The sequence below is a fragment of the Lynx rufus genome, unplaced genomic scaffold, assembly GCF_022079265.1.
Source record: "Lynx rufus isolate CCGP_SWC_20201006 ecotype Redwood Valley unplaced genomic scaffold, mLynRuf1.p SCAF_17, whole genome shotgun sequence".
Classification (NCBI taxonomy): Eukaryota; Metazoa; Chordata; class Mammalia; order Carnivora; family Felidae; genus Lynx; species Lynx rufus.
Genome location: NW_025814831.1, coordinates 10,982,163 through 11,051,706, shown reverse-complemented (window position 1 = coordinate 11,051,706; position 69,544 = coordinate 10,982,163). Strand labels below are relative to the sequence as shown.

At 54.9% G+C, this 69,544-nt stretch overlaps 3 protein-coding genes across 3 annotated transcripts; all 3 read left to right on the top strand.

The window, feature by feature from the left end:
* Window positions 1-9,686: 9,686 nt before the first annotated feature.
* SERPINA4 (serpin family A member 4) lies at window positions 9,687-19,001 on the top strand. Its single transcript, XM_047079724.1, has 5 exons — window positions 9,687-9,747; window positions 11,784-12,449; window positions 16,757-17,030; window positions 17,874-18,033; window positions 18,801-19,001. Exons 1-5 carry the CDS (start codon window positions 9,687-9,689, stop codon window positions 18,999-19,001), a joined length of 1,362 nt encoding a protein of 453 aa, XP_046935680.1.
* A 6,694-nt stretch (window positions 19,002-25,695) lies between these two features.
* SERPINA5 (serpin family A member 5) lies at window positions 25,696-35,037 on the top strand. Its single transcript, XM_047079656.1, is given in 6 exon segments — window positions 25,696-25,705; window positions 30,049-30,147; window positions 31,540-32,172; window positions 33,506-33,776; window positions 34,136-34,283; window positions 34,849-35,037. Coding segments are annotated over 6 exon segments (1,350 nt in total).
* Window positions 35,038-41,673: 6,636 nt separating this feature from the next.
* Window positions 41,674-54,057, top strand: SERPINA3 (serpin family A member 3). Its single transcript, XM_047079910.1, has 6 exons — window positions 41,674-41,986; window positions 45,033-45,183; window positions 47,338-47,984; window positions 49,891-50,164; window positions 52,388-52,538; window positions 53,854-54,057. The coding sequence occupies exons 1-6, from the start codon at window positions 41,674-41,676 to the stop codon at window positions 54,055-54,057; spliced, it is 1,740 nt and encodes a 579-aa protein (XP_046935866.1).
* Window positions 54,058-69,544: the final 15,487 nt, after the last annotated feature.

The following is a 69,544-nucleotide window of genomic DNA, read 5'->3' as shown; positions in this document are numbered from 1 at the left end:
ACTCGCAGAGCTTCATCGTAGAGACCTCTCATCCCATCTCATAACCGTGGCGGCACGTTGGCCTACAGTCACGCTACCCCTCGTTGACCCATCATAAACCAGGGTTTCTCGGCCACGGCACGACCGACGTTCTTCGTGATGGGCTCTTTCTTGTGCACGGTAAGGTCTCTCTCCGGTCTCTACCCACTACAAGCTCGTGGCGCCCAATCCCCCCATCTGTGACCACCCCGTGCGTCTCAAAGACACTGCCCGATGTCCCCTAGGGGGCGCGCTCACCCCAGATCGAGAACCAGCGCACTGAAGCGCCTCTCGGCCCCAACATTATCTGGTTCTCAGAGTTTAGGCAGGACACGTGGAACGACTCCAGGTCCCTGAAGGGCTCGGATGCGTTTCTGTGCCATCTGCTGGCAACCCTCCCATCAGCGATGCAAACACATCTGGAAGATGGGTGCCCAGAGGCTCCGCCTGGGGAAACGGCTGGACAAGAGAGAAGGTTGAGACTTGCGTGTGAGCTTCATAGAAGATTCACAAGTTAGGCCAGAAACCAAGGCGAGAAGGGTCCTGAGGGGAAAAACTGCAGGCTCCTCTACGCCAGCATGTCCCAAACGGGGACAATTCTGCCTCCCTGGGGACATGTGGCCATGTCTGGAGACATTTTGGGTGGTCACACCTACGTGCTACTGTCACCTAGTGAGTAGAGATCTGGGTTGCGGCTAAAAATCCTACAGTTCATAGGGTGCCTGGGTGGCTCAGTCGGTTAGGCATCTGACTCTTGGCTTCAGCTCGGGTCATGATCTCACGGTTCATGAGTTCGAGCCCCGCGTCGGGCTCTGCGCTGACAGTGTGGAGCCTGCGTAGGATTCTCTCTCTCCCTCTCTGCCACTCCCCTGCTGGCTCTGTCTCTCTCTCAAAATAAATACATACACTTAATAAATAAATAATAAATAAAAGAAAACTCTTAAGTCTGGGACTGTTTGGAACATCCACTGTCCATGTCACCAATGACCCCAAACCTCAGTGGCTGAAAACGACGATCACTTGGTCTGCGCCGGGTTCAGTGGGCTGGGAGTTCAGGCAGCGGTCAGCCAGCGGGGGTCTTCTGCTCTATGTGGTGCTGGCCGGGGTCATTCACTCGGATGCTCCCAGACCCTGTCTGGGCTGGGCCGGAAGGGTCATCTGCATGTCTGGAGCCTCCGTCCTGTGACCTCTGTCTCCACTGGTTGTCTTGGGCTTCCTGACAACATGGTGGTCCCAGGGAGTCTCACATGGTAGCTGGTTTCCAAGAAGGAACGTTCTAGCATGTGAAAGCAGAAGCTGCCAGTGTCAAGGCTCGCCCTCGGGAGTTTACAAAGCACCACTTTTGCCTCCATGTTAAGACAAGTCCCAAGGGAATCCCTCACTCAGGAGGAGAGGCAGCCTCCACCTCCGGATGGGAGGACCAGGAAAGACTTTGACGCCATATTGAATTCACCACAGGGACTGGTCCCGTCGCAGGCCCTGCTTGAAGAACCCAGACTGTTAGGCTCCAGGCACATGGGGTAGCGCCCCACCCTAGGCTACTACCTTGAGGAGTGTGATTATTCACACGGCGCACGAGCCAGATGATGGCTAAGCAATAAAGGATGGGCTTATTGAACACACTTACGCTAAGGACAAAATTGACAGAGAACGTCAGCCCAACTTAAGAGAATATCATCTCTTTATTTGTAAAGTGTGTTAATAACTGTGCTAGTTACACCCCTGTTGGTTGCCAAGGGACTTAGGACACTTTGGGTTTCGTAAACAAAGGATTGTAAGGCTGCCAGAGAACCTTCTGGAATCCAACATCACGTGGAACAGCCAGACCATAGGAGGGACTTGTTGCCTTTCGCTCAGTTACGTCATCGGTCTCAGCCTGAGGGGCAGAGGCACCGAGGACCTTCCCGTGTGTTGGGGGAAAACCCTAGGGAAGGGGGTTGTTGAGAACCAGAGGAGGGATAGACTCTGTCCTAGCCAGCTTCGGCTGCCGTCACAGAGCACCACAGATCTGGGGGCTTAAACAACAGGTATTCACTGCTCTGTGGGCTGAAAGTCCAAGCCCCGGGGTCAACGGTGTCGGTTCTTTCTGAGGGCCGTGAGGAACACGGTTACTCAAGATCCCTCCCCTTGGCTTGTAGATGGCCGTCTTCTTGCTGTGTGTTCACACCGCGTTCTCCCCCTGAGCACGTCTGTGTTCTGATCTCCTCTTCTTATAGGGACACCACTCACATTGGATTAGGGCCCGTCCTAATGACCTCATATTAACTTAATTAGCTCTTTTTAAGACCCTGTCTCAAAAAGTTACATTCTGGGCACTGGAGGGGGAGTTGGGCCTTCAACATGTGACGGGGTGGGGGACACACGGTTTGGCCCCTAACACATCTCCCCCAACTAAAATTTGGTACGGACGTTGAATGATGACACGACACGTACACACAGGGGGCATAGAAAGGTTACCACTCACACAATGAGACTTTCTGGAGTGAGCAGGCTCCCAAGGTGGTCCAGAAGTGGCTTGAGAAAGCAAGACTGAAGGCTGGGCTTGGGATTTTGACGGTGGTTGGTGGGTGAGCTGGGTGAGGGTTCCCAGGCAAACCAATGGGCTTTTTCATCAACTCGCCCGGAAGGGGGCAGAAGGGCGAGGGCGGGGTGAGGCTTAACGGCCACCAGCAGCCAAACATCACGGTTGCTGGAGGCGGGAGTGGGCAGGGGGATGGGCTAAATGCACGAGGGGCATTAAGGAGGGCACTTTTGGGGACGAGCACTGGGTGTTACATGTAAGAGATGAATCACTGGGTTCTATTCCTGAGGGCAAGACTGCACAGTATGTTAACTAACTTGAATATAAATAAAAAGGAGAAAAAAAACCCTATGGATATCAGGCTATGGCAAAATAATAATAATAATAATAATAATATTGTAGAAGTCACAAAAAAATGGAGTCAGGCTCTATTACAAGAGCCTGCTGTCAATCCTCTACATCTGCCCAATCATTTATAAAACCCATTCCTTCTCATTTCCCCATTTCCTTGGCCCTAAAGTGCTGAGATCCAGAGATCTCTGAGCTGAGGGATGAAGAGGTTCATGGGCAGGTGCTTCAAAGCCTAAACTTTGCTCCGAGCTGTAGAGAACGGTGCTTGTAGAAGAGCCTGGGGGGCTGGAGCCATGGTGGGGAGAGAGACAGAGTTTGGAGGACCCAGCTGGCCCTTGAAAACAAGAAACCCTCATGCCCTCCCTTCCCTCTCTGTTCAGATGATTTCTACCTTCTGGAATAATCTGCTCAGGATCAGACAGAAAATCCTCATGGCTAGGATGACAGCCAGAGAAAGGAGCCAAAAGCCCTTAAATCAAACCAAACGGGGATCCACCCAAATGTCATCTCCTCCATGAAGCCTGCCCCCCCCCCCGTGTCCCCCTTCCAATCCCTTGCTCTGTGGCTTGTGACCTTGCCCGGGACCGTCTTCTGTTCATGCCTGCTCCTGGTCAGACCTTGTCTCCTGACCCCTGGGATCAAGGTTGTATCTTATGCACCTGCGAGTCCCCAATTCCTACCTGTCCCTGTCCTTTCCCACCAGCTTGCCTTTCATGTCCTGACCCCCCCCCCCCTCCCCGGGCACACCGGCATCTTTGCATTTGTCCTCCTTCCACGCTCCCTTCTTCTGCAAGACATCGCACATGCTGTTCCCCTTTCTGGCACCGTGTTCCGCACGGCATCCCCCTGCTTTTGCTTGGCGCCTCCTCATCCGCTCTTGGCCCAAGTGTCCGTTCCTCGGGAAACCCCTCCTAACCTCCCTTCGCTGCCCCTGGCGAGAGCAAATCCCCATACGGTCAATACCAACTCCTGAACTTCCCCTTCGGAACCGCGTGTTGTGGGGTGGCTACAGCCGGGTGTTGGGCTCACCCTCTCCAGCCCCCTCAAAGGAGGACAGAGTGATGTTGCTCCTAACGATGGAGCTCAGTAAATAGCTGGAACGACTGAGCAAGTGAATGGATGGATGAATGCAAGGACCCGTGGGTGTTTCTGTTTCTCTTCCAGCCCCGAGCAAGCCTGAGCTCGGAGGGGAAGGGAGCCTGGGGTGGTGGGCGCAGAGGTGTGCCTTGTTTTCTGAGCCCAGTTCTGTCATTTACTTGCTTTGGGCAAGTTGCATCCCTTTCTGCAAGAGGAGGTGTTTGGCTGGATGAGCTAGCTTTAAAGCTCTTTCGTGACAGCGGAGGGTCCGCTGTACTGTCTTAAACACAAACCTCCCCTTTGTCACCCAAAGCCCGGGAGTGGAGGGTTACAGGAATGCCTGACCCTGGTGACGCCACTGCGATTAAGAAGTGGTGGCGCGCCCTCTGGTGGTCGAACGGCAAACTGCGGGAACCGGGCCCCCGCAAAGCCCTTGCTTCCGGGCAGAGGGTGATTTTTTGCAAGACTTCTTGGGGGAGCTCCTTAAAATGCAATTCCTCCACCCACCCTATGCCAGCCCCATGACTCTGATTCAGGAAACTTGAGGGAAAGCCTGTGGTTCTTCGCTTTTAAGAAGCACCCGCTCATGGAGGACCCGAACCCATATTTTGAGGAATGTTGGTCTTGGGCAAAAAGCAGCGAATCGGTCAGTGTCCCAGCGGCCTATGTGGGCAGCTGTCTCCATCCAGCCTGTGACCTTGTGTGTGGCTTCGGGAAGTAGCAGGGCCAGGTTCGCACACAATCTCACCCTCAGAGGCTCTCACTCCCAGCATCCCCTGGTTAAAGAAAGCCCTGTTCTTTTGGAGGGGAAAGTGGGGGGTGTTGTGGGCTGAGATTAAACCATCCCGTTTCTAATAGAGGCCAGAGTGGAAGGTGCTGGGGCTCCTGAGTGGCTCAGTCGGTGAAGCATCCGACTTTTGATATCAGTTCGGGTCACGATCTCAGGGTCATGAGATGGAGCCCCGCGTTGGGCTCTGCATTGAACACGGAACCTGCTTGTGATTCTCTCTCTTCCTATCTCTCTGCTCCTCCCCTGTTCACACACACACACTCTCTCTCTAAAATGAATAAATAAATATTAATTTACATTTTAAAAAAAGAAAGAAAGTGGAGGCTACGGTCTTGGGCTTTGGAACCAGATATCCCCGGGTTCAAACCCCAGCTCTCCCATGTACTAGCTGCGTGACCCTAAGCGAGATACTTGATCTCTCCTGGCCTCCACTCGATCTCCCAGCTGATGGGAGAAAGCGCACTTCGTGGGATCCCTAGGAAGAGGGATGCTCCCTGGGCTGAGCATTGAACGTTAGAGGGAAGGCGACAGACGCAGAGGGAAAAATCAATAAAATCCTGTCCCGGTTTCCAAAGAGCCCGGAGTCTCTTTGGGGGACATGAGATGCTGTGGTTTCAACGGCTGCTGCTCTACATCTGGGGTGGTTTGTTACCCTACAATACGTGACCCCCATGCATGTGTACCCACATATCTCAAAGCCAGGCACAAGGTGGTGGGTCAGAGGGGGACAGGGAAATAGACGCGGTGAGTCCGCAGGAAGTCTGAGCAGCCCGCCTGCACCTTCCACATTTTCCAGACAGTCAGCAGGTGTCTGCCCTCCCCCGCTCACGCTTTGTCTCACTTTCTCTCTCAGAAATAAATAAACATTAAAAAAATTTTTTAACGTTTATTTATTTTTGAGACAGAGAGAGACAGAGTATGAATGGGGGAGGGTCAGAGAGAGAGAGGGAGACACAGAATCGGAAACAGGTTCCAGGCTCTGAGCCATCAGCACGGAGCCTGACACGGGGCTCGAACTCCCGGACCGCGAGATCCTGACCTGAGCCGAAGTCGGACGCTTAACCGACTGAGCCACCCAGGCGCCCCATAAATGAACATTTAAAAAAAAAATGAGGCTTCAGAGAAATCTGTTGCCCTTCATCATGTAAGGGCAGGGCCAAGAGGCACCAGCTGTGAATCAGGAGGGGGACCCTCACCAGAATGTAACCATGCTGGCCCTGGGACCATGAGCCCGTCAATCTCGACAGGGTCCCAGGGGAGGCCGTCCCCCCGCTCCCCTCCCTTCTCTCTGTAATTCTCCACCTTCTCCCCACTTCTAAATCCTCCTTCGTGCCAGGAAAGCATTTAGGAGTCAAGAGACCAGTGCTCAGCCACCTTTTTTGTGAAGTTTTTGCAAGGCAGGGGGTCCTCTGGACTGTGACATTCATTACCTTCGCGCTTCTGTCAAAACCGAGACTGGAAGGGCCTCATTGTTGATACTCTGTATGTGCCTGTACCCATTTTTTTTTTAAAGACTGGAAATAAATAAATTCAATCTAGCTATAGCTGAATGACAGGCTTACCAATGATTTTATTTTCTTCTTTAGACTTTGTACGTTCCCAGATTTTTCCTAGCCTCCATATTATATTGACAATCAACTTAAAAACGATGACAGCCTTTTGAAGGACAATACCCTGGCTTCCCCTCGAGTCCAGAGAATGCGAAAGGGGTTGGGGGTGGTTAGGAGGCAAGGACAGCTTAAGCTGTCACACACGTGCTGGATTGGGAAACCAGGACGTCCACAGAGGACTGGGTCTCAAGCTGCAAAGTGACAGCGGGAGGGTCCCCAGGGAGTGAGCCTCACGATCATGTACAGCTCATGCTGCTGCTCAAGATGCTGGGAAAGTAGCCTCCCCTCGACAGCCTCACCCCTGCCCCTATGGCTGTCCATTCATTCGTTCGTTCGTTTGTTCATACACTTCCACGAGGCATCTTCTCTAAGCCAGTCTTGTTCTGATACAGAGATACAAATCTCTCTGTGACACGATCTGTTGCTCTTCGGGGCCTCACGGATGGTTAATGTGAAACTCCTGGCATTCCAGGGTACGACGTGCAAGGTTTTCACACTCTGTAAGCCCACCCAGAGGCCTAAGGACAGCAAGCAGTCAGATACTGGGCGGGAGTGAGCTCTGAGCTTGTGGCCGAGCCCAGTCTGCCGCCAGGGTTGCCGGCCTCCGTCCCCATCCTCCGTGCCCTCGGGGGTGACTCCTTTAAGGATCTGAAGGTCCTTTCCATCTTTCCCTGACGCAGGATGTTTTCTGTGGGAGAAAACAGCAACCCTGGCACACGGGGACCACAAGGACGATGAGCGATTCAAGAAACTCCCTAAATTGTAAAATTTGCAAGCATGTGCATATTTTAGGGAGAGTCCAAGGCTTTCTCGAGATACTCTGTCAGGACCACAATGCAAAAAATGTTTAAAAAGACTGATGTAGCGGGGGCGCCTGGGTGGCCCAGTGGGTTAAGCTTCCGACCTCGGCTCAGGTCATGATCTCGCGGTCCGTGAGTTCGAGCCCCGCGTCGGGCTCTGTGCTGATGGCTCGGAGCCTGGAGCCTGTTTCCGATTCTGTGTCTCCCTCTCTCTCTGCCCCTCCCCTGTTCATGCTCTGTCTCTCTCTGTCTCAAAAATACATAAACATTTAAAAAAAAAAGAAATAAACATTGGGGCACCTGGGTGGCTCGGTCAGTTAAGTGTTCGACTTTGGCTCAGGTCATGATTTCACAGTTCATGAGTTCAAGCCCCGCGTCGGGCTCTGTGCTGACAGCTCGGAGCCTGGAGCCCGCTTCGGATTCTGTGTCTCCCTCTCTCTCTGCCCCTCCCCCTCTCACACTCTGTCTGTCTCTGTCTCAAAAATAAACATTAAAGATTTTTAATTTATATAAAAAAAGACTGATTTAGCCATATTTGCACATTTAGGGATAAATGAATCACTCACACTTACGTTGCCCTTACTATTGCCAAAACTTACTCTAAACACTTTGCAGACATGAATTTACCGACTTCTCATGACAACCCCGAGATCTGGAACGATTATTGCCCTCAGCTTACAGATGAGAAGCAAAGGAAGTAACTTAGCGGGCGGTGGGGCCGGGATTGAGCCCCCCACAGTCCCTGCTTTTGTCACCAGTGCAAGAAGCGGTCAGGGAAGAAGGGAGCTCCGTTGAGCCCGACCGGTGTGCAGCACATCGATGATGTGGGTCCCCCCACGTCTGCCTTTCCACTCAGCGATGGCTCCCCCTTTGACAGGCGAGGAAAGCGAGCTCCAGAGAGGTGGAGCGACTTATCCAGGGTTAACCAGCTCAGCGGCAACAGCCGCCTGTCTGACCTCAGAGCCGGGGGCAGGGGCAGGTCCAGGAACCAAAGGGCAGTCTCCACGCGCTCCCAGCGGGGTCAGGCCACCTGTCCCTCCAGCTGTAATCCACCGCTTGGGGCTCTAACTCAGTGCAGAAACCAGGCTAAGGAAGCAAGACCCAAACGGTTGACTCTGGAAAGGGAATAATTTATTTTCACCCTCATGAACCGACAACCATCTTTCCTCCCTTCGTTTGACTCAGCGAGCCTCGATGGAGCACCTACTGAGCGCACGTGTTCTAGCCTGTGCGTCTCAGTGGAGAGCAAAACTGGACTGGCTATTCTAGAAGCAAGGCAGGTTTGTCCAAACAGAGGAAGAACGCGGGCTTCAGTCTAACTCCGGAATCTGAGCTAGCAGCTTCTCTGGGCTTTCATTTCCTCATCTGCAAAATGGGATAAGGATAGTCCCTCAGGGGGGTGCGTGCACGTGTGTGGTGAGAGAGGAGGAAGCAAGTGAACTTTATCGGCACGGCAAGTTCCTCTGTTGCCCTGGTGTTGACGCACTTCTGTCGTGTGAACTTGGACATGCCCCTGAACCTCAGGGCGGCTGGGTCCAAGCTTGTGCGTGAACCCACTCTACCCGTGTGGTCTGCCCAGATCAGGACTCCCAACACATTCAGAAAAGCTTCTTGGAGGAAGCCTGAATGTCAAGGGCACCCCATTCAGAATATCAGTGGCCCTATTGCTTCCTTCCCCAGTGGGCTTAAGAAACAGCCACATGTCCTTTACACATTCAATGGTCCAAGGGTGTTGAGGCTCACTGCTTGCTGGAAATAAAGCAGCTTTGAGATCCATAATGAAAAAGAAAAATGTGCAATTGGAGTCCTGGCCCAAGGAGGGGTTTGCTCCCACCCCATGCCACCCTTGCCCCTGGCCGCACTCTCCTTAAAGGTCAACATGTGGCATCTCGGAGGGTTCCATCACAGAACCCTGTAGCTTTAAAGCTGGGAGGTTCCTCAGCAATCGCATAGTCTAGGATTGTATACTGGGGGGCCGGGGCAGGACCCAGGTCCCCGGATTGATTTTCATGGCTGCAGAGATCTAACTCTCTCCAGTCTCACATCACATCACCCTGAAAGCGGCCTTATCAAGTTCGCGAAGGCACTGGGGTCTGCCGCCCCTGGTCTGGCCGACTTCTTCATTTTGCAGGAGGTGGGGGGGGGGAGAATGGGGGGGCATGACAAACCCAGAGAAGGGAATAGATGTGCTTAAGTTCACATGGCCAGTGAGGGGCCCTGTGAAGACCACATCCACTAAGGGGACCCCGGGGCCTTAGCATGTGCCAAGCAAACCTTGGTGCATGATGCAAACAGCAAGGGCTAAATTCTGTTGGAGCTACCCCCCGCCCCCCGCCCGGAGGGAAGGGGGTTCTCTTGGGAGGGGATGGGCCAACTTTCAGTGAAGATTCCCTGTGTTGAGACTCCACACTGCACCCACGGACCTGTTCATTAATAATTACCTAATCGGGAAGGTGGTAGGTGGTGCCGGGGGTGCCGAAGGATTTTGCCAATGTTCCTGGGCTTGATAGACCCAGGCTATGTTCCTGGGCTTCCTCTGGCTCTCAGACAGCCGCCCGGGGGGCCACACCAGGACCGACCGTGAGTAACTCGCTGAGGGCTGCATCTGAGACTCAGAAGGGAGGGTGACCAACCATTCTAGTCTGCCCAGGACTGGGGGCTCTGGGACATAAGGCTTCCGGTGCTGAGACACGGAGAAATCTAGAAGTGACACACCCTAGGGCTGGAACGACCCCCACACCTCACTACACGACCCTCCTCATTATACCGGTGGGGAAACTGGGGCTGAGGGCCAGAAACAGCCTCCCGCGAGGCCGCACGGGTCTCCTGGCTCCCGACGCAGGTGCTTTTGGAGCGTTCCTGCCAGAGGGAAATTCTGGGTAACTCACTGCAAAGCCGGAGAAGCGTCTGAAGGTTAGGATAGGAGAAGGTGTTAGAGCTTGGTAGGAGGCCATGCTATGGGGATGGGTGTTAGGTAGATGAGTGAAGCGACCCACTGTATGTTTTAAGTGACCACCGCAACTTCTGGGTGGAAATCAGGGTAGAAAGACCAGTTGGAAAGCCACAACGGTCTAGGTCAGGGCTCCGCGAATGAGGCCCTGGGGGTCAAGTCTGGCCCCCTGCCTGTTTTTGCATTGCCCCTGAGCTAGGAATGCAAGGTATAATATCAAGATACAATATAAATATAAATATAAAATCTGTCGATGGTTGAAAAAAAATCAAAAGGAGGACGATATTTTATGACACATGTAAAATATATGAAATTCACATTTCACCGTCCATGAATAAAGCTCCACCGGAACCCAGCCCCACACTAGGCTGCCTTGTGGGTGTGCGGGTGGCTGCTTTCCAGCCGGCACAGCCAAGTTGGGGAGCTGCAACATGGCCTGCAGTCTGGCCCCTGGTCTGAGTGAGCGATGCTGGAGGTCTGAGTGAGGATCGTAGCAGTGGGGAGACTAGGAGGTTGAGGGAAGAGGCTGCCGGGTATGCGGAAAGATTGAATGGTTGGGGGGTGCAGTCTTGGAAGGCCAGACCCAGGTTAGGGCTGGCAACTGGATTTGGGGCTGAGAACCAGGTAATAACGGTGAGGCTATCCGACGTGGCCCAGCAGATTTAGTGGAGAAAATCGAGCACCCTTGTTTGGGTAGGTTAAGTTGATTAGGAGAAGAGACCAATCCTTTCCCCAGAACTTCGGGCAATTCAGGTTTTTTTGTTTTGTTTTGGTTTGTTTTTTGGTTTTTGTTTGTTTATTTTTGTTTGGTTTTTTTTGCATTTTTTTGTTTGTTTTGTTTTGTTTTTGTGTGTTTTTTGTTTGTTTTTGTTTTGTGGTTTTTTGTTTTGTTTTGTTTTTTGAGGGACAGAGAGAGAGAGAGAGAGAGAGCTGGGGAGGGAGACATAATTTTAAACAGGCTCCACGCTCAGTGCAGAGCCGACTCGAGACTCGATCTCACACCCATGAGATCATGACCTGAGCCCATATCAACAGTCGGACGCATAACCGACTGAGCCATCCAGGCACCCCAGGCGAATCAGTTTTTTGAACATCAGTGATCTTATCTGTCTGGAGGGAAGATAAGAATGCCAGTTCTACTGACCTCTACCTGGGTAAGAGGGTCAGACAAAATGGCATTAAAGTGATCTTGCAAACCGTAAAGCACACCATGGATGTTTGTGGAGTTGAGGCTAACGCTTTGGCGATTCGCATCCTCGGTGCAGTGGGTCACTGGGCTGAGGAAATTAGCTCAAATGGCAAAAGGAGCCCCAGGCTGGGTCTGGAGCCTCATGCTCTAGCTCAGATATTTACCAGTTAGATAAGTGACCTCATTCAGTCATTTGGCGAGTCCCGGCGATAAGAACGGAGGCCAGGGCTTCGCAGAGCTCACCGGGACAGGAAGTGCCAGGGGGCGGTGGGCACAAGGAACGTGCTCGGTTAACCCACAGAATATCATCTTCACCACATACTGGGAAGGGGCTGGGTGTTTGCTAGGCTGCCATAGGCCCATCTGCCGGACTTGACCCTGTCACTTGTCACCCGGGGGCCCTGCCCTTCCCCGACTTCTCAGTAGGGCTGGGGCTTCTGCTGGGGCATTGCCTGGGCACTCTCTTTCCTCCTAGAGCCCTGACAGCGCAGAAGATGCATCTTGCCATCCACCTGCTCCTCGTTCTGGCTGGACTGCTGGTCGCATCTCACGGCCAGCTCCTCCCTGAACACAACGGCCAGGGTCACACGGGCAGCCCCCATCCGGAAGCTCCAAGCCCAGGTGAGGGCTCCCCCAGCCTCAAGATTGCCCCGGGAAATACAGTCTTTGCTCTCCGCTTCTACCACCTGATGGCTTCCCAGAGCCCTGGGAGCAACATCTTCTTTTCCCCGCTGAGCATCTCTACCTCCTACGCCATGCTGTCCCTGGGCGCCCGCTCACACAGCCAGACCCAGATCCTCGAGGGTCTGGGCTTCAACCTCACGGAGGTGTCTGAGTCGGACATCCACCAGGGCTTCCGGCACCTCCTGCACACCCTCCACCTCCCGGGAGACAGGCTGGAGATGCACACGGGCAGCGCCCTGTTCCTGAGCCAGGAGCTGCCCATCCTTCCGGGATTTCTAAATGACAGTGTGGCCTTCTATGACTCCAAATTATTCCTCACCAACTTCCACGACTCTGTGGGTACCACCCGGCTGATCAATGACCATGTCAAGGAGGAAACTCAAGGGAAGATTGTGGATTTGGTCAGCGACCTGAGCACAGACATCGCGATGGTGCTGGTGAATTACATTTACTTCAAAGGTAAGAGTCAGTTCATCGGTGGGTCCTGTATCTCCCCTCTCCCCCTGATTTACGGATGGATTAAATGTTTAAAAAAAAAAAAGAGAAAGTGGATGGATGGGGCCAGATAGGGCCAAGCAACCCTTAGAAGATTCATGTGAGAGCATCAGATATTTAAGATCGTGTAGTTTAGAGGTTTCCGTACCCTCCTATCTTTAGATACGTTTTCTTATTTATTTTTTTTTTTAGTAATGGTAACGTATGAAACGTACAAGTTGAACTTCTGGATTCACGATGAAGGACTGCCACTTATCAACAGTGTAAACAGGGAGGTGGTTGCTGAAGAATACCTCCTTCAAGTTCTGGTTTTATTTTTTTAATGTTTATTTAATTTTGAGAGACAGAGACAGAGAAGGAGTGGGGCAGAGGCAGAGAGAGAGGGAGACACAGAATCCGAAGCAGGCTCCAGGCTCCGAGATGTCAGCACAGAGCCCGTTGGCAGGGCTCAAACTCATGAAACCATGAGATCGTGACCTGAGCCGAAGTCAGTTAACCGACTGAGCCACCCAGGCACCCCCGAAGTTCTGTTTTGAGGATCAAATCATGGCACATATTTGTGTCCTCCTTAGAAGACGGCCTAAAGAGATAGGCAAATTACAGTCCCCAGCCACATCTGATGGGCTTCCTGTGTTTGTTAATAAAGTTTTATTGGCACACAGCCATGCCCACTCATTTGTGCATTGTCCCTGGGCTGTTTTCACACAGCCACAGAGATAAGCAGTTGCTACAGAGCCTAAAATATTTGCTTTCTTTCTGGCCCTTTGCAAAAAAAAGTTTGGCGACCCCTGACCATTATATATAGTCAATAAATAATTAGAGTAATTGTAATTAATCTAATGATTATACTCATTTTGAAGATCCTTAAAAACACATAAGGGTATAAAAGGAAATAGAAATTGCCCAGGGGCACCTGGGTGGCTCAGTCGTTTAAGCATCTGACTCTTGGTTTCCACTCAGGTCATGATCTCAGGGTTCGTGAGCTCGAGCCCCGTGTGGGGCTCTGCGCTGACAGTGTGGAGCCTGCTTGGGATCCTCTCTCTCCCCTTCTGTCTCTGCCCTCTCCCTGCTCATTCCCCCCTGCCCTCTCTCTCAAAATAAATAAACTTAAAAAGAAAAAAGAAATTTCCCCTAATCCTACCACACTGAGACAACCCAAAATGTTAACGTTTTCACTGAATTCATTCCAGTCGTCCACTCACACACATATGTTAACCGTTGAAATCACAGCATGAGGACAGCTTCATGCTGTGTGTACCATCAGTGTTCCATCAGGGAAGCAAAGCCATCATAAGTGGTAAGGAAAAGGAGGTTGCTATAGGAGTTGGACCTTGCATAACTGTGGGGACATGAAGGTTTGGAGGAAGCAAGGGTGGGAGGGGCAGAGTGAAGTCCTGGGGGCAGGTGCAATTTTGGGGCTTATCGGGGATCTATACTATACTCCAGGTGCTTTCGGCCACCCCAGTGGGTCTGTGTAAGGGGAACTTGTGGAAGGCCCACGCTGGGCACCTGGTGGTGGCTTGGGGACACCGGTGGTCAGGAGGGCTACTGTTGGACGATGAACCTGGAGGACGGCACGGACGAGCCGGGGCACACAGGGCTCCGCTAGGTCTGCCCATCATTCCATCTTCCTGCGAAGATCTTCAGAGTGTGGTACCTGCCTCACGTCTACCTCCCCATCTCACGCTTGTGACCACCTTGAACCCAGACTCTACAGAGAGCAAATTCTGGGAAATAGCCCCAGCCAGACTAACGATCCAGCCAGATTTGTTATCACTTGCATTTTACACAGGGAATGTGTCACCTACCATCGAAAACGTTTTTAAAAACCCTTTTAATTCTGCAATAACCACAAACTTACAGGACGGTGCAAAAGTAGTACAGAGAGATCTCACGCACCCTCCACGCAGGTTATCCTACATCACATGTTATATAACTTGTAGTACGGTAACAAAACCAGGAAATTGACATTGGTGCAATCTATAGAACTAACTCAGATTTCACCAGGTTTTGCATGCGTTCGTGTGTGTGTGTGTGTGTGTGTGTGTGTGTAGTTTTATGCTATTGAAGACTTTATTTAGATCTAACCTAATGCCTGCACAATAGTCTACTGATGCCATTCCCTTTGAAATATAATTTAAATGTATAATACACACCATCGACCCACCCAAAGCTCTGATCACAGATAATGAAAGGTTTGGGTGCTCTCATCTGAAAGAAACCTAGCTCAGGCTGGTTGGCATGAGAAAGAGAGGTTCTCCAGAAACAGAAGGGAGATAGAGACATCCTGCCCACTGACACATCTGCCCTACACTTTGGGGACACGAATGTAGCCCGGGCCTCGCTGTAGGTCACATGGTAAGAGAATGGAAAAATGGTGGCTTATCTTCAAAAGCGAAAAGCACCTAGAAGAAAACAAAAGATGCACAAGTACTCTGTAGCTAAGATTCTCTTGAGAGATGTTAAGGCAGACTTCAACTTTAAAAAACACTGATACATTGGGCTGCCTGGGTGGTTCAGTCCGTTAAATGTCCAACTTCGGCTCAGGTCATGATCTCGCAGTCTGTGAATTCAAGCCCCACGTCAGGCTCTGGGCTGACAGCTCAGAGCCTGGAACTTGCTTTGGATTCTGTGTCTCTTTCTCTCTCTCTCTCTCTCTCTCTCTGCCCCTCCCCTACTTGCTCCCTCTCTCTCAAAAATAAGTAAACATTAAAAAAATAAAATAAATAAAAAACACCAATATATCATAGTCATGGAAAGGAAGACAATATGGTAAAGATGTGGATTCTCCCATGAATAAATCTAAATATTCAATGTAATCCCAATCAAAATCCTGACAGGTTTTCTTGGTTTTTTTGTTTTTTTGTTTTTTGTGTTTTTTTTGGTGGCAGTTAACAAGCCGAGTCTAAAATGTATATGAGAAAAGCAAAAGGCCATGAATAGCTACGATGGGAAAACTTGGCTGCCAGAGAGCTCAACTCATCATAAATCTGTATTAATTTAGACTTGGTGGTACAAATAGACCAATTCCACAGAAGGGTGAGGCCAGAATAGAGCCCAGAAATGGCCCCGCGGATAGATACCTGGGCATTTGATATTTGTCAATGTTGGCTTCCCCCCCTCACCACTGTGATAGAGCACTGGGGAAAGTGGGTTACAAAAAAATGGCACTGTGACAACTAGGTCCCCACAGGGGGAAACAGATGGGTTTAGGCCCCTCCCTTCTATCAATCATAAGTATTCCTTCCAAGTGGAGTAGAGTGCTTTTTGTAAAAGGAAAGACTAAAGCTTCTAGAATATAAGACCTATTCTCTCTCTATAATATATATGGAGGTTATATGTATATAATACATATGGAGGGAAAGTTGTCCTAAACAACAGAAGACCTAATCACAAAGGAAAAGACTCATATGTTCACCTCATTAAAGAATTTCAATACCAAAGCACCTGGATGGCTCAGTCAAGTATCTGACTTTTGGTTTTGGTTCAGGTCATGATCTCACGGTTCTTGAGTTCTATCCCCATGCTGGGCACTGCACTGACAGTGCAGAGCCTGCTTGGGATTCTCTGTTTTCCTCTGTCTCTCTGCCCCAGGCTCTCTCTCTCTCTCCCTCCCTCTCTGTCTTTCTCTCAAAAACCAATAAATAAACTTAAAAAAAATTTTCAATCATCAAAACCCACCATCATGAGAGTGAAAAGACAAGGCAGAGAGGGACAGAAAGTATTTGCAACTCACACAATTGATACACAACTAATGTTCAGAAAGAACTCCTACAAATCACTAAGAAACAGTCCTCCACAAATACAGGGAAAAAAAAACATGATCTGGCACTGATGCCAAAAAAAAAAAAAAAAAAAAGGACTTTTTTTATGTCAACAGGTCAGTAAACATACAAATGGTCAACAGGTCAGTAAACATGCAAAAGGTTGTTCAACTTCATTTTTAACCAAGAAAGTGCACTACAAAGCAGTAATGAGCTACCATTACATAAACATCAGGTTGGCAAAAAAATTTAAGCGCCGCCATGTAAATTCAATGGCGAAGACAGGAAACAACCTAGCTGATACCCTTTGTATCTCATATTTTAGAGTCTAAATGAGCCCTGAGAGATCCGTGTCTCAGGCAGGTCAGGCTTTGAATGGTCTAAATGATACACCGTGATGAAACAGTAAGGTGGGGTCTCCGCGACTGTTGGAGAGGCATTTCCTGGCTGGACGGTTGGCTTGTTGGTCCACAGGTGCTTTGTACCTTCTTCCCTTCTTCCCTTCAGCTCTGTGGGAGAAACCATTCGTTCTCTCGTTGACCACTCCCCAAGACTTCTACGTTGATGAGAATACAGTAGTCAAGGTGCCTATGATGCTGCAGGACACAGAGGACCACTGGTACCTTCATGACAAATACTTGCCCTGCTCAGTCCTGCGGATGGATTACAAAGGAAACGCGATGGCCCTTTTCATCCTTCCTAACCGAGGGAAAATGAAGCAGGTGGAGGAAGTCTTGACTCCAGAGATACTAAAAAGGTGGATGAGCTTGCTTCAGAAGAGGTAATCTTCTGCAGCACTGCCTTTCCAAGGGACCCTTCTGAAGGAAGCCAATGCCCAAAAGGGGGGGTGATTGCCAAATTACAAAGGAATTCTTATTTGCTTTAAGACTTTCCATGGGTTTCCTCAAATAATGAACTCTCCTCTTACATCTGAGATAAGATTTTGCCCCTATCAGTGAAAAGAGAACCAGACTAGGAGTTAAGAGTCCTGGTTCTAGATGCAACCCTCATACAGCACAAGATCTGGGTGATGTGACCTTGGCTCTCTGAGGGTCTGCCCCTGTGCAGTGAATGCGTAGACCTCTGGTCAAGATGACTGGGACAGAGGGACTTAAGAAAACTCCATCTGCCCATCTAAGGAAGTAGCCAGGAAGCTTTATATCACTCTGGGGCTACGAGTGGGAAAGGTTTCCATCCACGTATAAGAAAAAGGCCTCAACCCAAGGCCACATGTGGACGGAAAATTCGCACAGCTCATGGGATAGAGGAATTCTAGCCAAAGAAATCATCTGGTCCCAAATAAGTGAAAACCACAGGACCCCAACACAGGCAAAGGCAAAAATGCCACACAGGGAGACTTGCATCTCCCTGGGCACCTGGCATGCCCGTGGAAAACAATCTCTGCTGAAGACGAGCTCCCAAGGGAGGAGGTCCTGCAGACAGCAGGCCCTGGAAGTGAAGGAGCCTGGCTGCAAGCCCCTGGGAGCACTGAGCAAATGGTGTTTGTGGCAGCAGAAGTCAGATGGAGTGGGGCCAGCTAGAGGGTGCAGGCAAGGCGAGTACAGTGCACTGGGGTCCCTCACTTGTTTCTGAGTCCAGAGTTTTAACCCCGTATCTCCTCCAGGTACTATTACAGGAAGCTCGAGTTGCATTTCCCCAAGTTCTCCATTTCTGGCTCCTATAATTTAGATCAGATTTTGCCCATGTTGGGCTTTGTGGACGTGTTCTCACAGCAGGCTGACTTGTCCGGCATCACTGAAGAGCGAAAGCTGCAGGTGTCCAAGGTAAGTAAGTCATCGGTGGTCACTGATGCCTGGAGACACAGTGGGGAACGTCTGCCCCTTGGAAGCTTCTAGGTGATGGGTGTTCCCTCTGCCACCAGAGGCTGAGAGTCATTCAACCATCCACAGGCACGGGTTTCCAGGAACCAACCCACCACGTGCTGGCACGGTGCTTGGCTCTGGGGATACGGTGTCCACCCAATCCTTGTCCTCAGGGAGCTCTCGCGGCCAAGTGGGCTCCATAGATCACGACAATGGAGAGTGACAAAGTGAAAGAAACAGAGAAAGGATAACAGACCAGGCTGGGCTGGGTGTGTGTATCAGAGATTCCTTTGACGAGAGAAAGAGACCTAGGACTTCGGTGAGGAAGACAAAAGTGCATTATAAGGTAGAGCCTTGAGTTGCAGAGTTGAATTCCAGTTCCTTCCCTTACAGCAATCAAGGGCTATCTAGTGTCTGGATTTATGTTCCTCATCTGTCAACCAGCCATAATGCATCAACCTTTTAGGGTGGTTATGAAGATTTAAAAAGTGCCCCAGGGCACGTAGTAAGTGTTCAGTTGCTGACAGAAATAATTATTTCCATAAATAAGAGGGCATCCAACTCAACAACCCACCCAGTGTAGACATTCTTGCTGTGATGGCCCCAACAAGTGGCTTGGCTAGCAGTGAACTGCGGTGCTGATCTTCAGCGATCTCTGGTTCTTCCGGGCTTCCCTGAGTCCTGGCTCATGTTCTCTTGGAGGTAAACACTTGTGATTTCCTTCCCAGAGTTTCCACAAAGCCATTCTGGAGGCGGACGAGGCTGGCACCCAGGCTGCAGCGGCCACTGGCAGCTTCGCTACCTTTCTGTCTGCCCGTCGCAGTCGCGGAGTCCTCTGGTTCAACCGGCCCTTCCTTGTGGTGATCTTTTCCACCGATACCCAGAGCATCCTCTTTCTGGGCAAGGTTGTCAACCCCACGAAACCATAGCCTTCCCAGGGCCGGCTCTTCGGTTACAAGCCGGAGGATGTGGCCTGGGGGGCTTGGTGTGAGCAGCTCCGCGTTGGAGCAAGGGATTCAGAAGATCCTAAGAGTCCGGGGCAGAAGCTGTTGGCGAAGGAGAGCGACATGTGGACTGGACACCTAGCTCCTCGGGACGGTGTGACCTCAGGCAGGTCGCCTGACTGCTTCAAGCACCACCCGGGAGAGTGGGAGACACCCCGCCAGGTGGTTGAAGGGATTAAACAAAACGATGGCTATGAGGAACCTGGTTTGGTGCCTTGCACGTAGTAGATACTCAATAAACGCATCCTCGTTTTCCATCCCTTCAGGGTTTGCCCTGCATGGCCCTGGCATATCTGGTCCCAGACATGGGAGTGAGATGTTCCAAGTTCCAGTGTATGCAAGGGAGAAGCAATGTGGGCAGCCAGCCGTCCTGGGCAGGGTGGATGCCTGGTTTCAGAGAGCGGGGGCTCGGGAGGGCCTCGGCTGGGAGAGCACCAGTCGAGGCGGCTGCCACAGGGACCTAATGAGGAAAGCCCAGCAAGGCGGGTAGCCACCCGGGGGCAAAAGGCACTGCCCCCTCCTTTGTCTGTGGAGATGTGGCCAGTCCCCCAGGATCAATGGCCATGGTCACGGATGCACTGAAAAAGAAGACAGAGTGTGCGATTGGAGCCCGGGCGCCTGTGTTGATATCTCCATCTTCTACTGATGTGCTCCAGGGCTTCCGCCAAATGCCTTCCCTTCTTGGGTCTCAGTTTCCCCAGCTGGGTAATACGGGCTGACCCAGGTGGTCCAGCTCAGACATCCGTGGTGTGTGGGCTGAATTCTCTGAGCAGGGTCCATCCAGAGCCTTAGAGAATCAACCTCTCTCCCTCCCCCAGGAGGAGGGGGGCCGACAGAACCTGGCTGTGTTGGTCCCAAACCTCAGTGATTTGGGGCAGATGCACTTCCCTAGGCAGGGCCCTGTGGATATTCTTGTCGCCCAGTGCGTCGGAGGCAGGAGGGTGCCACTGGTGACTGAAGAGACAGGCTGAAGGCCACCTCCAGCATTGATGATTGATCAAGGGCCGCAACATTGCAGGGTTTGTATGAAGTGGTCCCTGGCCCAAATAATGCTACAAGGACAGAATAGGCTCGTTGTGGGAAACCAGGAAACCAATATTCAGAGCAAGAGACAGACCACTTCTTTATGGTAGAGGAAGCCGTTGCAAAAGGAAGCGAGAGAGGGTGGGAAGGGAAGACTTCGGGGTTCTCTCCCCCTCACCTCTCAAATACAGCCCTGGGCTGGACAGGACAGCCCCAGGACAACCCTGATAAAAGAAAGATCCCAAATGAGGTGCCTGTCACACCAGCCCCGAGCTAAGTGGACAGGGACCAGGAAATTCTGCAGGACCCCAGGCCCCCCACTGCCGGGAGGAATGTAGACCCTCCTATCCATCCCTTGGGTTGATTGGCTGAAAGGCACGCATGTTACTGAAGATATTGGCTCATGTCCCCCTGCACCTGTCGGGAAGTTGAATTCAGTTTTTTAATAATCAGGCAAGAAATGAAGCCCGGCCCAGCCTGACACTCCCAACTCTGCCCCTATAGAAGCAGGTGGGTGGGCGGATTGAAGCCCCTCAGATGAGGGAAGCCCGAGGCCTGGGGTTACTGTGGCCGGTGCTCCCTGGGTGGTGTGCGAAGGGGGAGGCTCAGTGGGATGAAGGGGAGGGAAGGGGAGCGGTCACCCTCAGATCAGCCTTGAGAGGGACGCCGCCATATTCTGATGAAGCCCTCCCCTCCCCGACTCAGGAGCACTCAGTGGCTCCCTATTGCCTGCAAACTAAGGCTCAAAGTCTCCTACCCGCTCTTCTTCCCCCCTCTGCCTTTCCTGCCTCGGTCCCTCCTCCTGCACTCATGTGCCTAGTGACTTGAGCCAAGGAAAGTTGCTGTTTCCCCAGGTTGTCCATAGCTTGCACCCTGGGCCTTTGCTCCTGGGCCTTTGCACCCCATGGCCCAGAGCTCCCCCTCCCTCATCTCTGAGAATCTTCCGGAACCTCCTACAAACGCCTCACGCCCTCCGCAAGGCAGATGGCCATTCTCCCATCAAATGTGGTTGGCTGACTCATCTCTGCTCCCCTGGCCCCGATTAGACAGAACATCTTGGAGGCAGGGCCCTGTTCATCCTGAATTTCCTGCACTTACCCCAGAGCCTGGCCCCAGAGCTGATCGTACGGTCTGGCATGTGGCTGAGGCTCAAATGATATTTGGGGAATGAATGAATGAAAGAAAGAAAAAGGCTGTGCCCTGAGCAAGGTCCCCGAGCTGTTTGCTCTGCATCACCACCCCCTGACACATCCCTGGAATTGATTGGGTAAATATTTATTATTCCAACTCCTCAGATTTCGAAATGCCCTTTTGGAACCTTAAACCGATACATAAAAAGACTCCATGCAGGACACCTAATCCCCCCTCCGCCCCCAGAGCGGTGCCTGGGCCTCCTTCTCGTCTCCTTTGCTGCTCTCCTATGGGGTCCCTGATTTGTGTGGCCCTCGTGACACCCCTTGGGAGATGCAACATGGGTTCTTTTGGTTATTCGCTCTGTCATTCAACAAATAGTCACGAAGCGGGGATTGGCCACTGGCCCGGGAACTGGGGCATCTCCCCAGGGGCAGAGGAGGCGCGTGAGATCTGGACTGGAGCTTGGAGGGGTGCGGTCCCAGCTTTCCCACCAGCCCTGTGCTGTGGTCCCAGCCTTGTGGGCGCGTCACCTCTCTGGCTCTCAGATTCCACACCCCACCCGGAAATGGGCACAGACCCCACAGCCGCTGTAGCAGCGGAGAGCGGAGAACGGACACGTGATCCCCTGAAGATGCAGACCTGGGACCCCCGGCTCTGACCCGCTGGGGCAGGAAGGCGCCAGCCCCATCCCTGGCTGCCTGGGAAGGCGGGGGAGTCCTTTTCTGAGAAGCGGCGATTTAAGGCCAATAGCTCCCATGCTCTGAGCACCTGCAGTGAGCAGGGCACGGGGACACGTGTTTCCAGGACTTATCAAGAGGCCACAGAACACGCACGTACAAAACCTAGACTTTGGAGCCGGAGTGCCTGGGTTCGAACCTGACCGCCACCCGTGACTGAGTGTGTTAGTTTGTTGGGGCCGGAATAACAAAGCACCGCCCACTGAGCGGTTTAACCAACAGAAATGTATCATCCCACAGTCCGGAGGCTGAAAGTCTGAGATGAAGGTGTTGGGAGGGTTGTCTTTTCTGAGGGCCGTGCGGGAGAATGTTCCCGGCCTCCCTCCTAGCTTCTGGTGGTTTGCTGGCAAACTGTGGCATTCTCTCTGTGGCCGTGTCTGTGTCCACATTTCCCATTTTTATTTTATTTTATTTTATTTTATTTTTCAAAAAATGTTTATTTATTTTTGAGAGAGACAGAGAGAGCGAGGGAGGGGCAGAGAGAGAGGGAGACACAGAATCCGAAGCAGGCTCCAGGCTCTGAGCCGTCAGCACAGAGCCCGATGTGGGGCTCGAACCCACAAACCATGAGATCATCACCTGAGCCAAAATCAAGAGTCAGACACTTAACCCACTGAGCCAGCCAGACGTCCCCGACATGGGCTATTCTGAGCCTCAGTTCCCCTACCTGTATAATGGAGACATTACCTAACGCAGAAGCCCATCTTGAGCACTGGATGAGTTACTACACGTAAAGCACACACCTCTGGCACTCCACGACTGTTAACTATTATCGCATTTCATCTTTTGTCACAACCCTGTCCTCCCCTATCCTCTAGAACAGTCACAGCCAGAGCTGGTGGGTCACCTGAACTGGTAAAGTGGGCTGACAGTGTTGGGGTCCAGGAGGGTAGGTCAGTAAAGACCCACGTTTATTTATTTTTTCTTATTTTTTTAATGTTTATTTATTATTTTTTGAGAGACAGAGAGAGAGAGACAGAACATGAGCAAGGGAGGGGAAGAGAGAGAGGGAGTCACAGAATCTGAAACAGGCTCCAGGCTCTGAGCCGTCAGCACAGAGCCCGACGCGGGGCCCGAACCCACGGGCCGTGAGATCGTGACCTGAGCCAAAGTCGGCTGCTTAACTGACTGAGCCACCCAGGCGCCCCAAGGCCCCTGTTTATTGAAAGACATTTCTCCTCAACGTTGTTACACTCAGCGGGCTGGGCCGAGCAGAACCCACCTCTGCCCCGCGTGAAACTCACCTGTTGGGGATGGCGTTCTCTGTCGCTTTTGGTGTTAATCAAAAAATAAATGTATCACAAACACCACGGGTCTTTAAATTCCCATATTCTGGCCACTGGCCCCTCCTACCCTCTCACTGTGGCTGTTATGAACTTAAGTGTGCCCCCAACAAATTCACATGTTGAAGCCCTAACCCCCAATGTGACTATGGGGCCTTTAGGGAAGTTAATTAAAGTTCCATGAGGTCATACAGGTTGGGTCTTAATCTCACAGGAATGATGTCCTTACAAGAAGAGGCAGAGACACCAGAACCGCCTGTCTCCCTCTTATGCACAAAGAGCCCATGTGAGCACAAGGTGAGAAGGTGCCATTTGCAAGCCAGGAAGGGAGATCTCGCCAGCAACCACATGGGATGTCACCTTGATCTTGGACTTTGAGCCTCCAGAAAAGGGAGAAAATAAATGTCCGCCGTTGAAGCTCCCAGTCTATGGTATTTCGTTATGGCAGCCTAATTAGCAGGTTAATGCACGGGGCATCGTGCCCTGAGACCAGCGTCCCCCCTAAACCTTTCTCTTCGGAACGTACCCGGCCTCTGCCCCCTTCCCGAGTGGCAAGGAGAGTCAGGGGCTGCCACAGACTTTCCCCAGATTCTCAAGAGATTCCTTACAATATAGGCTTAGAAAGCGATACATGGGACGTGTCTATGAACAGCTGGAGAAGTCCTTCCTGTCTTGGTTACCCCCATCTTTCCCCAATGCTTCCATCTGGAGCCCATTTGGGGGTATTGGTTGTACCAGGATCCTGTCGCTGCTGTAACCAATTATTACAAATTTAGTGGCTTAAAATGACAAGCATTTATTCGCTGACAGTTCTGGAGGTCCAAAGTCCAAAATGGGTCAACGTCGAGAAGTCAGCGGGGCTTTCTTCTGAGGGTCCCTGGCCCATGGCCCCACGTCGCAGCCTTCTCTCCTGTTTCCGGGATCACGTCGCCTTCTTCTGATTCTGGTTTCCCACTGCCTTCCCTTGTAAGGACCCCTGTGATTACAGTTAGGGCCCACCTGGGTAATCTGTGACAGTCTCCTCCCCACCCCACCCCATTTCAAAGTCCCTTTAGGGACACTCGCAAAGTCCCTTTAGTCACAAGAGGCGACATTCACAGGTCCTGGGTATCAGGACGGGGATGTCTTTGCGGGACACGGTATCCATCCTGGCACGGGTGTTCACATGATTCCCACTCTGCAGAACATAGTTTAGGAATCTCTAGGTTATGAAAGGAAAGACTTTCGCTCGGTCACATGGCCTGGGGACAGACGACACCAAGCTTCCCCCTTGCTAACGCTTCTCCTTAGCTGTGTGCCTGTGGGCTGATTGCCTAACCTCTCTCTGCTTCTGTCTCCTCAGTGATTTGATGGGGGTGCTGGTACCCACCTTCCTGCACTTGGGGAAGGCGCTGAGCCTAAAGCAAGTGCTTAACGTCTGGTAGTGACTGTGTTTATCTCCAGATTGAGGCCGAGCTCAGTCCCCTCCTGGTCACAGAGGTTGTAGAGGGACCCTTGCTTGCGGAACACCAAGATGGCGTCCCTAGGCGATACCTGCCCCCTCCCACCCCCGCCACCCCGTCTCCTCTGCCAGCTCCACACCCCAGCTCACCCACAAAACCTCTGGGTCGTGGCCATACCCGGGACTCCTCGGTATTAGGAAGCCGCAGCCGTGGGGACCTTGGGAATGAAATAAGGGTTGAGCCAGCACCTGCCCCAGCATCTTGGAAATGCTCTTGAAAGGGTGGGGCTGTGCTTCAGAGCCCCAGTTTCAAGGTCGAAAAGGGCAGTCCAGATGAGCCCACGGAAATCCTAGATATGGCCCTTTTGTAAGAGCCCTGACTTTGAAGTTGGCGACCTGGGCCCTCGGTCCCACTTTGTCCCTAATTTGATGCTTGATTCTGAAAAGTCCACTCATCTTTTCGAGCCTCGATGTGGTTGTTAGTGCAGAGAGGGGACCGTTGTGACACGGTCAGCCCCTCTGGGTCCCACCAGACTCTCACCGTTGGACGGATCTGGTAAGCACTGCCCAGGAATCCGGCAAGCACATGGGGGGCTGTGGGGACCTTAGGCTCACACCACACTCCCCCCGATGTAGAGCTAAGCGGCTGCAGGAGACAGAGGAATCAGCCCGGAGAAAGGGATGTTTGCCAGAGGGTGTCCCTTTCCCTGTGTCTGGAATGCCAGCAGCGGGTCGCTCCCCTGGGGACCCTGTGCCATTGCAGACAAACGGGGGTCTGTGTGGGGCCGGTGGGGAAGCGAGCCCGGGTCAGAGCTCAGGTGGCTGTCCCTGAGGCCTGCCTATTGGCTAGAATACCCACGGGACAGGGCAGGGCTGGGCCAAAGGGGGGCGGAGTCAGAGCCCGACTGTGGTCAGCGACAAATGCTGGTTCCTGCCCCATCGGCTCTCTGCTTTACACTGAGCGTGAGGGACTGTCACCTGCGCCGTGTGCACGCTCAGCCATGGGACAGGGTGAGTACAGATGCCGTGGGCAGACGGAGGGCCCGGGGGCGTGAGGGTGTGCGTGGAACGGCGAGGACAGGAGGCTGGGGTTGTGGGATTTGGAGGGCTTCAAAGCTCTGGTGCTGTCCCAGAGTGAACAGGAAAATTCCCCGCAGTGGGGGGGGGGGGGGGGGAGGAGCCAGGGCCTGTGTGCCCCTCTCCCAGCTGTGTGAACTCGGGCAGGACTCTAAATCTGGCTGCACCTCAGTTTCCTTGTAGGTGAGATGCAAATGATCACATCTTCTGCGTGGCGACCGTGAGGGTCCAGTGATACGGTAGCTCTCACCCGGGAGTGCCTTTATCCCCAGGGCACGTCTGGCAACATCTGGACACATGTGTAGTTGGCACAACTGGATAGAGGGTTGTGTTGGCACCTAGCGAGTAGAGTAGAGGCCGGGGGCGCTGCTAAACCCCTTACAGGGCACGGGACAGCCCCCACGACAAAGAATACCCCGGCCTCTAATGCCAACAGCGCCGAGGCAGACAAACTCAGAAATGACGTAGTGGGGACAGAGTATGTGGCACACAGGCGGGTTCCCCGGAGGCCGTCGCTTTTCTCTCTTGTTTTCTGTGCCTGCAATCTCGGACCTTTAGCAATCGCGAGAAGCGATCACGTACCCGTTTACCTGTTTCCCCGAGTTGGGGCCACCCTGCCCGGAGGGCTGCCTCCCAGAATGACCACAGTGGCTCCTCGAGGGCCAGACGCCGTTTGGCTGTTGGTGAAATAGGCAACACGTAGACACAAAAGGAGTGTGATTTTCAGTGTTTCTAAGGACGGGGCCCTTGGCAAGAAATGTAACCATAAAAGGGGACGACGCACCCCTGACCAACGTCCCCGTTCACTGATCAAGAAGCCGCAGCGTGAAGAATAAGGTGGTGGGCGGGGCGGGAGGGGGGGTCAGGACGTGGTGGGTGTTTGTGGCGAAGGTGGTTTCGCAGGTGTGCAGGGTAAATAGGAGTGGCTTCTCGTACGGCAGTCGCGCCTCAGGAAAATGGTCTTAAAAAAAGAAAAAGGAAACAGAAGGTGAACAGCAGGGTGGAAGGTGTTCAAGGTCACCTGGCAGAGTTAGCCCTGGGGCCAGGAGGGCTCAGCCCTGGGTGCCCAGCCCAGCTCCGCGTCCAGCGTGTGCTCTAAAACCTCTGAGCCACAGAGAAGGACTTCACTCATTCATTCATTCATTCCACAAAGGTCTCTGAGCACCATCGCTTGACTGCAAATCTCACAGTAGGAGCAGGTGTCGATGCGGGTCCTGTCTGTTAGGAGCACATGTTGGAGTCGGGGAGAGAGCCCGGGACACAAGAAGGCACGATGTGGGGTTGCATTTCCATCGCTGATGGAGCAGTGAGCGAAACGGAGGGGCCGTGATAAGAGAATGCTACTGCAGAGGGAGGGCCAGGCAGGGCCACGGCATCACCCAGAAGTGGCCTTCAAGCAGGGGCCTGAGGCCCAGGGAGAAGCTGGCCGTGGTCAGGGAGGCTGACAGAGGGTTCCAGGGGACAGCACGGCGTGCAAAGGCTCAGGACTGTGACGGGGCTTGTCTGCTGAGCTGAGAACTGTACCCGGAGGACACACGTGAGCAAGGACAGAGCAGATCAGGCTGAGGCTGGGGAGAGCCGGGTGGAGCCAGGCCACACGGGGCCCGGTGGTGATCGCACGGATCGGCTAGGTCCTGCCCCCCACACACGGAGGCTGGCGATGGCACTCCTAGGCGGCAGGGCGCTGAGACCCAGTCGGGGACTGAGGGAGAATCCTTCAGATGCCGTGTGTAGGATGGGTCTGGGGGCAGGAGGAGGTGTGGGGTGGTCGGGGCCAAAGGCGGCAGGTTTTCTATAAGGACGTGGCAGGGAAAACTGGGAGAGGCAGGCAGGCGGAAGACCCGTTCTGGAGCTAGAAACCGACAAGCCTTGCAGGTGGTCTGGGGACGGGGAGGGAGGTGAAGAAAGTTCCCTAGGTCACTGCTCCCAGGAAGCTCTCCGGCGTCCTGTCCTTAAGCATCCAGGGTAGCCTGGGGTTTTGTCTGTCCCTCCCTGCCTGGGCTCTCAGTCGTACATCTCCCTTTTCAGCGGACAGACCTCCTCAGCCACACCTCCCACCGCAGGGTCCAAAGTTGACCCGGTGGGACTTTGTTGCCTAACCTTTGGAGTAAATGCAACAGATTTCGAATCCCTGGACGGTGGGCTCCATGGGAGGACTTCCTCAGCACCCGCCCACCCCCTGCCCTCCCCAGCCGGCTCAAGTCACTTTGGCCTGGGATGCCAGATGGACTTGACTGATCTGCCCCCCTCCCTCGGACCCGTGGGGCATTTCTGCAGAAACACTGGCATCAGGAGGGGGTCGGCCAGGCCCGGCTCCGGTCTCCTGGCTGAGAGCTGGTCTCCCAAGAGCCAGGCTCCCAGGACCCGAAGCAGACTTACCCCCGGGTCCAAGTTGGCATGAAACTGTCAACTCTGTCATTTCCACCAGAGGCCCAGTAGTGGGATGGCACAGCCTGGGCTTAAACGTAAGAAACATGAAATGAGCACCCCGAGGCCTCCACTTTCTCGGAAGCGATCTCTCTGACCCTCTGTTTCCTCTTCTGTACCAATGATGAGAATGATACCGACTCCGTGTTGCTGTGGAGGCGTAGAAATGAGCTAATACAGGTGAACGGCTTGCGAGAGACCCCGGGAAACTCACCAGGAGCTACAGGAGAAGAGGAACGAGAGCTGTTACTTCTTAGAGCCACGAAAGGAAGGCAAGAGGCAGTGGATCCACCAGACACAGGAATCTGGATTCGAATCCTGGTTCCATCATCACTCACCGGCTGGCCCGAGCTATTCCATTTTGCTAAGCCTCAGTTTAGTCATCTGTAAAATGGTGTCCATAATGTTCACTTTTGTTGACGGTTGAATGTAGTGATATTTGTAGAGTGGCCTTTCTAAATACTGGCTTTAACAAAAGATAAGACAGGGCCCAAATGGAGAGAGGTTTCTAGGTCCCCACCTGCAGCCTGGAGGAGAGTGAGTGAGGCTGGGGTCGAGAGACCCCACTCCCCAGGGAGACTCTGTGGGCTCTGGCCCATCAGGCCTAGACCTCTGGTGTTTGTGGGGGGCAGTGGAGGGAAGAAGGGTTACCGGCCACAGCAACTGACAGACCTTGAGTTGTTTGTGAAGAAACTGAGGCCCAGAGAGGGGATGCGACTGGCCCAAGGCCACCAGGCAGGCTGAGGGACAGGAGGCCAGAACTCTCCTGCGGGAGTCAACTGCCTCTAGGCCCCATCCAAGCAGGAAACTCCCTCTGTGCCTGCAACTATCCTTTGAAGGCCTTTCTTTTAGGCTGATCATGAGCTCGGGGTTAATCTTTGATAATAAGGGGGAGGAGAGCTGCGTATCTTGTCCACCAGGATCTCGCTACGGTGATGGTTCTAACACTTTGCAGGAGGGATCATATTGTGCTGCAGAACAGACTGTTTTAAAGGGCCCCGGGATTAAACCACCCGTGTCCTTGAAAGACTGGCATTCTCAGCGTGTAAACAATAAGGGAGTGTCAGCCTGGGAAGCCCGGACCCTGTTTCTTAATTATCTGCAGATTAGCAGCTATAGTGGTGGCTGCTGAGGCCGGGAAGACAAGGACTGTGACACAGAGAGGCTGTGACACAGAAGGGGGGGGCCAGGGATGTGGGGAAACCAAATGGTGTGGCGGTTTAGAGCATCGGCCTTGAGCATCAGCGCCGGGTCTGGGCCCACGCTTTGCCACTATCAGCCAGTGACTCAAGCTCTCTGGGCTTCAGATTACCCATCTGCAGAATGGCGCCGGTCGAGGAACCAAAGGCTGTTCTCTTTGGTCCTGGGTGGCCGCAGCTTCCGCAGACGGAACATTCTAAATGGGCTTCCTTTATGAGCTCAGGGGCAATTTGGAGGCCAGGGTTGGTGAGCGCGGCCTGCTCGAGTCGCTGGGCTTCGCTCAAAGACAACGGCCGCCCAGGTCCGCCTGGCCCAAGCTCACTGGCGCCCCGGCCGCCACCTCAGCGGGCCACTTTGCACGCGATGTCCAGTGCAGATGTTTGGGGCCCTTTGGGGGGTGGGTTTGCGTGGGTCACGGGACTCCGGCAGGGCCCTGAGGCTGGGGACCTGATGACATGGTGTCCGAGGGGGGAGAAGACCCAGCTGGAGGGAGTTCTCACCCCGGAGGAAGGCTGTCGTCAGCGGTCAGGCAGGCCGGCGCGAGAGCGTTGGGAGCGCGTACCCCACGCGCACAGCAGAGGAAATGGGGACCTCTGGTGGGGGGTTGGCTGGAAGCTGCCACAGCCACAGCTCGCACTCTACTGCACCAGGTCCGCGCGGGGCCCTGCTGCGACACTTCAGGCACGTCGAGTCCTTAAAGCCCCCAGCCACGGCCGACACGGGTTAACATCATCACCTCCGTTGTACAGGTGAGGGACAGTGGCACGGGGCCGTAGGTGACTTGCTCCAAACCACACTCACAAGAAGCAGCCGGGCTGAGACTTGAGCCCAGGAGGCTGGGCTGCAGGGGACTGTGAACACAGGGGGCTTCGGGAGGCCTCTGGGGCACAGGAAGCGCTCCTGGTTGGAGAGGAGGGGTCTAGGTAGATGGACCGGAGGGAGGAAAGGGGGAGGAGGGACTGAAGACCCTCCAGGGCCCACGTAGGGGGCGGAGGAGACACAAGAAACGAGGGCGTCCTCGTCTGGGGGACGGAAGGAAGGAGATAGGTGTCGGCTGGGCCGCCACAGCAAAGCACCACAGAACAGAAGGTTCCTGTCTCGCTGCCTGGAGGCCCGAAGTCTGAGGTCAAGGTGCCGGAGAGGCCGGTTCCTTCTGAGGCCCGTCTCCTCGACTTGCAGACGGCGGTGTCCTCCCTGTGTCCTCCCGCGGCCTTCCCTCCGTGCGTGTGCGTGTGAAGCTGTGTTCCCATCTCTTCTTCTCATCGGACCCCAGTCAGATGGGATCAAGGCCCGTCCACAGACATCATTTTGACTTAATTACCTGTTTAAAGGCACTTTCCCCAAATACAGTCACGTCCTGAGATGCTGGGGGTTAAGACCTCAACCCAGGAGTGTGGGGGACACAATTCGGCCATCACAGAATAGGGGGGGAGTCTGGGTGCTCACATTAAGAGGGCAGGATTTCCTCACAGGGGGGTGGGGTGGAGGGAGCGGGGGAGGGGCTCTGATGAGGAGCAAGGTTGGCCGCAGGGTCCTAGAGCAGCCCCGGGGGGAAGGAGAAAAGGGGCCGATTGGCATCCAAGTGGTCACGAATGAGCCTCTGGAGCCTGGCCCCTGCCCGCCATGATGTTCGATGTCCATTTGCTGAGCGGACAGGGATAAATCCAGCAGTTCTGAGGGGTCCGTGGGGCGTAGTTGGTCTGCGTTCACGGAAGGACCATGAGGCCTTGCAAATGCTACCCCCAGGGGACTGGAGTGACAGTCACAGGCCACTTTGGAAGCAGGCGTCTCTTGCCGTGGCCATCTCAGAGATGCTGATCAGGCAGAACAAGGAGCGCCGTCCAGCCCCGCGTCCCCCCCTCCCCGTAGCGCGCACCCTGGTGCGCATGAGAGCCCCACCTCGAGCCCCACCTCGGGGCTGCACCCTCCGCCTTCCCCTTCGTCTCCCGCCATGAGGCCCCCACATCCCCCGGTCTCTGTCCTCGAGCCCCTGTGGCTCTTCTTAAACCCTCGCTCCCAACCTCACGGGCTCGTCGTCTCCGTGGATGCTGTGCGCTGGGTGGTGACATCTCTGGGGTACCGGCCTCACCCGCTCCCCCCCGGTCTCCTCTCTGAGGACACCTTCCCACTTTCCCTTTCAGGACGGGGCTCAGCCACAGTGCCGCTCTGCCTCCTCTTCTGCCTGATGTTTCTCAGCCCGCCCGGGGCCACCCTGCACCGCCACGGCTCCCGGGAGACAAAGAAGAGGGTCAAGGAGGCACCCGTGGTCAGCACGGTGGCCCCCATGAGCGGGGACTTTGCCTTCGACCTCTACAGGGCCTTGGCTACAGCTGCCCCCGACCAGAACATCTTCTTCTCCCCTCTAAGCATCTCCGCGTCCCTGGCCGTGCTGTCCCTGGGGGCCCGGTCCGACACGAAGGCACAGATTCTAGAAGGCCTGGGCCTCGGTCCCCAGGCGGGCTCCGAGCAGGGGCTCCACAACTCCTTCCGCCAGCTGCTGGGGGAGCTCGCCCGGCCCAGAAAGGGCCTCCGGCTGAACCTTGGCAACGCTCTGTTCATCAGCCCCACGGTGCCCGTCCAGGACGCCTTCCTGAGTGCCGTGAGGACTCTGTACCTGGCAGACACTTTCCCCGCCCACTTTGGGGACCCCGCAGGGGCCCAGAAGCAGATCAACGACTACGTGGCAAAACAAACTGAAGGCAAGATTGTGGACTTAGTTAAGGACCTGGATAGCACTGAGGTCATGGTTATGGTGAATTACATTTTCTTTAAAGGTAAGACTCCTGCACTCGAGCCTGAACTCTCTCCTTTCTGCTGCTTTGGCCAAGAGAGCACCCCGTTCCCACGCATACAGGAGTGGGCGTAGATTTAGTCCCTTCTGGCGCCTGTTGACAGAGTGAGGCCAACAAGCAGGAGAGGGGAAGCCAAGCATCTTTTTATGGTGTAAGGTGACGGCAGCTACACCAGGCCGCTGTTTCCTCCGCTGAGGAAGTGCTGGGTCCTGTCCATGGGCCCCGGGTCCATAGCATTCACACTGGTTCTAAAGCATGAGATCGCCATGGCCACCGTACTGCTATTGAGGGCAGGACCGTGGGTCTTGGGGGGGCTTGGAATACCTTCCCTTGGGGAGCGTCTTCCTCGGGGCCATTCCCTCGGCCGGAGAAATCTCTCCACAAGCACCTGTCCCTTTGGAGAGTCTTCTCCCCGCTTCCATAACAGCTGGTCCCTCCCTGACATTTCTCGGGGACACCCCTCCCCCACTCGGTGCTCACGTCTGCTTCTCCTTCTACACGCTGAGCCCCTCGGTGCCTGTATGGGGCCTGGCTGAGGGTGGGAAGGCAGGAGTGGGTAGAGGAGGGGAGGGGAGGGAGAGAGGAAAGAGGAAACTAGTTAACCTGTTAAACACCTCCCCTCTTCCGATGAGCACGGATGGCGAAGACCCAGCTGGGATTCCAAGATTTCTTGTCCCCTAGTGCAGGGCTCTCTCTATGACACCAGGCTGCAGGGGACAGGTGTGACAGAAGCCGAGTGGGGCACCGGGGTGGGTTCCGTATTTGATGACTATGAAGAAGATGGAAACAACTACTTGTATCCCGTTGGTGCAAGAGTGCAGGAATCAGACAGAGCAGTAACTATGCCTGAAGGCTTCTCAGTAGGAACAATCATGTATTTCCAGGAACCTTACAAACCTCCCTCCCACACTTAGATCAAAATCCACAAATGGGAAAAGCGCGGAGAACAGAATAACTCAGCCAGATAGAGTGTCGCTTTGTCAGACGTCCATATTTTTTACCCTCTTCCCTTGGATGTTTGACCTCGAGTAACATCAGAGAATCAAACAAACAACCTTAGCGGTTAAGGGCCTCCGAAGACATGGAAACCAGCCTCCTGGCTCTGCACACGCAGAAGGAAAAGCCCCACAGAAAGTTCAGGCGTGTCTCCAAAGTTCTAGAAAGGCGAGCCTTTCTTTCCCCAGGGTTCGGCGGTCACCGCCACCGAGGAGACTTCGCCGAGGAGGGTGAGGTCTGTTTGAGGGAGGCGTTTGCTGTCTCTGTGCTTTTCATCTGTGGCTGAGAATTGCTCCCTTTTTTCCATGTTAATATTTAGCTAAGTGGGAGACGAGCTTCGACCACAAAAACACTCATAAGCAGGACTTCCACGTGACTTCGGAGACGGTGGTGCAGGTGCCCATGATGAAGCACAAAGACCTGTATTACTACTTCCTGGACCGGAGCCTCTCCTGCCGGGTGGTGGGGGTTCCCTACCAAGGGGACGCCACCGCCCTGTTCGTTCTCCCCAGCCAGGGCAGGATGGGGCGGCTGGAGAATGGACTGAATGAGAAGACATTGAGGACGTGGCTCAAGATGTCCACAAAGAGGTATTCCTCAGATGACGTGGGGCCAGCCTGACCCTGCACATGGCCACAGAGACACGGGGGGAGTGGGAAGGACTCCTCCCAGCCCAGGGGCTGCCTCCAAGCCCAGGGAAACCACGTGAAGTCTTAGCCTCCGGGGCCCTGGCCCAGCTGGAGGGAGCAGGGCCGGAAGCCCAGTGTCCCAGGGTGCCATCGGAGTGGGCGGGGAACTCTGGGGGCAGCCCAGGTCCCAGTGCAGAGTGGGGGGGGCTCTAGATGGGGGGCTGAAGGGTCATTATGAAGCCGAGGGGAGATAGCAGGGATATGAGCTCAGTGAGCTGATGCTCTGGAAGAGTCTAGGAAAGTTCCTCTCCTCTTTCCAGGCAGCTTGAGCTCTACCTTCCCAAGCTCTCCATTGAGGGCTCCTACCAGCTGGAGAAAGTCCTCCCCAAGCTGGGCATCAATGACATCTTCACCTCCCATGCTGACCTGACTGGCATCACCAACCACTCCAACATCCAGGTGTCTGAGGTGAGCTCAGAAGCTCCTGAGCCCCTGTTTTCAGAGATTTCTGTTCTGTTCTATTCTATTCTATTCTATTCTATTCTATTCCTTTCTACTCCACTCCACCCCTCCCATTCCATTCCATTCCATATTTTCCCTCTCTCTTTCACTCTCCTCTCTTCCTTCAAGAAGCAAAGGTACCCTTTGTGTCTTATCCTGTTTGCAATGTGTCTTAGGGGAAGGAGCCCCCCAATGAAGCCATCAAAACTAAGAATTAGGTGCTACCTCCTTCACTCACTAGCTGTGTGACCTCCAACAATTGCGTGACCTCTCTGAGCCTCTTTTCTCTACATAAAATTGGAGGCCCAATCACATCCCTGCCGGGAGGTGCCGTGAGCATTCAATGGGAGGCCCATGTGCAGTCACCTCCAGGCACAGATCCTAGCCACACAATCGTCCCGTGTGCTGCCTGCTTTGGGGCGCAGCCACACGGAGACTTTGACGGTGACGCCACAGGCAGAAGCTCTGCGGGCTCCCGTGATGGTATCCTCCAGCCCCGGTGGCTCGGTGACACCCGATGTCTCCTCCGCAGATGGTGCACAAGGCCGTGGTGGAGGTGGACGAGTCGGGGACCAAAGCGGCTGCAGCCACAGAGACGGTGTTCATGTTCAGGTCGGCCCCAGTTAGCTCTCCCAAGGTCATCCTCAACAGGCCCTTTATCATGCTTATTGTAGAGAACTTCACGAACATTCTCTTCCTTGGCAAAGTGGCCCACCCCTGAGGTGGGCGTTTCCCCGAAAGGCCACAGGCCTCCGTAGTGGCTGATCCACACAGGTTTCGTTTCCTTGACTACTGAAGTTTTTACAAGTAATAACGATAATAGCACGGATATGCTGATGATTTGCTTCTTCTCACACAACCGCAAGGCGTGGGGGTGCCTTGAAGAAGAACGTTCGGTCTTGCCCTCGCCCTTCATCAGCGGAGTCTAGCACTGAGGCCCAGAGAGCTTGGTTGACTTGCCCAAGGTCACACAGCATGTTAGCGATAGAGAGGCGCCCAGAGCCCAGGCACCTGACGCCCAGCCCGGTGCCACAAAGCTCTGTGGGATTGCTGCGGTTCACGTCTCTACCAAGAAACGTATTTCCAAGCCCAGTCCTCCACCTGCTAGTAATACGGGCTATCAACTCATCACGGTTTAAAATCCATCATGCTTCCCGTGCGTGGTTGCATTTATCTGCTGGAAAGAACACTGAAATGGGAGTCCGGAATGGGGCTTCTGTCCCAGCTAACCAGCTGTGGGACATAAGGCTAATAGTGTCCCTCTCTGGGCCTCTATCTCCCCCATATACACAACGCAGGGTCAGCTCAAGGGCTGAAGGCTCCTTGACATCATACAAGGAGGCTGGGGTGTTCCGTGCCAGTCACGGTGGATTTTAAGACATTCAAGTGCTACTTGTCATTGAAGAAAAGCCAGTGGAAATGGCCCATCACAGCACCAAACCATCCTGTGGCTTCAGTCACAACCTCCTGGAGTCGGCTGGGGGCGGGAGGACGGAGGCCTGTTGCAAATACTAGAGGGATCAGTTGAAGATACTGGTGACTGAGAGTGCGTTTTAGTGTCAGCAATAACAATAAAGCATTTTGCAAACACTGGATGTCCGACGGAAGTAACTCTGGGAATGGAGACACTAGCCCCTGGGGACACTTTGCATCTGTGTGAGCTCCTGAATCCCTCGACAGCCCTGCACAGCGTATCAGGGCACCCGTTTCGCAGACGGGACATAAGGGTTTGCCCCGAGACCCAGGACGGTGAGAGGCTCAGCCTCTGGGACCTGGATGGCACAGGTGTTGGCTTATGGCGGGACAGATGGCTGCAGCTGGCCCCAGAGTGCTCACCTGCCTCTGTGTTTCGAACTCAGGACAGCGCTTTCGGATTGGGCCTCCTCGTGGGGTGACGCCCGCTCCTGTGTGCCTTTCCCTTGCAAAGTGCGTTTTCTGCCCCGGCAGACGTTTCTCTCACTGTCTGCCCTGCCAGTCCAAGGTCAGGGGTAGGCCCTGCCTGGCTGATGAGTGTAAGGCCAAGGTCCAGCGTTGTCTAAAGGTCACTGGGCACATGGCCACCAAACAGGTACTGTGTGTGAGGTTGGGATGGGCTCCGGGGCCGCTGCCTGTCACTGCTGAAGCTCCCCGCTGACCGTCATTGCGGGCCACATAACTCCATTTGTCTCGCGATCCTGGGATCGTTGAACAAATGATATGGCAACTGGGAGACAGAGAGAGACAGAGTAAGGGGGGGGGGGGGGCGGGGGGAGGTCAGGAAAGCTCTCTCCGAACAGGTGGTGCAGAGCTGGTCTGGAGGAGTAAGTAGGTCTGCAACAGACGGCAGACTGGGCGCAGGGGTGGGACTCCAGCAGAGGGAAGGGCTGGGGAATGGTGTTGAGCGAGCTGCAGAGTGTGGGAACCGCGGGACTTCGGTCGCCACCAGTGCAGGCGCTTGCGGTCGGGCCCCAGGGACCCGGACCACCAGGCTGGTGTCTGTTCTCTCTCGTTCCGATTTCAGGGTCGTATGAATACCCGGGCCACACCCTGAGCACCCCCTGAACCCCTTGTGTCCCTCAGGCTCCCACCGGCGGGTAAGCGCAAGCCCCCACTCAGCCCTCTAGGGGGCGCACGCACACCCATACACCTGCGCCCCCGGAGCCCCCGCCGGCCCTGTCTTCTCTTGGCCTCGTCCATCCTGTCCGGTGAACTAAGGGGATGAATGGGTCTGCGGGACCTCACATGCCGGCATGACCGTCCTCCTCGGGACCCTCTTTCTTAGCCACTGTGTCAGGCTGCCAGGGCCGTCGTAACGAAGTACCACGACCAGGGCAGCTTAACAGCAGAAATTAATGTTCTCACAGTCCTGGAGGCTAGAGTCTGAGATCCGGGTTCCTCCTGAGGCCCCTCTCCTTGGCTGGGCTCGCAGATGGCCTCTTCTCTTTGTGCCCTCACATGGTCCTCCCTCGCGGTGTACTACCCTCCTCCTCCGTCTCGCGGCCTCCACCGGTCAGACTGGATCGGAGCCCACCCTACCCACCTCACTTTAACTCAATCCCCTCTTGAAAGGGCCTTCCGCCAAGTACAGCCACATTCTGAGGTGCTGGGGGCTAGCTCAACAAATGAACTTGGCGGGGGACACAACGTAGCCCGTGACAGTCGCTTACCTTTGAGTTCCTGCAGCTATTGCCAAGTCAATCTTGCTCTTGGGAACGCACTTTTATTCCCCCCCTCCGGCCACATGGACTCTCGGGACCTCCCCCTTGCGACCCCCCTGCCACCAGAACGTGGAGGACCATGCTAAGCCGAGGACTCCTTCCCCCACCTCTTCTGTAGAGACTCAGACCAGAAAAATGACCTTGGGCTCCAAGAGGAAACACTTCCCACCCGATGAGCAGCCCTGCCCATCCCATTCTCGCTTACTTAGCTCTTTCACCCAAAGGCCATTGTTTGTGGGTGCTGAAGGGGACTCGGGCATGGAAGCCGTACAAGGGCACAGCGGTGCATCCAGCAGACGCGGGCTCTGGCCATAACCAGGTAAACGACCAGATAAATAGGATTGTAAACTGGCGAGGACAACTTGTTCGTCCACAGGTGTTTACTGAATGCCCATTGTGTATCTGGAACCGTCCGGGGTGTTGGAAATAAGCGAAGAACACCACAAAAGTCCCTGCCCTGGTGGGGCTCCATTCTTGTGTGGACAGGCAATAAAATAAAAAAAATAACAAAGAATAAAATAGGAAAGAAGAGTAAACAGTGCATGTTCGTTGGTGTTAGGTGCGAAGGAACCTGAGCTTGATTGAGCGACTTGCTTCTACAAACAGAGCCCAGGGAGGGATGGGGAGTCATGGTCAGTGGAGAGATCTGACGCCCGCTACCCTGACTAAGTGGTCAAAACCCTAACCCCCAACTGGATGGGGTTGAAGGTGGGGCCCTTGGGAGGTGATTAGATCACGAGGGTGGAGCCCCCATGAATGGCATTTGTATATACACGTATATTTTTTAAGTTTATTTATCTATTTATCTACTTTGAGAGAGAGAGAGCATGAGAGAGAGATGGGAAGGGGCAGAGAGAGAGAGAGAGAGAGAGAATCCCAAGCAGGGATCCTGCCAACACAGAGACCCACCCGGGGTCCAATCCCATGAACCGTGAACCAAATCAAGAGTCAGATGCTTAACCGACTGAGCCACCTAGGCGACCAGCAGTTTGTGCCCTTATAAGAGACACCGCACAGAGCTCCCTCACTCCTTCCAGTGGGACAGCACGCCCAGAAGCCTGTGACCGGGAAGAGGGTTCTCATCTGACCACGCTGGCCCTGACCTCAGACCTCCAGCCTCCAGGAGCGTGAGAAGTACACTTCTGCTGTTTACAAGCCGCCGTCTGTGGTCTTCTGAGCAGCAGCCCGAGCAGCTGGAGACACCCGGGGAACTGTCACAGCCCAGGGGAGACTGAGGAGACGTGGAAATTACATGTAATGCGGTTTCCTGGACGGGATCCGGGAAGAGAAAAAAGGGCGTTAGTGGAAAAAATGGTGAGATACAAATAAACCTGCACCATACCAACGTTCACGTCTTCGCGTCGATGAATATGCCATGGTTACACAAGACGATTCTGTCACCGGAACTCTCTGCACTGTTTTTACACCTTTTCCATGCATCTCAAGTCATTTCAACGTAAAAAGTTGCTTTCTTTAGAAAAATGTGACAAAAAAGCAAAGGAAAAAAAGCAAAGAAAAGAGAAGAGAAAAGAGGAAAGCAAAGAAGAGAGAAAAGAAAAGAAGATGAAGGGATAGGAATGGGATCGGGGTTGTAAACACAGAAGCAGGAGGCCACTTACGGAAGAGAACGGGCACCTAGAGAGACAGCTGGGGAGACCTTCTGCAGCCGGGGGTCCGGAGGGAGCTCCGAGGTGGTGGCCTTGAAGCCGAGATCCGAGGGAGAAGCAGGATGGAAGTGGCAAGGACTATGAACAACGACTCAGAGGTGGGAGAGTGTGTCCTGTTCACAGAGCTGAGTCTCGCACCTCCACCAACACCCTTGTCCCTGTGCAAGGTGCTGGCGGTGGTTGGGGGGGGGGGGACAGTGATAATACCAGGTAGCACATGGAAGCCATCTGCCGCGTGCCTGACACTGCTCTCCACCCTCTGCAAGTTTCGTCTCAGTTAACAAAAAGTCAGAGAGTCACCTGCTGCAAGGGACTGGGGATGGCGAACAGGTGACATCAGTGCCCTTCTCCAGTTTTCCGCGGAACCGCACCCCAAAACAGACCATCTCCCACCTTTCCACAAGCAACGAGGTGGGAGGGAGGCAGCACTAAGTTAGCAACAGCTACAGACCCCCAATTCCAGGTCCTTGGACCCCTTGGGAGAATCCAGTGTGATTTTCCACAGAGTACAGATAATGAGACACTCCTACCTACACCCGTCTGTGCACACGTCCGCACACGCAAACACACACGTGTGCACACGCATGCACGCGCACACCCAGCCTGCTGGCGAGCGGTGGCTGGGCAGTGGCTGATTCAACGCCATTATACTGAGAGCTGAGCATTCATGGTTATGCCTGGGGGTTGGGGGTGCGGGTCCCCCAGAGTCTTTTCTCTGAGACCCTGCTCCTCCCTCAGCCTCCCACAGAGGCTGCCGGGTACCATCTGTGGATTTGATCACGTGTCTCATTCCTTCCCAGATGGTAAGGGCCCCAGGCCGGGGTGGGAAGGTGGATCTGGGGGGGGCAGTGGGGGGTGAAGGAGTATGAGAGGTGGGTCGGGACATGTGGGTCCGAGCCTCTGCTCCCACAAGTGCTGAGCAAGGTGGTCGTGGGCAAGCAAGGCCCACGCAGCAAGGCCACGCCTCTCTTGCACAGAGGAAACGATTGTAATGACACCCAGTGGCCAGGCTGTTTGAAGGCTAGAAGCAAATCAGGCAAGGGAGGCAGCTTTGACCCTGCAGAAGCGTTTCTCAAACATAACTTGGGAAGCTGGTTGAAAGTTCATATTCCTGATTCCACCCAAGGAATCGAAATGTTTGGGGCTGGGCATCTAACGGCTCGAAGAACACTTCCGCAGGATTCTGCCCAGAGGTCCCTGTCTGGGGAGCATTCCGGATGCCCCCCCCCCAGCCCGGCCCTGGAATCCCAGCTCCCCATGCCTCCTCCTAACACCTTCCACACCATACAGGTACCATCTTTAGGTGTGTTTGGGTCTCTTTATAGACCACGAGGTCCGTGAGGGCCCTGAATCATTTCTACACCCCAGTGCCTGGCACGGGGCTTGGCCCGGAGTGGACTCTCGTTGGATGAGTGAATGAGGGGATGGCCAGCTGGTTCCACAGGATTCTGTGCCTCTGCAAGTCCTCAGGTCACTGCCGGAGACTTCTCTGTTCCTTGGGTGGGACGCCCCTTTACACGCCCTGCAGGTGGGGCTGCTGATAACATCCAGGATGCCCCGATTAATAAGAACCCCAGGTAATAAATCACTTCTTAGGATAAGTATGCCCCAGAGGGATTGGAGGCATTTTTGCTTGCTCACTCTCAACTCTGTCTGTAGGGAGCCAGCAGCAAGTGCGTCCCCACTGGCCAGAAGCCAACGGTCTCACGGCAGAGATGGGAGAAGTGACAGTCGCAGGGATAGCAGGGGAAGAGGCGCGGGGACGCATCTGGGCGAGTCAGAGGAGGGTCGGTTCCACCAGGAAGGACCAGGGGAGGCCTCCTGCCACTCGACGTGCAGGCAGAAGTGTAACAAAGGTGCGGACTCACCCATGATTGCATCAGGCTGGAGCCCGAGACAGAACGTTCTGGGAGGTTCCCTTGTTTGTAAAGGAAGCCGAAACCCTCCCTTCTCCTGGTACAAGCTGGGGGCTGTGGGTTCTGCAGGGACAGCTGTGTTCCAGGAGTGAGCTTCGGGCCCCCGCTGTCTGCTGTCCCAGCCGCGAGGTGGGCAGGGCCAGACCACGTGGGGGCTTCTGCACCAGGGAGGCCACAAGGAGGCCAGCAGGGCTCCAAGCAGGAGAGTGCCCTGAATGACTCATATTCTTTTTTTTAATGTTTATTTATTTATTTAAGAGAGAGAGAGAGAGAGAGAGCAGGGGAGGGGACTGAAAGAGGGGACGGGGATGGCCCCAGGTCCTGGCTGAGCTGGGGAGCTAGAGGCCCCTTGTACTGGGACGTGGGAAGACTGTGGGGAGGCGGGGACGGGGGGGTCCTTTTAGGGTGTGATCCGTGTGAGACGTCACTAAGGAGAGACGCCAAGCAGGCACTGGTGTCCGCATTCTGCTCACCGGAAATCTCTGGAAACTTGGAAAGAGCCACGGCACCCCAGGTGAGAGGTGCGAGGTGATGGACGCGACTGAAACGGGCCGGCGGACAACCCCCTGCCAGGGGAATGGAAAGTCCCTGTGGCCCGGGAGAGGGTCTGAGGCCAGACAAGGCCGCCGGAGGGGGGCATGGGAGCAAGCGGGGGGCGCGCGAGGGCCTCCCCTCAGCCACGGAGCTCTGCAGCCTGCGGCCACCTTCACAGTCCTTGACGCTGAAAGCAGAAACCTATCACCGCCGGGCCGCCAGCCGTGTCTTCCAGACCGAATGCCGGGACCTGTCCACGGGCTGGCACAGAGCACGGCCAAAGCCTGGAGGCTGGGGTCGGTGTACCGCCAGGGCCAGCCAGGACGGGCGCTCGGTGTCTCGGAGAGGGCAGGAGTGTGGGCTCCCTGCGACCTGGAACCTACTCCATCGCTCTGTGCCTCAGTCTCCTCAGATGGAAAATAGAGTACTCCAACCTTCCCAGGAGGCGTGTGTGGGCGCCTGGGCCTCTGTGGGCCAAGGAGGAATGGGTACATTTACCTGAAAACAGGGAGCGAGAAGGAACTCCCGCTAACTGGGGCACCAGCCCTGTGCCACAGGCTGGAGTATGAAGCTGAAATTGCTCCCTTATATAATATTCGGATTTCCCTGTTTGCTCTCTCTTCCCTGGATCCTAAGAGCTCGGTGGGTCGAGGATGTGGACTGGGGTTCGTCTTGGCTGCATAGCAAATCACCCTAAAAGTTCACGGCTGGGAACAACCATGTACTACCTCCCAGTTTCTAAGGGTCAGAAATCTGGGAGGGGCCGAGCTGGAAGGTTCCGGCTCACGGTCCCTCCTGAGCTCGTAGTCCGGCCCCGGGCCAGGGGCTGCCGTTCCTGAAGGCCGGACAGGGGCTGGAGCTGGACGTCCGGATTCATTCTCTGCTCTTGGGAGTGGATCTGTTTGCAGGGCTGCATAGACACGGCTTCCCATGGTGGCGGGGGGGTGGGGGATGTGGGAGACACAGACAGACTGACAGAGCATGCAAGACAGAAGCCGCTCTTTATGACCCATTGTCAGAAACGACACCCTCCCCCCTCTGCCGCATTCTCCGTGTTGCAAATAAGTAAGTCACTCCCCCAGTCCGATACAGGGGCCGGGTAATTAAACTCTGGCTCTTGAAGGGAGTGTTATCAGAGGATTTGAGGACACATCTTTAGGGTGACCAGAGTATTGTGACCCCAGAATCGGGCAGAGGAACTGCGCTCATGGAGGCATCTTAAAAAGCGGCAGGACTGACCGACAGGAAACAGTGAACAGGTGCGTGAGAAGGGCCTTCCTGCCCCACTCGCCACGGAGGGGGTGGGGGGGGAGGGAGAGTGTGCGGCTCGGAAAGGTTGGTGTGCATCACGGGTGTGGGTGGTAAGTCGGGGCCCGGGCTGCTCTGACGTCAGAGTCCTTGTTCACCGGGAATTCTCAGCCGCCACCCGTCACGGGGAGGGCCTGGCCGGAATGCGAGCCGATGATGGCAAGCGGCTCCCTCGTCAAAGGGACAGGAGGAGCGTTAGATGACCAAGCAGCTCGCAGAGCAGAGGCGGGCATTCTCCCTACTCTGCCAAATACCCCCGCGGGCGCCTGGGGACTCGCGGGGGCACAGCCAGGGCGGTGGTGCCGAAGGGACTTTGCAAAGGGGCCTGAGATCTGCAGCCAGCATCTCCCCAGCCGCACAGAACCGGGTCAGCGCCAACGCAGACAGCGAGCGGCAGTGGGACATCTGTGTGCACTTTTCCAGCTGAGAGCAGGGGCCCCTCTGCCTGGAAGGGAGAAGGCAGGACCCGCTCTGCGGCTTGGACCGGAGCCAGTATTCCATTTCTTCCTCCTGTGAATTCTTTCCGGAGCTATGATCAACTTAAGGAGGTTCAGAGAGGTGAAGTAACTAGCCCAGAGTCACCCAGCCAGTACGTGGTGACAGAGCCGTGACGCCAGAGGGGCCTGGCCGAGCGGCGGCCTTCCCGGGAGCGCCACCTCTCCAGCCTCCAGGAAGAAACTCTCTGCTGGAAGGAACTGGTATCGGTCCCTCCCTGCTCTGCGGAGGTGGGACACCCTCGGATTCCCGCCATCCGCCCCGGCCCCCTTCGAGCCCCAGAAGTATACTCTTTTCCATCTGCAATCCCGGCCCAAGTGGGGACACAACTCTTTTTCCTACGGTTTTCTTTAACCGCCCGCACCAAGGCAGGAATCAGAAGCAACGCTGCGAAGGCTGTAACTATAGAAGGCAGTAAACAGCATCAGAATGGCCGAGCCTATAAGACCCAAGTCAATCCCGTCCCGACGGCTTGTGGTGGGGACGGGAAAGGTGACTGTCCCACAGAGGGAGCACCCGCCAGCCCCAGCGTTGGGGCTGAGCACTCGACATACAACTTCCACATCTTCCCCCTGGAGGCAGGTGCCACAGGCACAGCCGTGCAGGCCCCAAAGCCTAGCACCACTTCTGGCCTCTGCCTGTCTCTGCTCTGTACCGGCAGGTTTCCTGAGCCTGGGAAGTAGGCTCCTGGAGACCTTGGCCTTGACCCCCTAGGGTCAGCTCCCATAGGGCTGCTCACCTGGGTCCATTTCAAGTCCGAAAAACATGCCCATCCGCGGCCACAGGTGGGAGGTGGTGACAGACAGGGACAGAGCTCCCATCCAGCTGGGACCCCACCCCACATAAAGGAGGCCGCCTTCCCGATCCGGAGACAGGCGATGCCTTCTAAAAATAGTGGCCCCAGCACCCGTGTGAGAATTAGTCTCCCGTGATTGGCATCTTCCCTCCTATGTTCAAGGATGGAAATGCTCCCCTTTTCTCTCTCTCTCTCTCTCTTTTTTGGAGCATGGGAAGGCAGAGAGGGGCTGGATCTGGCACTGGGGTGGTTTTGCCCAACCTCTGCTAGCTGCGCCACTTAACAGCTAGGGGTCCTTGGGCAAGTCACAAGATTAGATGCTAGAATTTTCCCCCTCCCCCAAATCCGCCTCTCTGGACCAGGGTTTAGTGACAACACTCAACATGATAAAGGGACAGGGGCGCCTGGGTGGTTTGGTCAGTTAGGCCTATCTGACTTCGGCTCAGGTCGTGATCTCGAGGTTCATGAGTTCGAGCCCCGCGTCCGGCTCTGGGCTGACGGCTCGGAGCCCGGAGCCGGCTTCGGATTCTGCGTCTCCTCTCTCTCTCTGCTCCTCCCCTGCTCGTGCTCTGTCTCCCTCTGTCTCAAAAATAAATAAACCTCAAAAAAACTAAAAAATAAAATAAAATATGTATTCAGTTCTGCAAATGTTTGGAACCTAAGAGGGCACTAGGTCACCATCTCAGGGACGATGGGGCCGGAACTCTTAGCGACTCAGTGCTTCACGGCCAGCAGGACACAGCATGGTACAATCTGGTCCTAAAGGAGCTGACACTCGGTGTCATGACACTTACCCTTGGTGTCACCCTGTCAGGAAGATGCTGCTCTCAGCGTTTTAGAGACACGGAGGTTAAGCCTGAGGGATTCCCACTTGCCTGAGGCCACGCAGCTGGCGAGGTTACATTCAGGACTCGGGTTCACGGCTTGTCAAAGCCACACCCTTACTGGAAGCCAGTGGTTTCCCAATCGTGCTCCGTGGAACCCTATACTCTGTCAGAGGTTGTCATGGAGGGAGGGTTGGGACCACGAGGGATCAAGGGGAAGGTTTTCTCATGAGCCCAAGAAAGGCCTGGGGTTCGAGAGAGATCCGAGGAGACCACGAGGTGCCAACAGCTCTCAGTGGCAGAACCCCAGGAGGAAGAGGAGCTTGCCAAAGACGGACGTGCTCCCCCGCACTCGGGGTCCTCAGACCAACACCCCCCGATCTGCGAGTGGGGGAGGGGTGCCTCAAAACGCAAATCAATCTACTGGCAAGAAAAGAGTGTTGCATTTCCTTAAGTTTATTTATTTATTTTGAGAGAGAGAGAGAGCACAAACAGGGGAGGGACAGAGAGAGAGGATCCCAAGTAGGCTCCGTGCTGTCGGTGCAGAGCCCGACGCGGGGCTTGAACCCCCGAACCATGACATCACGACCTGAGCCGAAATCAAGAGCCGGGTGCTTAACCGACTGAGCCACCCAGGCGCCCGGGGTGTTGCATTTAAAAATATACATCTGAGTTTGCGTATGAAGATTCACATCACATGCCTACACCTATCCGAGAAAAGTGACCTTATAAAAGAAATACAGCACAGTGTTAGCGGGGCGATGAAATCTGGGGGGGGAGTATTTTCCCATGCCCTTCTGTATATTTTCTGGGTTTTCACACGTTCCTCAATGAATATTTCGTAAAAGATAACAGTGAAAAAGGAAAGTTGTTTTTTGTGGTGTGTGTGGGGGTGTTATTATTTTTTTTTTTTAAAAGAACAAGTTAGGAACCATTCCCGTAACTGGATTATTCCAGTAGACCTAATAAACCCAGGTTACCAGAAATGATTCTTTGGCCATCCCACTCCAAAACGGAACAGTTGGGTGTCCCTGCCAACATTTCCCAAGAGAGGGGAGGAGTTCTCTGCAGGGATAAATGTGTCAGCACCCACGAAAACCCAGCACTCCGGGCGGGCGGCTTTGGGATCCGCCGACTACATCCAGCTCAGAGGCAGGTAATCCGTGACGCTGTGCGTGCTGGGAGCAAAGGAACCCACTTTTCTAGGGTGGCTCTAGGCGTTGGTCTGGAGCCTGGGAGGCGGGAGGGAGTCAGGAGGGAGCCAGGGACGGCTCTGGCACTGGCCCCGAATGCCACGCCCTCTGAAGACAAGTCCTCTCTCTGGGTCTGGGTCTTCACCCCTGCAAAGGGTACCACGAGGGCTTCTGTGGCCCTTTCTGCCTCCAATACGCTTGGATTCTGACTCTAGCCAGCTGGGTACCCCCACACACGGGACCGACAGGGCCCCAACTCCGCCGAGGGGCCCGAGGGGCCTCCCCTTGTCTGGCACAGGGCACTGCCCTCACCGCGTGGCGCAGACAGAACTGTTGTACGGGGTCCCTCCGGGCAGAGGCCACGCGGTCTCAGTGGGGGCTGTTTCGTGGCTCCTCTCCCCTCCAGCGTCCCCGGCCAAACAGACAGGCAGGCTGTGTCTGTCCAGCAACCGAGAGGACGGGCTGGTCAGAAACAGAGCCAGCCTGCTAACTTGCCCAAACAAAGTTCTTTTTCTCCAGAAATAATTTGGGAAGGCGGGGGTGGGGGGGGGGTAGGGGTTGGGCTGTTTAACGCTCCCAAAGAAACGGTTGCAGCAGCCAAAGGGTAAACAAAGTGTTGAGGCGATTCAACTGCCACCGCCCCTGGTGCTTGTCTGAAAGTGTTTCCGGGCCTCTCGATGGAAAGGGGTTCAACCCCCTCCTCGGCCGCCCCTCCCTCTCCTCCCCTCCCCAGCCCCCCTCCCCATCTCAGAAGCTGCCCTTTTCTCCTCTAGACTCTGGGACTGAGTGGGCAGAGCCCGAAGGTACATAATCCTGTTTGCTGTGGTCACCGGCTTTGAACCCCGCCTCTCTCTGATCTTTCCTCCATTCCTTCTCCCGGTGGAATCGGTGCTCTGGCTTAGCTGGTAGTTTCAGAGTTGGGGGTGGCATGTGGGGGGAGGCGCACCTGCTATGAGCCGGGCCCCTCCATAGCTTCACAAAGCTAACAGAGGCAGAGACTAGAACACAGGCCACACGGGGGGCAGGGGGAGGCGGTCGGGACACCATCGGGCCCCCCAAGACTTAAAAGAGCTTTGTTTTCCAGAGTTGAGGGCAGTTGGAATGTCACCCCTCTTGGTTTTGGGGCTCCTGGTGGCTGGGCTCTGCCCCACTGTCCGCTGCCTCCTGGGGGGCAGGCTTGGCCCCGAGATAGCCACCCAGGAGGTGCAACACACTGGGCCACCCTTGGACAGCCTCCGATTGGCCTCCAGCAACACTGCCTTCACCTTCAGCCTCTACAAGCGGTTGGTTTCAAAGACCCCCAATAAGAACGTCATCTTCTCCCCGCTGAGCATCTCCACCGCCTTGGCTTTCCTATCCTTGGGGGCCCGCGGCACCACCCTCACGGAGATCCTCGAAGGCCTCAAGTTCAACCTCACGGAGACCCCCGACACGGAAATCCACCGGGGCTTCCAGCACCTTCTGCAGAGCCTCAGCCGGCCCAGCGACGAGCTACAGCTGAGCGTGGGCAACGCCATATTTGTCAGCGAGGGGCTGAAGCTGCTGGAGAAGTTCAGGGAAGATGCCAGGGCGCTCTATGCCTCCGAGGCCTTCTCCACCGACTTCCAGGACTCGGCTGCCGCCGAGAAGCTTATCAACGACTTCGTGAAGAATAGGACCCAGGGGAAAATTGTGGACTTGGTCAAGGACCTTGACCTGCACACAGCAATGGTCTTGGTGAACTACATCTTCCTTAAAGGTGAGTGCCCGGCTTGGGGTTTGGAAGGAAACGGATCAGATCTGATCTGTTAGTTCTGCTCCGGCGGGGCCGTCTCTGGCCTGGTATAGCAAACCGTGTTATTAGGGAAACCCTCACACAGCAGGTGCCCTTGGTCCGGGGTGGGCGGAGGGGAGGAGGCGCGGCACCAAGGTCCCTCCCTGCCTGTAAGCACGGTCTTCTCTTAAGGTTTTCCAAATGACGCTGGGTCGGGCCCAGTAACCCTTGGACTGAGTCAGAGTCAAACTTGCCTGCTCACCAGAAGGCAGGCGCTGCCCTTTCAAGTCGCTCTTGGGTGGGTGGGAACTTCAGCTCCTTCCCTGAAGAGACGCCTTTGGACATGCTCTAGAAGCCCTCTGCCAGTGCCACACCAGTGGGACCGTTCTGACCTGGACTGGGTCCTGCCCAGGGACTCAGCCTCTGGGAGTCCCAGCCCGTCTGGGGGCCATGAACACAGGAAGACAGTGTGTAAGGAGCCTGGCCAACCCAGGGTCCTGTAATAACGGGGGAGCTTATGCTCCCCTATAAGCTTTTCTTTTAAGTTTATGTATTTATTTTGGGAGACAGAGAGAGACAGAGCAGGGGAGGGGCAGAGAGAGAGGGAGAGAGAGAATCCCAAGCAGGCTCTGCACTGTCAGTGTGGAGCCCGACGCGGGGCTTGACCTCACGAACCGTGAGATCACGACCGGAGCTGAAAATGAGAGCCGGCCGCTTAACCGACTGAGCCACCCAGGCACCCCCGATCCTCTATGATCTTGAGGGTGGTACCAGCAGGGTCACCATTCTGGGGAAGCGCCCTGGGGGAGGGCAATATCCCGGCCAGGACCCCTTCCCAGATTCTGGTTGGTCCAGTGCCCCATCCCATGGGTAGAAACCCAGCAAACACAGACCTCAGCCCATAAATTCGGGAGAGACGGAGTGCGAACAGAGTCAGCCTTGGGGAGCAGCAGTCCCAACGGGGACGAAAAACAGACGCGACCCAAAGCCTGATCATGGAGTCAGGGAGCCATCAGGTGTCTGAGAGACAAGAGCTGAGGGGAGACACGGCAAGTCTGCAGGAGGGGCTCTGGCTGGGTCCCCGGCCCCGGCAGGTGAAGGCGCGGAACCAGATTTCTCTATAAAACGAATGTGGGCCGGATGCGCCCCGTCTGTTCTTTGTGTCTCCTGTGGTTTCCCCTCCTACCACCCTGCCCTGCCCAAGGATTTTCTCCTCCAAATTCTCCTCCCCAGGGACACGCCAGCCGGTGGGCTTCCCCCCCACCCCCACTCTGGTGCCTCTATCAATGAAGCTCAGGCCCGGGGGGTGGGGGAGGGGAGGGGGTGGCTCGCTTTCCCAGCAAAGGAGCTCCCACCCACCCTGCTGAGTGCTCCAGTCCTCCTGGGGACACAGACCTGTGCCCTCTCCTCGGCTGACCTCTGCCCTGCCCTCACGTCCCCACTTGGCCCCTCGTTTCAGCCCGTTTGACGAGGCTGTGCGCGTGTGCGGACCGCCGGGCGAGGTCAACGACCGGGTGGCCAACTGGCGGTTACGAGCATTGTCCCTTTCAGGGGGCCAGGGGTTTCCCATTCCTCCCCCGGCGGCAGCGCCCCGGGGTCCCTCCCCCCTCTCTCCCTGACCCCTCCCCGTCTCTCTTGCACGTGCTCGTCCCGGCTTCCGGCAGGTGTCTCGCTCACCACGATGAACCGGATCTTCGTTCCACGGCCCCTTCCCCGTCCCGACCTGTGGGGCTCACCCCCGTCTCCGGCGGCGCGCCCGCTTGGCCCCCCCCCAGGCAGGGCCGCCCCTAAGAGGCCAGTGGGGTGCCTGGCGGTGCGCCCCCGGGGAACCCGGGCGGAGAAGGGGTAGAGGCCCGGCAGCCCCGTGTTCACGGAGTCCTCTGACCTTCAGCCAAATGGAAGACGCCCTTCGACCCCCACAACACGTTCGAGGCGAAGTTCCACGTGAGCAAGAGGAGGAGGGTGACGGTGCCCATGATGGACCTCGAGGACGTGGAGGTGCCTTACTTCCGGGACGAGCGGCTGGCCTGCACCGTCGTGGAGCTCCAGTACGCCAGCAACGACAGCGCGCTCTTTGTTCTCCCCGACCAGGGCAGGATGGAGGCCGTGGAGGCCGTGCTGCAACCAGAGACGCTGAGGGGGTGGAGACACTCACTGCGGCTGAGGTGACTGCCCCTCCCTCCTCCTCCGTCGCTCTCCCCCACTCCCCGTGTCCCCAGCGCGCGGGACCCCCCTGATGTCCCCGGCCGGGGCTGCAGTGCTGGGAGAACCGGTCCCAGCACACGTGGGGCTTGGGGTTACCTTGCCCTTGGCCCATTTACTCCTCCATCGCATAGGTTAATTGAGCAGCTACGATGGGCCAGGCACTAATTTTAAATAGGTAAATTGTTCAGTAGGTTGGACCTGAAGAAATGAAGGTGTGGGGGTGGAGAATAGAGCAGGGTAAAATGATTAGGAACACTGAACCCACCAGGAGGTGGTTAGTGATTTGAAATAGGATCGCCAGCAGGTGGTATCTGAGCATCGGCATGACCAGGCGTGAGGGACCCGAGCCCTGCGGGTATGTTAGGGAAAAGCATTCCTGGCAGAGGGAACGGCCAGTGCGGAGCCTCCGTGCAAAGCCTGGTCTGCCTGAGGATTGGTGAGGCGAGACAGGCTGGAGCAGAGTGAGAGTTAGGAGAAGTCAGGGGGCCCCACGGGATGGCTCTGGTCAAGCAGGGCCATGCAGACGCCGGGGAAACCGCAACTCTCCCTCCTCTGAGTGCAATGCGGAGTCATGGCAAGGTCTGCGCCGAAGACGGAGTGACCTGAGTACTGTTTTAAAAAGACCACCCAGGAAGCTGAGTGGAGAACTGACCGTCGAGGACAGGCACGGAGGCAGGAGGACCTGTTAGGAGCCCAGTGCCGCAATAAGTGTGAGAAGTGGTCAGGGGCCAGGTCAACCTGAGGGTCGAGACGGGCTGGGACATGGAATGCGGAAGAGCAAAGTCAAGGGGACGAGCAAGGCAAGGAGCGTCCTGGGCCCGGTTCCCGCGGTGGGGACACGGGGCGGCAGTCGCAGGTCAGATCCCTGGAAGCCCCACGACACAGGGACCCCGCTCTCTCACCCACGTTGCGTGTTGCAACGCTTCCTTCCTCCAACGGCAAATAGCCGCTGCACGGCAGGGGCTTGATGATCGGGTGTCAACGGGTAGAATATTCATCACACGCCTTTAATTTACAAAGCGCTGAGGAAATATACGCCTCTGCGCATTCCCAGCCCATGATGGGTGCTAGGAATGGGTGAGTCAATGGATGGATGCCTGGATGGACGAATGAATGAATTTGGAGAGGAATGGATAGCCTCCCTGCTCATGGGACTCAAGGTTCAATGGGAGACGCAGCCCCCTCACGTCTGGCAACTGTAACACCAGACGGTGACAAGAGCCTGGAGGGATATAAACAGACAGAGGGAAGTGTGAAGGTGGGGAGCTTTTGCTCCCAGAACTCCCCACCAGTTCCGCTCAGAAGCAGAAGAAGCCCCTGCCCTCGGGGAGCTCTCCAGACAGCCAAGATGGGGGCCTTCAGTTGCGCGTTTCAGGACCCCCTCGAATAGAATCCCTTCACGTCCAGCCCCAGCCCCGGCCGCTCATCCCCAACACCAAGGCCTCCCTCCACTCTGTGAAGCATCCTCTCTCCTTCCTGCCTTCCTACAAGTCCATCCACCTGCCTCCTGTTCCCATCTCCACCCGGCGAGCTCCTTCCTCCCCTTCAGGACTCAGGCTTGACGCCACCTCCTACAGGAAGCCTTCCTGGTGCCCGTGGAGCATTCTGTGGAATCCCTGTCGGAGACCGTGTGTTTCCCGCTGTCCTGCAAGCTTGCGGGGGAGGACCGGGGCGGGCATGGGTGCTGCCCCGGCCCCGGCCCTGGCCCCCTGCCTGGCACACGTAGGCACTCGCAGATGTGCATGGATAATTAATGAATTAAGAAGAGTCAGCACAAGGGGTCAAGAAACTGAGGAAAAGAGGGGTGCCCGGGTGGCCGAGTCGGTTAATCGTCCGTCTCTGGATTTCGGCTCGGGTCATAATCTCACGGTTTGTGAGTTCAAGCCCCACACTGGGCTCTGCACTGACAGTGCAGAGCCTGCTTGGGAGTCTCTCTCTCTCGCTCTCTCTCTCTCTCTGTGCCCCTTCCCTACTCAGGTTCTCTCTCTCTCTCTCTCTCTCTCTCTCCCTCCTCCCCCCTCAAAATACATAAATAAACTTAAAAAAAGAAGAAGAAACTGAGGAAATGAGTACTTATTTCCAACAAGGTGGCTGGAAAGGAAACCAGGGAAGACCACGCTGGGAGGCGGGAGAAGGTGAGCATTGGGTCAGGCAGGTTCACCTGAAACTTTCTCTTTTCCCAGGTGGATAGACCACCTGTACCTGCCCAAGTTTTCCATCTCCAGCAGCTATAATCTGGAAGCCATACTCCCCCAGCTGGGCGTGACGAAAGTCTTCACCAACCAGGCCGACCTGTCGGGAATCACGGGGGAGAGGAACCTGGCAGTTTCCCAGGTGAGTCTTTAAACCGTACGTGACTCATCCTCCATATCTGAGCTCGAATGGTAAAGGCCAGGTGGACGTTTGGGTCCTCTTGAATTTGCATAAATCACTGCATTTCTCATTATCCGGCTCCCCTCCCCGGGACTTGCGCAAGCCCGGGCGAGCTGGGCTGCAACCGTGTTGAAAGCCGGTCCCCACCTCCCCTTGCCATATGATGTGACACGGAAGCCACGCGTGGGGGAGCGCTGGGACGGAATGAGAGGTGGACCCCATCCCGTGCTCCACCTTTTTAAAAAAAAAATGTTTTTTTAATGTTTATATTATTTTTGAGACAGAGAGAGACAGAGTGCAAGCGGGGGAGGGGCAGAGAGAGAGAGGGAGACACAGCATCCGAAGCAGGCTCCGGGCTCCGAGCCGTCAGCACAGAGCCCGAGGCGGGGCTCGAACTCACGAACCGTGAGATCGTGACCTGAGCCGAAGTCGGATGCTCAACCGACTGAGCCACCCCGGCGCCCCCTGTGCCCCACCTTTTACTGCCAACAGTGGCAAATAATTACAGTGCTGGAACCTTCAAGTTTTCATCTGTAAATGGGGGTGGTGGTTCTTGGCCAGTGTGCAGTGCCCGGCAGAGCAGGGGAGAGGCACTAGATAATCACAGCCACGGGGCAATGGTGATGGAAATGCCCCAAGGGTGTGAAAGGAGAATACAGGGGCCCTTGCGCTACGCTTCTGGAAACAAGGTCCCCAGATGAAGCGGGGCGTCTGAGCCTTCCGCTCTCCTCCGCGCCCCACTTTCCAAAGGGTGCGGTGATGGAGAGACGTGTGCAGAGGGGCCCATGCGGTCCAGGGATGTGAAGCCCCATGACACCCAAAGTCGCCAAGGGGCCCGAGGACATTTCAGATGGAGCAGGAGAGGTGCTAAAACCAGTGGGGCCCTTCCTGTCTGCAGGGATGTCTGCGGCGGCTGCTTCAAGGCCGAGAAGCTGCCAGAAAGTTGCTTGCGAGAAAAATGCCTCGTATGACCCTTGACCCTCCCTCTACATTATATGGAGTGGTTTTGGGGGGCAGCACAGTCCCTGGACTCAGACAGAGAGCCACTCAGATCAGGGTGCCCTCCCTCCGCGTCTCCATGACCCTGAGCCTCAGTTTGTGCATCTGTGCGTTGGGTCTGTCCGAGACCGCTGCCAGGGTCGTCGGCAGGAACAAACGGATCCGGCTGAACAGCACAATGACAGGCCAGGGTAGACGCCCCCTCGGGACTCTCGAGCAGGCTGTTCACCTCTTGCCCACCCCATCTGCGGTGGCTGACGGTCTTGCGTTCCCGCAGGTGGTCCACAAGACCGTGCTCGACGTGACCGAGGTGGGCACGGAAGCAGCGGCGGCCACGGGAAGCAAAATTATGTTGATGTCTGGAAAAATTGGCCCACTGACCACTGTGCGTTTCAACAGACCGTTTCTGCTGTCCATACTCAGCAAAGACACCCAGGACATCCTCTTTTGGGGTAAAGTCGCCAACCCCAATCAAGCCTAGGGCCCCCCCTCTGAGGTGCCGGGCGCCCGGGTCTCCAGACGCAACCTGGCCTCTGCGCACCAAGGAGCCACCTGCCAGGCCCTGCCTGGCTCATCCTTTAGACGGTGACCGTGACTCTGCCTGGTGGCTTCCACCTGCACAGGGAGCTTGTGGACTTTTTGATCGGCGGCTCTGAGACCTCCAGACAGCAATAAACCACCTTTCTCGGACAGGACGCTCTCCTTGTGCCTTTCTACCCCGACCTGCCTGACTCCACGGCCCTGCAGCTGCCTGTGCCCAGGGGCCAAGCTCCAGAACCTTCCACCGGGCTCAGTCTCACCCAGGCTCTGGGCCCCTCTGCTTGCGGCACTCGTGGCCAAGCCCACCTGGACCTCAGGCCCGGGACGGGAGGAGAGCCTGCGGCCTGGTTCTCTTCTGTGGGCTCCCCTGTCCCGGGTTCCAGTCTCGCTTTTTTCCCCTCCCCTGGGCCCAGATGTGTCTACGCATGGACCCCCACCCCCGACCCTGACCACATCTGGCACAGCCCCTGGACCTCTGGCTCCCGGGCCTTCTCTCCTCCGGGATGCCTCCTTTCACCGCGCCCCCCCAGCATGCCCAATCCAGGGAGAAGAGCTGCTTTGTAGGTTCCCGGCCGGAGTTCCTCGCCTGCTTCACCAGTCCTGAGTCCTCTCCAACAGATGGAACCCTCAGCAAGCAAATGAGGCATAAAAGGACAACTGCAGTTAAAACCTATAGGTGATTCTGAGCCCCATTTTATAGATGAGGAAACTGAGGAACAGAGAGGCTCAGTAATTTCCCCCAAGCCCACACAGCTAGGAATTATTGCCAGCGGGGTATTATCCCAACCTGCTAGATGTCAAGAGGACCGCTCCGAGCCACAAAGAGATTCTGCCCTTGAAGATTCTCGCAGTGATGGGGGTGGGGGGGGCCCGGGTGGCTCAGTCAGTTAAGCGTCCGACTCTTGGTTTCAGCTTGGGTCGCGATCTCACGGTTTGGTGAGTTCAAGCCCCGTGTCAGGCTCCGTGCAGGCAGTGTGGAGCCGGCTTGAGATTCTCTCTCTCTCTCTCTCTCTCTCTCTGCCCCTCCCCCGGTCATGTCTCCCTCAAAATAAATAAATAAACTTAAAAAAATAAAAATTTTAAAAAAAGATTCTCTCTCTCTCTCCCTCTGCCCCTCCCCAACTCATGGTCTCTCCCTCTCTCTCTCTTTCAATCTAAAATAAAAAAAATAAATAAAATAAACAAAGAAGAAAAGATTCTCACAGTGATGACCCTCACAGACTTGGAATCTGCTGGGCAAGACTGATGGTGAAGCAAGGCTCTGGAAGCTAAGAGCAAAGCACCGAACTCAGGGAAGTCAGAGAAGACTTCCTGGAGGAGGTGACCCCTGTGCTGTAATCGGAGGAAGAGTAGAAGGCGGTTGAGTGAACAGAGAGGAGAGTGTTCTGGGCAGGGGAAGGTGACGGAGGCACTTTCAGGAAACCGGAGGCTGCGGGACAGCTTGGACCAGCGAGCAGAGGGGCTTCTAAGGGGAGAGGGCTGTGGCAGGACTGCTGAGGGCCTGGCGGCTCAGCGAGGGTTCTGGAATGGTTTCCGAGAGCCGCAGGCAGCTTTAAAGGAGCTTAAACAGGGAGCTGACGGGAGCAGGTTTGCACACTAGAACGCAGACACTGGTTGCTGTGCAGAGAAGTGATTAGCGGCCTGGGACAGGGGTGTGGGCTGGGCATGGCAGGTGCTTCGAAAGGACAAGGGCACGGCTGGAGAGAGAGAACAGGGACGGTTCGCGGGCTGTGATGACAGCCGATGTCACGTTACGGGTAGATTCGCAGGAGACGGCCAAGGGATTCGCTTCAGGGGTTTGGGAGAGAAATCTGGGCTGGGGCGTAGCAAGCGGTCAGGATCTGTCCCCCTGGATGGGCAAGGGAGCGTTGAGGGGGACGAGCCCCCCCCCCAGAGTGAGTGCGACGGACTGTGAAGAGAAGGGCAGGGAGAGTGGCCTGAGTTGTCACCCCAGGACCAAGAGGAGAGCTGCGGAGGGGACGGGGGGAGGGCTGGGGAGTGAAGCAGGGAATGAATGAACCCAGGGGATGAGATAGTGAGCAGGCCCCATATCCTAAGCCCTGACCGTTCTGCCCCCGGATTGCGCGCTTGTGACTCAGTCCCCTAGATGGGACTTCGGCCTCTTCGACAGCACCCCACGCAGGTGGGGAAGCCAGGCAATCCCTCCTGAGCTCTCATTCGCCCCGTGGGAGAAATCACAGGCTGACAAGGGCTCTCCAGGCACCAAGCGGTGCCGCCCTGGGAGAGGAGTCAAACCGTCCCTCTTCCTGCCTCCGGTGCATCCAAACTGGGATTTCTTTTTTGCTCCAAGGATGTTCTGGAGCTTTCCCACTGGACTCTTGGACTGTTCACAAAGACTCTCTCGTCCAGGTCAGCGCTCTCCAGGGACTCCGAGACCGCAGCCGAGAGGGCTGGAGGTCGGCGTGACTGTTACCTGACACACGGGTGGGCGAGATGCCTCCCGGGCCCCTCAGGGTATGGCGCAGGACCCCAAAGTCCCCCCAAGGGCATTCGGTCCACGGAAGGGTGCCAAGTCTTGCTGTCGAAAGAGAGATACAAGCGAGGGGAATCTTATCTGGCCATCTCACTGACGTCACCCACAATGCTTTGGGAGTCTGTCCGAAGAGTGGTGGGTAACAGGGCCCCATCACAAACGGGCGACTCGCTGACTAGGCTATGCTTCGGCACCATCGCTCTGCCCGCACAGGGGAGGATGCGTGGTTGGGGGCGGGCTGGGGCGGGAGAGGAGCTGCAGGATGGCCAGATGTTGTAGCCCGAGCTACGGAACTGGGGAGGCGTGCAGAGAACGGGGGCTGCCCGGAGAGACGTCAGCAGGTGCCATGACGAGGACTTAGTGGCTGATTGCGCAAAGGACAGGAAAGAATCGAGGCTGACACCCAGGTTGCTAGGTCGGGAGCTCGGGAAGCTGGAAACGATACCCTGCTGTGGGGGCTCGGGATTACAGAAAGAACATTCTTCTGCAGGAAGGCGATGAGCTCAGATGCGGACGCGTGCAGTTGGAGATGCCCGTGGGTCACGTCAGAAGAGATGTCCGTGTAGATCTGCAGCTCGGTAAGAGGGAAGGAGACGGATGGCACGGTCGGCGTGTTGACTGAGACAGTGAGCGGAGACAGATATCTCAGGGAGCGCGCGCGGGGCCGAGAGCCCAGAGGTGCCCTTAACCAAACACCAACATCTGAGGGAATTCCAAGCAGACCACAAGGGAGGCCGCAAAGGAGGGTGGTCTCGTGAAGGCCCAAGGATGAAGGTGCCACAGCAGAGACGGATGGCCAGCACGGAACGGGCGAGCAGTCCCAGGGCGAAGAGCGTCCTCTAGAACCGTCCCAACACTGGTCCGCAGGCGACTTTGGCAGGAACAACCACGGGGGAGGATGAGACCAGGAAGTGGCGTTGGGGGCTGGGCAGACCAGCAGTCGGGGGTGGGGGGGGGAGTCTACACCGTCAACATCGCTCCGCCGCTGTTTGGCATCGAAAGGCAGGGAAGAGGGGACCTTGAGAGTCATTTAGAAAACGTGAGGATTGTCTTTCCATTTTTTAAATAATGAGAGTCTTGAGCATGCTTATTTTTCCTTTTTAAAAGTGTTTTTTTGGGGCGCCTGGGTGGCGCAGTCGGTTAAGCGTCCGACTTCAGCCAGGTCACGATCTCGCGGTCCAGGAGTTCGAGCCCCGCGTCAGGCTCTGGGCTGACGGCTCGGAGCCTGGAGCCTGTTTCGGATTCTGTGTCTCCCTCTCTCTCTGCCCCTCGCCCGTTCATGCTCTGTCTCTCTCTGTCCCAAAAATAAATAAACGTTGAAAAAAAAATTAAAAAAAAAAGTGTTTGTTTTTTTTTTTAATTAGAGCAAATGCAGGGGCGAGGGGCAGAGGGAGAGAGGGAGAGAGACTTACGCAGGACTCCATGCTCAGCGTGGAGCTCAAGGCAGGGCTCGATCCCATGATCCTGGGATCCCGGGATCACGACCTGAGCCGAAATCGAGAGTTGGACGTCCAGTCAACTGGGCCACTCAGGTGCCCCTTGAGCATGTTTTAATAATAAAATTCCGAACGCGAGTTTGAAGACAGAAAATAGAAGAAGTTAGTCGTGGGTGGTAAAATGGGGGCTGGATGGGACGCCAAGCACAGGAGGGGGAGCCCTGGGCCCCACAGGTGGCACGCCATTCTAGGGAGAAGATACAGAGGGCAAAAGCACGACTCTAAGCACCTTGGCAGAAAGGTGAGGGAGCGCCCCTCAAACGGCTCCTACTTTCCCCTGTGCTGCAGAGAAGAATGTTCCCTACTGAATCCATCTTGGGGAAGCAAATGAACCAGAGGTCTGGGGAGGGGGAGACAAGGAGACATCAGGGAATCTCCAGGTTCTGGTAGGTGTGATTAGGCTTGGGTCCCATGTCACTGACCTGTGCAGGTGCATGGTTGCCGGGAATCTCGGGAGTCCAGACACAGACCCAAGGGGGCGGACTGCGGGATCCTACCAGAGTCAAAGTCTGCCCTGCCTGCAGGGATGGGGGAACCACGGGCAAAGTGATTCCATGTGAAAATAATGACCCAGAGTCGTTGGTATGATAGGATTGCTGTCCTCCAGGCTGCAGAAACAGGAAGTAATGACAGGGAGGCTGATGGGGAAAGAAGGGGTGTCTGGAAACGAGATGGTGCTTGGAGTTTGAAGAGGCGATGGTCCAGCGAAGTTGTGCACGTGGGATGATCTGTCTCCTGGTGAAAGGCTTACGCTTGCCCAGCATTTTATACAGATCTATGGGTGGAGAAATGTGGGGGAGGGGGAGGATGGGGAAATGTGGAGGAAGCGGGGAAATGTGGGGAAGAGGGGAAGATGGGGAACTGTGGGGGAAGGGGGAGGATGGGGAAATGGGGGGAATGGGGAAATGTGGGGGAGGGGGGAGGATGGGGAAATGGGGGGAATGGGGAAATGTGGGGGAGGGGGAAGGATGGGGAAATGGGGGCAGGAAAGGATGGGGAAATGGGGGCAGGAAAGGATGGGGAAATGGGGGGAATGGGGAAATGTGGGGGAAGAGGAAGGATGGGGAAATGGGGGGAGTGGAGGGAGGATGCCTACAGATTCCACACATCTTGTTCTCCTCTCTCAAGCTTCTCAGACCTTCCCTCCCACCACGCAGCTATCCAGGCTGACTTCAGAGTCAGCTCAACTCTTGGATTGACGCTTCAGAGTCACACAGCCTGAGCCACGTTACCCGACGTCACTAACTGTCGCCGCCTCTGCACCTAACTGATGGGGGGGGCATCTACTCTACGAGACCATCAGTGACTGCTATTGCCACCACTCTGACTCTTACTGCCACTTCCCCTACCCCACGCAGGTCACAGGCTGGCTTCCCCGGCCACCCCACTGCCCACCAGAAGCCCACTCTGACACCCAGGTGTGGGAAGTTCCACAGCCCCCAGGGAGATGCACGCGGCTGTGGTTCAGCTGGCCGAGGAGGGCACTGCAGCAGCTACAGCCATGGGCACCGAGAGTCCCTCGTCCTCGGGGCACCTGGGGGCTCAGTCGGTTGAGCATCCGACTCTTGATTTCGGCTCAGGTCATGATCCCAGGGCCGTGGTATCGAGCTCCGGGTCAGGCTGAGCATGGAGCCTGCTTAGGATTCTCTCTCTCTCCCTCTGCTCCTCTCCCCTGCTCGCTCACTCTCTCTTTTAAAGGATTAATTAATTAAAAATAAAAGAGTCGCTTGTTCTCCGGAGGGAGGACCCGGTGGACCACGGTGGGTTCCAACAGGCCCTTCCTGGTGGCCATCAATCCCCCAGCCACCCAGAGCACGCTTCTTCTGGACAGAGTTGTCAACCCCAGTAAGCAATGCCGCTGCAATTGCAATTTGCAAAGCAAAATGTCCTGGGACTTGCAAAGCAGGTACGCCGCACCCAGCCGTGACCCACAGCACACACTCTCCTCGCCCAGAGTGTATTACAGCCGCCTGTTCACACCCATGTGTTCCAAGACAAGGACCCAGCCAGCTGTTTTAGGAGTAACTGCACAGACTCATGGGTCCCAAAGCCAAAACCGCTCACGACTGGCCTCGTCCCTAAGCCCTACTGAGTTCTGGAGTGCGGAGTGATCCAGGGAGGCTGGCTAGTGCTCCCCGAACCTCCACGATCTGTGTGTGAAGCTCTGGGAAAATGTGGGAGCCAGAGATGTGATCGGCGCTGAGACCTCTGGCTTCAATACACTCCCTTCCTTGGAGCAAATACTTCCTTTGCACAATTCTACACTGCTCTCTCCCTCCACGGCGAGGAGGCAATAGAAGGAAGTGAGGTGAAAGGCGGCAGTAGACCGAGCAGGAGATGGGTGTGTGACGCAGGAAAAGGGACATTGTCAGACACACTTTGGAAATATCACTGATAGGACTGAGTGATCAATTACTCATGGAAGGGAGGGACGGTGAAATAGAGGTGACACTCTGGAACAGGACCCAGCCCCAAAGAGGAATGGCATACGTGGGGTGCCAAAGCACGGAGGAACCTTGGAAACATTATGCTAAGTGAAAGACGCCAGACACAGAAGGTCACGAATTACGTAATTGCATTCGTACAAAACGTCCAGCCTAGGCAAGTGCATAGATACGGAGAGCAGATGAGTGGTTGCCAGGTGCTGGGGAGCTGGGGACGGGGGAGATGAGGAGCACTGCTTAACAGGTATGGGGTCTCTGTTGGGGGTGCTTGAAATAGTTTGCAACTAGATGGCAAAGGTGGACGCACAGCATTGTGGATGGACCTGAGGCTGAATTGTATGCTTTACAATGGTTAATTTCATGTTATGTGAGTTTCACCTCCCCAGACTCAGAGGAGGCTTGGAGACACGTTAACTAAAGGCTGTGTGAGATCTGAATTCAAACACATCAACTGTAAAAAAAAAAAAAAAAAAAAAAGAAGAAAATATTGAGCAACCAGTTAGGGGAAACAATGGCTTGATGTGAAGGAAGTAAGCACCTTTTTTTTTAAAGGTGTGATACACTGCTGTGGCCGTGATTTTTTTTTTTTTTTTTAATCTCACAAGTGAAACGAAATGATGGATAGGATTTGCTTCGAAACAATCCAAGGGAGAAAAGGGATTGGGGGGTAAGGAAAAAATGATACTGGCTTCATATGCCTCGTAACTGAAGCTGCTACAGGTATGTGAGTTTCCTTATGTGGTTCTGTCTACCTTTTGTATTTGTTTGAATTCTTCCACGACAAAAATTTGCAACAAAAGAATCCCTGAGGGCAGGACTGTGACTTATTCTTCAAAACGGAACGAATGAATGAATGAATGCGACGAATCTCATGCCGGACCCCTGCTGTATCTTCCCTCGAATGCACATCAAGAAGAATAATTGAAGACCCCAAGAAATCAATAAAAAGGGACTGTGTGGGTGTTTATGTCCAGGCAGTGGATGAGCACAGGAAAAGTAAAGGAATAATAAATCTGGGGGAGAATTAAGCCTGGCTCACACATCTTAACCCATGTAAACCCTGTCTCCGCACTCAGTGGGCAGGCTACCTTTATAAACCATCCCTGCCACCAAGGCAGCTCAGGAAGGACAAGGCATTTGAGTTGCAATAGTGTCATTAAATACGCTTTCTGCTGAGTATATATTGTTTCTGTTCGTGCTGCATTAAAGTGGAAAGTTCTATTGGCTTTCCTGGAGAACTGGTTATTACAATTAAAAAACAAAACAAAAACAACACTACAAAGTTCAGCTCCCTGCACTTTATAACCCAAGCTCCCCGCAGGCAGGAACTAAGACTCGGGCATCTGTGCTCCTGTGCTGGGCACAGTGTCTGGCAGGAAGGGAGGCCTCAAGTCTTCTGGGGGCCCTCCCTGTGCCAGGTCCTGGGCTGGGTCGGTATGGTGCAAAATCACGTCGAATTCCTATAGCCCTGTGACGAGGAGATTCTTAATTCCACCCTGCAGAGAGCAGACAGAGGCCCCAAGGGGTAAAGTGACTTGACCAAGGTTGCTCTCTCCCACACAGAAGCAGAGCCTGAGCCCAGCCTGGGTTGCCAGGTTGTCTCCTGGCACCGTGAGGTGCTTCCTGCACCTGCTCTCCTCAGGAGCGTTCTGCTAGTCCAAGACCAGGGATGAGCAATGGGGCTCAGACAGGCTAAGTGAGTCACCCAGGGTCACACTCCAGGAGATGGTGGAACCAGGATTTGAAAGGGCTCACCTGGAGGAAGTGCTCTGAGCTGTTGGATGAGACCCAATCTCTGTGTGTGAGCGGGAAGCAGGAGGGTTGGGATGGAGGGGACAAAAGGGACCCCCTCAAAGGTCAAGGGGGCCCCCTCCCAACCCACAGGAAGCGGCTGGAGAAGACTCAGCTGACTTGAGATCTGTGGCGCCTCCAGGACCCAGGGGTGAGCGTGGAGGGAGCAGGATCATTGCCTCGGGGGCAGATGTTTGCTTGGGTGTTCCTCTCATCTCCTCCTGACTCCACCCCCCCCACCCCCAGGCTCTGGGTTCAATTCCTGACTCCACCATTTACTAGCTCCTTGACCTTGGGCAAGTGGCTTAGAGCAGGAAGAATCTCAGGGCAGGGAGGTCCTTAATGTTCTGCAAAAGAGCCAAGAGAATTGTATGCCTCATTCCTCAATCACACCCCTTCATTCAGCAAGTTAATCCAGAGCGCCTCATATCTGTACAGGGCTTTGTGGGTCTCGAGGGATCTTGCCTCCCAGGATCTCGCCTGATTTCTCGCCTGGAGGAGGCAGACAGGACTGAGATTAAAATTCCCATTTTACAGATAAGACAGATTTTTTTAAAATTTTTATTTACTTTGAAAGAGAGAGAGAGCAGAAGAAGGGGGGGAGAGAGAGAGAGAGAGAGAGAGAGAGAGAGAGAATCCCAAGCAGGCTCTACACTGCCAGCACAGAGCCCAACGTGGTGCTTGAACTCACAAACCACGAGATCATGACCTGAGCTGAAATCTACAGTTGAACGCTTAATCAACTGAGCCACTTAGGGGCCCCAAGGCGTATTTTTTTTTTAAAGAAGAAAGGTTAAATCTGTAATCATCAAGACAGTCTAGTATTGGCATAAAAGCAGACACACAGCTCAATAGAATAGAATGGAGACCCAGAACTGGACCCACAAATGTATGGCCAACTCATCTTTGACAAAGCAGGAAAGAATATCCAATGGAAAAAAGACAGTCTCTTTCACAAATGGTGCTGGGAGAACTGGACAGCAACATGCGGAAGAATGAACCTGGACCACTTGGCTTACACCATTCACAAAAATAAACTCAAAATGGATGAAGGACCTAAATGTGAGACAAGAAACCATCAAAACCCTAGAGGAGAACACAGGCAGCCACCTCTTTGACCTTGGCCGCAGCAACTTCTTACTCGACACGTCTCTAAAGGCGAGGGAAATAAAAGCAAAAATGAACTATTGGGACCTCATCAAGATCAGCTTCTGCATGGCAACAGAAACCATCAACAAAACTAAAAGGCAACCGACAGAATGGGAGGAGATGTTTGCAAATGACATATCAGATAAAGGGTTAGTATCCAAAATCTGTAAAGAACTGATCAAACTCAACACCCAAGAAACAAATAATCCAGTGAAGAAACGGGCAGAAGACATGAATAGACACCTTTCCGAAGAAGACATCCAGATGGCCAAAAGACACATGAAAAGATGCTCCGCATCACTCATCATCAGCGAAATACAAATCAAAACCACAATGAGATACCACCTCGCACCTGTCAGAATGGCTAACATGAGCAACTCAGGCAACGACAGATGTTGGCGAGGATGCGGAGACAGAGGATCTCTTTTGCATTGTTGGTGGGAATGCAAGCTGGTGCAGCCGCTCTGGAAAACAGTGTGGAGGTTCCTCAAGAAATTAAAAATAGACCTACCCTACGACCCAGCAATCGCACTACTGGGGATTTATCCAAAGGATACAGGAGTGCTGGTTCATAGGGGCACATGTACCCCAATGTTTATAGCAGTGCTATCGACAATAGCCAGATTAGTGGTGCCTGGGTGGCTCCATCGGTTAAGTGTCTGACTTGAGCTCAGGTCGTGATCTCACAGCTCATGAGTTCAAGTCCCGCATTGGGTTCTGCGCTGACGGCTCAGAGCCTGGAGCCTGCTTCAGATTCTGTGTATGTGTGTCTCTTTTTCTCTCTGCCCCTTCCCTGCTCATGCTCTCTCTCTCTGTCTCTCAAAAATAAATAAACATTAAAAAAAATAGCCAAATTATGGAGAGAGCCCAAATGTCTGTCAACTGATGAACGGATAAAGAAGATATGGTTTATACATACCACGGAATACTACTTGGCAAGGAGAAAGAACGAAATCCTGCCATTTGCAACAACGTGGATGGAACTGGAGGGTATTAAGCTGAGTGAAATAAGTCAGGCAGAGAAAAACAGATATCATCTGTTTTCACTCGTATGTGGAACTTGAGAAACTTAACAGAAGACCATGGGGGAGGGGAAGGGGAAGAAAATAGTTTCAAACAGAGAGAGAGGAAGGCAAACCATAAGAGACTCTTAAATACAGAGAACAAACTGAGGATTGACGGGGGGACGGGGGAGAGGGGAAAACGGGTGATGGGCACTGAGGAGTACAGTTGGGATGAGCACTGGGTTGTTGTATGTAAGCGATGAACCACGGGAATCTACGCCCGAAGCCAAGAGGACACATAACACTGTATGTTAGCCAACTTGACGATAAATTATATTTAAAAAAAAGAAGAAGAAGAAAGGTTATTTTCCTGATCCAATAAAGCATTACTCAAACACACATCTGGGCATAGTTATCATACGTTATATGTAAGCGTGTTTACACACACACACACGCACCCCCACGCACACACACACACCAAGCATGAAACCCCTAAGTATATGCCAGGCCCAGTGCATGTGTCATTTGTGTGGAATTCTCTTCACAGCCCGACAAGGTAGACATTACGTCCACTTGAGAGATGAGAAACTTGAAGAACTGTGGGAAATTAGGCAACCCGCCTGGCATCTCAAAGCCAGGCAGGAGAGCCACACCGGCATTCCGAGCAGCGTGTATCACAGCGATGTCTTTTCTCTTAAAAATTAACCACTTCTGGGGCGCGTGGGCGGCTCAGTCGGTTGAGCGTCCGACTTCGGCTCAGGTCACGATCTCCCGGTTCTTGAGTTCGAGCCCCGCATTGGGCTCTTGTGCTGACGGCTCGGAGCCTGGAGCCTGCTTCCGATTCTGTCTCCCTCTCTCTCTGCCCCTCCCCTATGTCTCTTTCTCAAAAATAAACATTAAAAAATAAATAAAAATATTAACCACCTCTGAGAGAGGTCGAGGAGACCAGAGAGGCAACAGTATGCCAGCAGTAGGATTATACTAGCGTGAAACTATTATGCTGCTGTATTAGAAGTATCTGCATTTTACAAGCAAGGAGACAGCCGCTCAGGGCCACCAAGGGCTCTGCACCCCCAGCATCACACGGGTATTAAAGGACAGGCCAGGAGTGAGCTACGAAGCTGGGCTTGGCGTCCAGAGTGTGGATTCCCATTCACAAGGGCTTCCAGAAGGTGACCCCTGAGCCCATTCTTGGCTCTTCCCAAGAGCGAACCAGTATTTCTCTTCCCCTCAGCCGGGTGGCTGCAACCCTTTGATCCACATGCCGTGAGCCCAAGGGACTTCCTTGTGGATGAGCACAGAGCCGTGCGGGTCCCCACGATGAAACAGAAGTCCCTCCACCCCTTCCTCCGTGGCCCCCAGATGGACCACGCCGGGAACGTCACCAGCTTCTTCATCATCCCCAACAGGGGCAGGCAGCACGGAAGGCAGTCTACAGGACCTCCAAGGCTGGACCCTAGGATAAGGAGCCGGTCTCGGGAGCTCTGGTTAAAGCCCAGCCCTGGCCTGTGAAGCCTCCAGGCAAACATGGGACTGTCCCCAGAGAGAAGCAGCGGCAGCTACAAAGCAGCTTAAAATCACAGCACCCCGGTTCATAATTGTTTGAGCAGATTTTACAAAAGCTGTTCAAGACTCGTCCTTTAGACGATTTCTGCCAATAGAGCCAATTTGTGCGAAAAATCACTACCATAACAAGATAATTAGTGACTTTTGTCGACTGAAGGCAAAAACGATCAATGTTATGGAAAATACAGAAAGCTTTGTGAGTTACCTATGTCTTTATTTCCCATCTAAACGTTATCGGTGCATCAACAGACACCCAGACATGAGCGACAGTAATTAAATTTGGTCACCTTTGGTGTTTTGCTGATTTGCGGTCACACGGAACTGCGGCTGTGGGTGGGATTTTCAATTCTACTGTTTTGAATGTATCCTTTTTCTGTTTAATTCCGCAGCTGGTTTTGGCTTGACTGAGAGCTTGTGAGTCTCCAGATACGTACGAAAACTGGCCGTCTTTTGTACATTGCCCTCAGAGGGCCGGGCTAGGAGGCAGCCAGGGTCTCCCATCTGTCCCCTCTGGGTGGGGGGTACGGTATGCGAGGTATGATGTCAGGAAGAAAATGTAGACAAAGCCTGGACTCCTCATGCCAGACAGAGGGGGTTCCAGAGCAGAGAAGTGCCCTCCCAGCTGAATGGTTCGTCTGTCGTTCGTTCTCCAAGCTTCTATTGAGCACCCACTGTATGCTGGGACTGGGCATGAGCTCGTACACTTACGTGGTCAGAGGCAGGTGCTCTGTCCCTGCAGGACACCTTGTGGAGAAGACGGGGTCTTTGATGCCAGAGGTCCCAGCGAGGAGGGGCCCTGACATCACCACTCACTGCTCGGGTGGCCGCCGTGAAGGGCCAAAGCCCCTCGGGCAGTGACTCTGGGCATATAAGGAGAAGTGTTGTGGGATGGGGCTGTTTTGTGGCTTAGAAGGAAGGAAATTACCAGAGCAAGTCAAACCAACATGGAGCGTCAGGAGGGATGACTGGAGTCTGGGGCACCCACCTTGACCCCCACGCCCCTGGGCAAGTTCAGCCTTCCAGAGAAGAGTGAGTGGGAGGAAAACTCAGCCTCTAACCAACTGCTTCGCCTGAGCTCCTCTGTTGTGTGGACCGGGTTAGGCTACACCCAGACGTCAACAGTCCCCAGGGAGATGGCAGCCCGAAGGCCTGTCACGAGGGCTTCTCTCTGTACCCTTCCAAGGACCCACCAGAGTCTCAGCCAGCGTGGCTCAGTGGGGAGGAGCTGGGCTCACGGTCTCCCTGATTTCTACTTGCACTTTGTGGCGGGTTGGGAAATCCCGCCCCTCAGCTCACCTCTACAAACTGGAGGCCCTCTCACCTGCGAATGGGGTAATGTTGGTGCCCACCCCACAAGCATGAAGGTGAGGTGGGCCAGTGGGGGAAAGCACTGAGAACAGTCCCTGGAGTGAGCTGAACAATGGCCCCTGAGAAGACCCGTCCACGTCCTAACGCCCAGAACCTGTCAACATCCCTTATGTAGAAACGGGGTTTTCGTCGATGTCATCAAGGATCTTGAGATGATCATCCTGAACTTTTTTTTTTTTTTTAATTTTTTTTTTCAACGTTTATTTATTTTTGGGACAGAGAGAGACAGAGCATGAACGGGGGAGGGGCAGAGAGAGGGAGACACAGAATCAGAAACAGGCTCTGAGCCATCAGCCCAGAGCCCGACGCGGGGCTCGAACTCGCGGAGTGTGAGATCGTGACCTGGCTGAAGTCGGACGCTTAGCCGACTGCGCCACCCAGGCGCCCCCATCCTGAACTTTTCAGGTGGACCCTGAATTCAATGACAAGTCTTTCTAGGAGACGGGAGGAGACACACACACAGAGGAGAAGGCCACGTGAAGTCCGAGGCAGAGACGGGAGGGTTGACCACCGGGGATGCTGACGGCCAGCGTTAGCCAGAGACGAGCAGGGAATCTCCCCCTCATGCTTCTGGCGGGCGTGTGGCCCCTGCTGACATCGGGGTTTGAGCCTTCCGGGCCACGGAACTGTGAGAGAATACAATTCTTTTGTTCTAAGCCCCACCCCTGTTTGTGGTCGTCTGTCCCAGCAGCCCTGAGAGAGTACACTCCCCGTGTAGGCACTCTGGGACTGACGCTGTAGCAGGGGATGTTTGTCGAATGAAGGCCCATGTGGGGCTCCAGACGCAGCAGGGGTGACCTGAATCCCCACCCCTGGGGTCAACGGTGCTGTGTCCCTTGAGTTCCCCAGATGCAGGAGATCTGTTCGGAGCCCCATCCTCCGGGGGTGGCAGACAGTCTCCTCCGGCCATCTGGGGCTCTTCCCTGGGACTGTGCCATCTGAAGTCCTGCTAAACCGCTCCCTGTCCAGGCTTACGGGGTCCCGGGGGACCACAGCTCATAGCTCTTGGCTTTGGGGCATTTCCATCTACCCCCGAGCCACCCCTTCCAACCTTGTCAGCCCCAAGCCTCTGTGAGAGGGTGAAGTGGGGGTGTCCTGCTCAATGCACCCACCCACCCCCCTTTTTGGGGTTTAAGGAACCTGATCTGGCCAAGTCCCTGTGCCCCATCCACACCCGGATGGATGATCCGGTCCAAGCCCCGGCATGAGCTCAGACGTCCGCAATACCAAAGTCGGGAGGTGCCCTCTGGCTGTCTGGTGACATGGCCCTCGGCCCTCTGATGCCAGATTCCTGCAACAATGCAATTCGCTGAAGTTGTCGGCCTTCCCGGCCAAGCAAGCACACGACAGCGGCCATGCCGGGGGTAGGTCGTCCTGCCACGCGCAGGGCAGTCTAACACGGACCCTGCCCCCGAGGAGCCCATGGTGGAGCTGGGCACACCGGGGCAGAATGTGAGAATGTGACGGAGGGCGAATCGAGGACAGATTTAGGCTGCTGGGCCCTGTGACCCGTCTCTCCCGGCATTCTGGTTTTAGCGCCCACCTGTCATGCCTATAGCAGACGGGACCGTGTCTGAGCCACTCCTGGAGTGGGCAATCGGGGGACCCAGACTGGCTGGAATCCCCAGCAGACCTGGGCTGTTCCCACACGAGGAGCAGAGGAGAGAGGGATGGAAGTCGGGGAGAGAGGTGTTAACACAGAGCACACTCCGATTTCCACTCACACGCGCGCACGTGCAGGCTGGGCCAAGAGGGAAAGCAGGACCCCGGAGACAGAGGCCGAGAAAGGCAACAGGGAGACAGGAGAGAAAATTTCACAGACTCCCAAAGCAGGGCAGAAGAAATTGTTTCCAGAGGCACTTTGGAGCGGGCCCCCCTGCCCCCTACCGTCCCATCACTTAGCAGGTCTAGAGGTCCCCTTGCAGCTGCCAGCACTGGGAGGAGGGGGGTGGGCAGGGGCGGACGGGGCCTGCTGGAGAAAATCTCTCCAAACCAGGCTTGGCATCCGGGCCTCTGATTGCCCTGAGCCTGGGGGAGGGGTGGCAGAGAAAAGTGGTCCAATATGGCCAGTGCACACGCGTACCCCAGATGCCCATCTGCTCGTTACGAGAGGCCG

Excerpts from the sequence above, each read along its gene's own strand:
- SERPINA3 (XM_047079910.1), top strand. The coding sequence starts at position 41,674 with ATGGAAAGTCCCTGTGGCCCGGGAGAGGGTCTGAGGCCAGACAAGGCC. Across the intron at positions 41,987-45,032 it reads GTCTCGGAGAGGGCAGGAGT|CACCCTGTCAGGAAGATGCT; the intron begins GTGGGCTCCCTG and ends TACCCTTGGTGT. Across the intron at positions 50,165-52,387 it reads AGACACTCACTGCGGCTGAG|GTGGATAGACCACCTGTACC; the intron begins GTGACTGCCCCT and ends CTCTTTTCCCAG.
- SERPINA4 (XM_047079724.1), top strand. The coding sequence starts at position 9,687 with ATGTTCCTGGGCTTCCTCTGGCTCTCAGACAGCCGCCCGGGGGGCCAC. Across the intron at positions 12,450-16,756 it reads GAATTACATTTACTTCAAAG|CTCTGTGGGAGAAACCATTC; the intron begins GTAAGAGTCAGT and ends TCTTCCCTTCAG. Across the intron at positions 18,034-18,800 it reads GAAAGCTGCAGGTGTCCAAG|AGTTTCCACAAAGCCATTCT; the intron begins GTAAGTAAGTCA and ends TTTCCTTCCCAG.